Below are 72089 nucleotides of genomic sequence, written 5' to 3' on the forward strand. Positions count from 1 at the left end.
TCGCACATGCTGACAACGCGTGCCAGCTCGCCCGCACCCATCTCTAAGCCTCACAGGAGCATCAGAGACGCCTCTATGATAGCCACCATCGCGACGTGCACTTTTCTCCGGGGTCTCCAGTGCTTCTCTGGTCACCCATTCGACGTGTGGGCCTTTCCGAAAAGCTGCAGTCGCGCTACACTGGCTCTTACCGTGTGGTGCGACAAGTGACCGATGTCACCTATAAAATCATCCCCGCCGACCTCTCAGCGTCATCATCAGCTGCATGTGACATCGTTCACGTGGCGAGACTAAAATCGTACCACACACATTTCACCGCGGATGTGTAGATTAAGCACCGGGACGGTGCTTCTACAGACGGGGGTGATGCTACGGAACAGCCGCTACAGTGTGGCTGCACTGGTGAGAAAGAAGACGACGTGTGTGCCGGCTTCATATAGCATCGCCATTTTGGCCTCCGTTAGCTTCCTTGTAAATAAATTGTAAATAGCATTCAGCTTCAGCTACACGTGACAATACTATTGCAGCACAGTGATTCGGCTTGTTTGATTATGTTTATTGTCATAAAATTTTGGTTTTAAAATATCCCAAAAGTCTCATGTAGCCGACTTGAAAATGTTCTCGCTGAAACCCTTCAAAAGTTCCCAATTCGAAGCAATGCAACCAAATCTTCGAAGCCCGGCCACCATAGTTGCCATCGTGGAACGAGTTGCCTGACAAATTTAGAGCCCATTTACTTGCCTACCGCCGAATTGAATAAGCTAAAGGAAGCACGCAGGTGCCCTGTGTGTTTCATTCCTGCCGTCAGCCCCTGCTGCGCAAACATGGACAATTAGTTTCAAGCTTTCGCGCACGCGCCCTTGGTCGAAAACAATAAATAGCCCGTGAGAGTTAAAAAAACCGTTCGGCAGCAAGTTGCACTCCTGTAACACTCGAAGTCCAAGTCCTTCTGCACACGTGGTACTGCATTAAAGAATATGATCGCAGGGGTCTGACTTCTTGCGAGGCATAACGAGCCATAGTGTGAAGTAAACATGCGGCGCTGTAGGTCGACCCCCTTAACGACACATGCGAGCACCTAATGCACTACCTGAATGTCCTTTCGTTCTTTCTTTCTTCCTTCTTCCTTTCTTTCCTTCTTTCCTTCTTTCTTTCTTCCTTCCTTTCGTTCGTTCGTTCGTTGGTTCGTTCTTTTTTTCTTTCTTTCGTTCCTTCTTGTTATTTCCTTCTTTCGTTCTTTCATGTCTTACATTTATTCATATTCAGCCATTGCATCTTTTCTTGCTTACGGGGGTATGAGCCATTCCTCATAATAATATGTTTGTTTCACTGCACTAGACGCCACTTTTTTGTGCGTATGAGCCATTGCGACGAGCCAGCTTCAACGCTAGTGAGACGCAACCTCACCGTGGCGCAACGCGAGCTCAAGAACGTTAGAATACCGCACGTACTGATCGAGCTTATTTCGACGAAAGGGGGCGGCCTGTTTGTATTGAACGTGTACAGTAGACCCAAAGGCAAACACCGCTTTAGCACGTTACTGCGAAAGACTAGCGAGGCAGCCGGCGACGGGCCCTTAATCATCGCGGGTGATTTCAACGCGCCTAACGCGACGTGGGGGTAAAAGTACGAAACGCCGAAGGGTAAGCGCCTGTGGGAAGACGCGCAGAATGAGGGGCTGGAGCTCGTTACGGACCCTTCCGCGCCCACACGCAAGGGTAAGAGCGTATGCGCGGACACTTCGCCCGACCTCACGTTTACGAAGAACGTCGCTGGCGCGCGGTGGCATAACAGACAGGAGGACTTGGTTAGCGATCACTCGGTGATCGAGTTCCAGGTCGACGTGGGACCGCACTACTATCACCACGGTCATCGGGACGGCACCAAGGGCAACCACTATCGGTTGGTAGAATGGGATGGATTTCGCAAAGCCCGGAAAGAGCATAATTGCGGCTGCGAGGTAATTGACGATATCGAGAGCTGGCACGCGACGCTCAGGAGGGACGTTGAAGCGGCAACGCGGGAACTACCGCAGGAAGCAGACCTAGAGGTGATAGATAGTAAACTCCTAGACATGTGGGAAGCCAAGCGCAGCCTGCAAGACAGGTGTAAGCATCAACGGCACAATCGAACTCTACGCAGACGCATAGCACGACTAAACAGAGACATAGAAGACCACGCATTGCAGGTATGCGAAACGCAATCGGAGGAAACATGCAACGGTACGGAGAACCAGGTAGGAATGGCCAAGACATGGCACCTCCTTCGGCATCTGTTGGATCCTGAGGAGACCAAATCAGCGCACGCGCATAAGATCAACAAGCTAGTACACGATTACGAAGGCACGTCCGCGGACTTTCTAGAAGCCATGTGAACCCATTACGTCAAGGCAATTAGCCCCGTCGCGCATCCGCCGTACGCGAGGGAGAGTAACACGCAGCTAGATGAGGACTTTAGCGTAGCAGAGGTGAGGGCGGTACTGCACAAACTGAACAGAAAATTGGCGTCGGGCCAAGGACGGTGCAACGAATAAAATGCTCCGCAACTTGGACGACGAGTCGATAGAACGGCTGACGGATTACATTAACGTGTGCTGGAATGACGGCGCGATACCGAGCTCGTGGAAAACGGCGCGCATAATTATGATCCCCAAACCGGGCAAACGGGTACAGATCGACAATCTTCGACCAATATCCCTGGCGTCCTGCGTCGGCAAGGTCACGGAACACGCGGTTCTCACTCGCCTTACCAACTACCTCGAAGACCGAGACATGCTGCCGCACACGATGCTGGGGTTCCGTCATGGCCTTTCTACGCAGGACGTCATGATTCAACTCAAACACCACGTCGTAGACAATCCCACGCGATCCACAAAAGCAATACTCGGTCTTGACCTCAAAAAGGCGTTCCACAACGTAAAACGCGCAGCTATAGTTGAAAGCATACGAGCATTAGGACTGGGGGAGAGAACGTACGACTACGTACGGGACTTCCTTACGGGTCGCCATGCCCGCATAGTGATCGGCGGATTGGAATCGCAAGACATAGGCATAGGTTGCACGGGCGCTCCACAGGGCTCCGTCATCTCGCCCATGCTCTTGAACGTCGTGCTTCTCGGGTTACCCTAGAAACTGGCAAACATAGAAGGCCTTCACTACAGCTTGTACGCCGACGACATCATGCTCTGGGTTGCAGAGGGAAATGACGGCCACGTAGAGCAAACCTTACAGGCGGCTGTGCGCGGTGCAGGAGTATCTGCGCGACACGGGCCTTGAATGCTCCGCTGCCAAATCGGAGCTCCTGCTTTACAGACCCACGCGCAGGGGCCGCAAACCAAAGAACGCCGATTCCGCAGCCGGGCGCGCAGATAGAGGCATTAGAGTACTCACATCGGACGGCATCGTTTCCCCCATGTTCACAACATTAGAGTACTGGGCTTGCACCTGTCGGCCGATGGCCACAACGGCGGAACCGTACGCAGACTAGAGCGTGGGGTCGATGAAACGATCCGGTTGCTGAAACGTATCACGAACAGACATAGTGGAATGAAAGAAAGGAATACGATCCGCCTGGTACAGGCGTTCATAACCAGTCACATAAAGTACGTCGCCTCCTACCTCAAGTGGCAGGTGGCCGAACGGACTAAACTAGACCGCCTCATCCGCAAGGCGTACAAACGCGCCATAGGATTGGCGATAATTACCAGCACGGATAAATTTCTCGAACTAGGTTTACACAATACCCTAGACGAGATAATAGAAGCGCACAACGTCGCGCAGTACGAGCGTTTGGCAAAAAGCAGAACCGGACGACACATCCTCGAGACGCTGGGCATCAGCTACCACACGCAGCAGGGCGAAAAGGTCGCGATACCCACACTGATTCGCAAGCTCATCGCCGTTTCGCCGTTGCCCAAGAACATGCACCCGACGCATCACGTTGGCTGGCGCAACAGGCGCGCGCGAGACTTGCAAAAGAAATACGGCAGCAACAAAGAAACTGTCCACGTAGATGCGGCCCGTTACGAGCGGCGACGTAGTTTCGCGGTCGTAATCACGGACCACAGCGGAACTTGCGTCGCAAGCGCGACGATACGCACGGAAGAGCCGGAGGCGGCCGAGGAAGCAGCGATAGCCCTCGCGGTAGCCACCACGGACGCCGAGGTGATAATAAGCGATTCACAGGCAGCGATACGCAACTACGCTAGCTGCCGGATCTCCCGGGAAGCGACCCACATTCTCCAAATTCAACAGGGCAATATTTGCCGCACGAACGACAGTTTCCTCGTATGGAACCCGCCCACACGGACCCTCCGCTCCCGGGAAAGGAGACGGCCCACGCCACGGCTCGAGGACTTACATGCTGAGCCGCGGCGCCCGCCGGCAATCCCGACGTCTCGTCCACCGCGAGAGCGATGCGGGAGTGGACGTGGGGGGATCACATGACCACTTTCAGAGACATCACGCAACACTACAGGTTGAATAGATGTAAATACCCGCCACCGCACGCCAAACTTGACAAGAAACAGGTGGTTGCCTGGAGGCAATTGCACGCACACACATATCCGAACCCGGCGATCCTTCACCTCTGCTACCCCGACATTTATTCGTCCGACGATTGTAAAGTGCGCGGAGCCAGAGTGACGCCGCAGCACATGCTGTGGCCGTGCACCGGTAGCGAGCAGCAGGAGTCCCCGACGAACGGGGTAGAAATGGCAGTCTCGAACGGAGAGGCGCGTTGGGAGGCGGCCCCTGCTCAGCCACGACCTCGCTGATTAACTGTGGGCCGTCAGGCACGCCGAGGAAGCCGCCCGAGTCCAAGAACTCGAGGCCGTCACCTAGGCTGGGGGGTGCTTACGGCCCCACCCCGCCCGAATCGCCGCGCATTTGGAATGAAGTTTTCACTCATTAATAAAATTAGGTTCCGATGTCGTCTACTTATTTCGTTGCGCTTGTGAGGTCGGATGTTCGTGGCTTCTTTTATTCAATAACGCAGACTGTCATTGTATAATAACCAGTTGTTTGGCATTTTATGCACTTGTAGAGATGGGATCTAGAATTTTTTGTTATTTAGACACCCTGAATGATTTCACCAAAATTAATTCTGATGAAACGCGCAGCGGGTTGTCGATAAATGTATACCAGTGTATTTCTGGAGGCTACGGTGCGTTTCGAAGAACATCGACTTTCAGTATCCCCGTAGACCGAGACGTGCATCGCCGTTTGTAGTCGTTCCGACACGTTTCTTAGAGGCTCTGCATATATTTCTCCGGACATAACACCATCGCAAGAAAATTCCACAATTTCATCCGACGACATGCCTTCCTATGACGGACAATGGTATTAGCTGTCGCTCTTGTGCAATTTGTGTTACCTGCTCTCAAATACTAGATGCACCAAAAAGGGTATGGAATGTGTTTAGAATTCATGGTGGATTGTATGCGATTTTTTCTGCAATTCATTCTGGATAATTCTGACGCAAATACGCAAATTGGATGAGGAGCCATATCTCTGGTTGTACGCTCTGTACCAACCTCGGCATCTACTGTCTAGTCGAAACCTGAAGCACTACTGCAGCAGCCCTAAATACGCAGACGTATGAACGGTTCTGACCGTTTTGGGTTCACTTGCTATTGCTCCTCGAGAAGAATGTTGTTCGGTACTCAATGTAGTGTTTTCCAAACCATTTTGTATAACGTGGTGACATGTACTTCTCTACCTGAAGGTGTTAAGATGAATTTTCCTCAGATGGAGCCCTTGTTCATTGATTACGATGGTGTCGTGAACTTGATTCGTAAATTAAAGATTTCGTCATCATCAAGAATAGACGATATTAATTCCAAGTTTTTGAAAAATACCCAAGTGCACTCCATTATTTCATGCAACATCTTCTCGCAGTCTATTCTGTCGTGCTCACTGCCAAACGATTCTAAAGTTGGCTAGGTGGTTCGATTAGTTAAGTCTGGCGACGTGAATTCACCTTTAAATTACAGGCCGATTTCTCTAACAAGTGCGCCATGCAAAATTCTAGAGCATATAATATACTCTAATCTCATCAAATTCCTAGAAACAAATTCATTTTTATTTATCTTGTCAGCATGGGTTCCGTGAATCGTTTTCTTGTGATACTCAACTTACTTCATTTACACATGACACCTGCGCTTCGTTGGATAATGGATTTCACATTGGCACCATCTTCTCAGACTTTTCTAAAGTATTTGACCTCGTCTCTAACCAATTACGTTTTCTAAAATTAAATACACTCAAGATTGACCGTATTATTATCTCATGGATTGAAAACCTCTTATCCAATAGAACACAATTTGTCTCTGCTAACAATTTAGACTCTTCACTTTGTCCTGTCAGTTTCGGGGTGCCGCAAGATTCTGTTCTCGGACCCTTGCTTTTTCGCATTTATAATAATGATTTGCCTAACTATGCAGCGTCCTCCATAAGGTTATTTCCAGAAGATTGTCTCATTTGCAGAGTAATATCAAATTCTGCCACTCTAAAACTACAATCTGATCTAGACAAGGTAATTAACCGGTGCGACACTTGGAAAATATGACTTAATAGCCAAAAGGGCGAACTAATGAGGATTTCCCGCAATACTGGTTCCAAGTATATACTTCCAACTATCACTTGATGAACTCTGTACTCGAAGAAGTCTCTTCCTATAAATACTTAGGCGTCTACATAACATCTAATTTTTCCTGGCTAACACACATAAACCACATCACTAGCAACGCTGACTACACGCTTGATTGCCTCCGTCGCAATTTCTCTATGGCCCCCGCTAACTTAAAGCTGCTGCTATACAAAACACTAATACGTCCTAAGCTTGAATATGCCTCTTCTGTCTGGGATCCTGGCTTAGATTACTTAACAAATGGAATAGAATATATACAAAATCGTAGCGCACGTTTCATTCTTACTAACTATTCCTGGACATCAAGCGTAACATCTATGAAGGCTAACTTAAACTTCCCTCTCCTCTCATCCCGTAGGAAGTTAGCACACTTATCACTACTGCATAAAATTTATTACTATAATACGGAATTAAAAAGTGAACTTTTCTCGTAACCTGCATACATACCATCTCGTACTGACCATCACCATAAATTGTGTGTTCCACATTGACGCACGAACCTATATTTTCATTCATTTATTCCTAAAACTACCAACGAATGGAATCATCTGCCTGCCTCAATTATTGATATAACCGATACATGTGCTTTTATAACAATTATTGAAGAATACTTTTGTTAATCCGTACCTTCTAAATTTTAAATTTTTTTAATTGTTATTATACCCTGTCATCTGTACATGTTCTGTATTTTGTACCGTTCTTTCTGTAACGCCTTCGGGCCTTGAAGGTACAATAAATAAATAAATAAATATTAGGCTAGACAGAGAATAGTGACTGGCTGCTGGTGGCCTTTCTAAAGAGGGGTTAAAATAAAAAGCACAAGGACGGGATAAGGCAATGTGGAATGTAGTGCAGACTATTCGTATGTTAGTTGCAAATACGCCCATCTGTAACCACTTCATTCAGCATTGCCCTAAACAGGAATGTGCAATAGGTCGTTGGCGTATGGTTACATAAAAAGGACACCAATTACGACTCATTTACATTTCCCAAGCATCGACTTGAACTTGCAAGCATAGGCAGCAAAATGAGAATATTGACGCACTCCACAGTTGGAGCCGATGCGACCTAGCCTGGTGTCCGAAGTGAACCGGGAACAGGGGCCTCTCGGGGATCTCCTGCGCGGGGGTTCTTCCGCCAAGGGCCACCTGAAGCAAGGCGTGTCCAGTAACTCTGCTGATGGGGTAAGTGGATGCGATCTCTTTTTGGGCATAACAGCAGCGCCACGGTGATCACTAGGGCGCGCCCATGTAACACCTTTCGTGCGACGTGTCCGCACTTTGGTCTCACGAAGATGATTTCTTCTGCGGCGCATATACGAAGCACGATCGCTCATTGCGCGAGCCCGCCTACGCTTTTTCACAATCCCAGACCAGGGGTGCTATGCAGGATGCGCCGAGTTTCTCGTTCACCCGAGTTTTACCCGAGTTTGCTCGACGGCAGTCAGTGAACGGAGATAGCGCGGAACGCATAAAAGCTACAGGCAAGAAATTATGTAGACAAAAAGCCGCGTATGACAACATGAGCGCACCCTGCGCGGCACGCTGCTTCCACGTTTCAAGCGCAGAAGGCTGCACAACGAAGCGCGCCAGCGCCGCGTATTGTTATCAACGGATTATCGCAACTTAGCAATACTGTGACTGTGCCGCTGTCTGTCTGCCACGGAGGAAGGTGCTGTCTGCACACTTGCCGTGAGCCGCTTGCCACGCCTTTCCCGGGCGCGTCAAGGGCGTGGCTCCTCTTTCGGCGATATCTTTCTATCCTCGATCGAATGCGAACAGGGTACATGCGGCGCATTCTTGCACCTACGCTTTCGCTCAAACGAATACGTTAAAATACAACAAATAAAATAACGAACATTTTTATTTCTTTAAGTGTCTGTTTTTCGTTTTGAATGCTAGAAATTTGTGATGACAAACGGAGATCGAGCAAATTATTAAATTTTGTACTTCTTGCCGCGAGTGGCGACAGTGAGGCGAAAGCTTAGAAGCGGATACATTGAAGCGGGTCGCACGCACGAGGCAGTTCATACGGTGAGAAGTCGCCTAGGGGCGCTACAGTGCTATTCTCAATAATGTCAGTGATCACCGCTCTTTCTCTATTAGGGGAATAGAAACGCAGCGCCGTTGTACGGCTGTTCATCGCAGGCGCCTTAAGGCCTCCACTTTACCAACTAAAAACGACATACTAGTCATAAATGCGGGAGCAACGGCTGTCAATGCAAACTGGCGGTCTGTAGTGCCCGTAGTGACGCAGTTTAGTGAAAATGTACCAGTTTATCGTTGTGCGCGAAGCCTCGGCGATGCATTGCGAAGAAGTGCGTGCTTCCCATCGACACAATTCATCGCTTGTCATCGCTTGCCCAGTGAAAGTGCCTCTGAGCGCATGTACGTACGCAGTAGTTGAGTGTTTTGTGCGCACCAAGGAGCTTGCGGATTACTTATGCTGGAGCCAGCAGCGATCGCAGAAGGATATCGTAACGACACCGCAGCAATCGCATTTTGGCAGGTGAGGGCTCTTGTGTGCGGTTATGAAATGAGACTTCGAACTGAGGAAGGTGTTGGAACTGTTGAGTGCGCAGTGCTTGTGATGAAGAAATGCCATTGCACTGGGTCTAGAAGAGCGAGCGATTCTCGGACGCTGATCGTGTTTACGACGTTGTGGCTCCGATACATCACCGATGACAGAGCAGCCATCTCAAACGTCTGCTGCGATACGCACTCCTCAGCATCGTCGTCACCCTCGGCACATCGACGCCTTGCAAGCAGCTACAGTGACGTGCCGATAATTGGTTACTGTGCGCTACGTCGCCACAATGCAGGCAATGAAACCGTGCTGTGGGGCCCTCTCAGCCCGAGAAGATATATGCATGAGCCAGCGACAGTCAACGCTTTGTTTTTGATAGTAGTGCGCAGTACATCACCGATGACAGTGTGTTGTGCGTGTTTTATGTCGGTGGTGAATATTGTTGATGCCTCTCAGCTCGGCACCGCGTCGCTGTTGCCGAAAGATAAGTTGGGCGTGGCCCAACCGTGGTGGGTGCGCGCACAAGAGTTACGTGCCTCGCGCGGGGCGTGACCTCTGGCTTTGATTGACAGGCGAACTCGTGCTAAACTCGTACATCGCGAAACCCCCTCCGAGTTCAACTCGGGAACATGGCGGCGGCGGCAGCAGCCTGTGTTATTGCAGCCAGCGGCAGCAAGCGTCAGTATGACCGTCTGGACCCGTTCGCGTGCATGACCGCCGTGGAGTTTCAGCGTCATTTTGGCCTGTCGAAGACATCAGTGTGCTGGCTGTCTGACGAGCTAGGCGGAGACCCTCGTCTGTGGAGACAGCGTGGCGGGCTTCATTCGCTCACCGTTGAAGAGCAAGTCCTCTGCGCCCTCCGTTTTTACGGGACTGGGAGTTTTCAGGGAAGCGTCGGCGCCGAGCGTTACATTGGACGTCATCAAACTACTGTGAGCCTCTGTGTCAGCGATGTCTGATGCGCTTATTGATGCGGCAGTGCTGAAACGGTGGCTGGCTTTCCCGAAGACTGCGGCTGAGCGGGCATTTATAAAAGAAAGCTTCTTACTTCGCGGAAACATTACGAACGTAGTCGGGTATGTCGACGGAACGTACGTAGGAATTAAGGTGCCTTCAATGTCAGCGTTACTGTGATTAGCATTGAAGCAATGTCTAGACGCACCATATTGCCAAATTTGTCACATCTGTGTAGCCGATTTAAATTTTGTTACCGACGTCACACATGCGGCAGCCTATCATACTGACTTTTTCGCTGGTCGCTGACACTTTACCGATTGTTCTACTTGTCTATCAGGGTGCCTTCCATATGGCACACTTTTTGGGGAAGGAGGTTAATGAAGTATAAATAGATAAATGGATATCACAAATTGTGTGAAGTACCCTGTGAATGCTAATCTCGCAAAGAACTTGGGGTTTTTTATGAGATTACTTAGTACATAGCACAAATTACTTAGTATGCATAATTCTGAATTTTGGTCATGCGTCATGTATCGGCCGCACTATGAAACAGCAAGGCATTGCACAATTCGTTGCAGTGCGAGATGTGGATGTCGCGCCAAGCCTGTTGTGCCTATGCATTTACGGCAAAATGAAAATGCATTGAGAATCTTAGTGTGCTGGCTTGCATGAAAAAAATACTTCACAGTGTTTGCTGTGTTCACTGTTGGTGCATGTGCCAGTGGTTCAGTGTATTTTCTTTTTTTTTGGGGGGGGGGTGTCAGCGTTATTCTGTATGGACAAATCCTATATATTTTCGTCTCATAATGGGGCTCTAATTCTTCAGCAGTAGAACAATGCAGATCCAATGCTCTGCAGAACTCAGTGTGCGTGAAGATGTCGTGAACCACAAAGGCAAAATTACATATCGGGCGAAATGTGGTGCAGATGCCAATGAAAAGTGGGTCTTTAACCCACCATGATAAAAATAAAGATTGCAGAGCGAATAGACCTTTTGTACAGCTTTATAGCAATGATTACACAAACTGTGACATGCTCAAACGTGTAAAAGCTTGCCGCAATGCCAAAGTAGGATGAGTGATATGCAGCATATTTTGGCATTGAACATGTCTTGTAAATGCTATTTTTATTGTAAGCCTCAAGCCTCGCTATCACGCCTTTCCCTCCGGCACTCCCTTTACTGAAACGCAGCACTGTCTTTCTATTGGTGTCATGATGATGATGGTAACGGCAGCAGTAAGGCTGGTTAATGCTTGCCCCTTTGATTCTTGCGAGTTTAGTGGTACAGAATATGGCACGTGCATACACCTGTGCAGAAAAATTTTATGCTTGTGGTGATTTGTTGGAGACTTAATTCGTGTTGGCACATATCAAAGATGTGCGCCATTGTGGCTTAATAACTAGATCATTGGTGAGGTTGAAGACTCATTGTATCGGTATAGAAGCTTGAAGCTGAATTGTACCACAATTCGACGGGACACAAAGAAGAGAAATACACACAGCAGAACGCTCTGCTGTGTGTGTTGCTCTTCTTTGTGTGCCGTCGAATTGTTGCACGATCCAACTTCAAATAGAGCATTGGGCCTCTTTGGTGCAGGACCGAGGAAGGGAAATACACACAGCAGAACGCTCTGCTGTGTGTGTTACTCTTCTTTGTGTGCCGTCAAATTGTTGCGCGATCCAACTTCAAATAGAGCATTGGGCCTCTTTGGTGCAGGACCGAGGAAGTGTGAGCTATTCGACACCATGCCAGTGCCTTGCCACACAATTATGGAAGTCTGAAGGTTTGCAAACAAAGCTTTGCTTTCAAATCCACCTGCTCATGTAATACAAGCGCTAATTGATAGAACCAACATACAAAAATAATGGTGAAATGAATGGCCTTTGAAAATTTGTATGTTGACACTATGACATAATAGGTGCTACAGCGAACTCGACAATTGTACTGGACAGAGCACTTTGTTTCCTATGTGAAGCACATGCTTTCATTACATGCTGTGCAGATAACCAAGCTCAGTTTGTTTTAATGAGGTACACAACATTCACTGTAATCTGTTTTTTGATTCTAAAGTGCCAAACACCACCTCTTTTTCAAGGATGTCATGGGAATATTTGGCGAGAACTGTTTACAGCCCCTCATAATGGAAGTGTGGCCAGCCAGCTTTACTTGGGTGCCTTTATAGATTTCTGTTCCTGATCATTGTGTGCTATCAAGTTTCTAAAGTCTGTGCAACCAGTGCAAGGCATTACGTGATTCTATAGTCGGATACAACTTTAGGAGGCCGCAGAATCTGCACTTTAACGGCAGGTGAACACAAGCCTGCACCAATGGGCACACACACTACACTGACGTTGTGCCGCTGGACGCACTAATACCCGCTCATTGGAGAGGGACTATTTCTTTAGACGTGGAGGCAATCGGCTGCTGCGCTTTGGTCATCTGGGTGGGGCCTCTCCTCTCTTGTGAAGTTGTATCCGACTAGAGGATGCCGCTTTTCATACAACACAAAAGGACAAAGTGTACAATTATTTGGCCTATGAAATGGATACATCACAAGTGAGCTATGCATGGGCTTAAGCTGTGTGAAAATTAGTACATGCAAATATATGACATTGTTAAAGAATATGTGGTATCGAACATGCATGTAATGGCATGTTTAAATCGGGGAGTGTTGCATTCATGTGCACAGTCTATAGGTGATAGCATTATTAAGGTCATGCCGTTTCCTGTCGTTTCATTGCGAAATACACACACCGTTCATCTTGTGGCTAATCAACACCCACTGTATTCTTGCACATAGAAAGAACAAACAGCACAATGACATATATGCTGCATTAGTGTCTTTTTCATTTACACGGTCCAGGTTTTTACGTGTTTGCCCATTTTGAAGAGACATCAAGTGCATGTTACAAGTGTCCCAATATGCACAGCACAATGTTTACTGCAATAATTTTATTCATGTTCTTGAATAATAAACAAAATAATAAACTGAAAGCTCCTTTATAAGGTGTGTTCTGGGGGCTCGACTGGAAAGCAGTGAGTGCACTGATCCTACTGTTGCAGAGCAGCCCTCTGGACAGCAGAGCACGTGCCTGGCACTCGCCTACTGCCACCGGGCAGTTGAGTGCCTCCAGCAACAGAATGTTTTGCTGCAAAAAAAGTGGATTGTTGGAATGAATCAACCGCATATAAATTATTATTTACAAATAAAAATGCTCATTGCACTATGGGTACTAACTGCCCTTAACTGTGGAGGCCTTTAGTGTATGCATAATAAAACAATTTGTCAGGACAACATTGCTTTATTTTTCATAACGGGTTGTTTTTTTCAGAGCCAATTGTAATGTTTATTAGTGTGCCAACAGCTGAGGTGTCCTCGAACCTTCACGAGTCTCTACTGTCAGCACCACAAAACCTATTTTTGTTCGCTGCAAAATCAATGGCGCTCCCTACAATCCCGTCGTATGCGAGCTGATTGCATCCTATGCATACAAACATCATATTTTTGTCCCGTTACGTAATTTTCTACCATCCTCGGCTGCAGGTGTCTCTCCTTGACATCCCTTCTGTCACGCTTATGTAATCACCTGTTATAAGTTGGCAACAAGGGATTGAAGACGTGCATGGCCTGCCCACCGATTCCATTTTTTTTCTTAATCTCAACTAGCATATCAGTTGCCATGGTTTACTACGCCACTGTCTTCCTGCCTTAATGCTATCTCCAACAATTTTTGTTACTTCGCTTTCTGCACAGTCCTCGACTTCTCAAGTTTCTTTGTTAACCTCCAGGTTTATGTCCCATATTGCATAACCGATAGAATGCAACGATTCTAAACATTTTTCAAGGATATCGGTAACGTGGCGATCACGATGCGGGAATGCCTCCCATGTGCTGTTCAACCCATGAAATTTTTGTATAAGTTTCCTGCTTTATATCAGTACCTGCTATTGATATTTTACCTGTATAAAATACTCTTCCATAGATTCTGCGGGCTGAATGTCACTGATGAATTTCTGTTATATCACTAAGTTAGTGAAGGTTACCTTTATCTTTTCCATATTTTCGCGGGCCCACGTACATGTAAAAGCACAAACGCTCCTATGCTCTCAATGCCTTTTTTAAACTGCTGGACATTTAGTTCGTTACTACGAAAGTGACTTAATCCGTGCACTATTATTATGCTAAATATGAAACAGTAGAAATATACTTATCCGCAGTTTGTCGATGCCTCCGTCACTGTGTTGGTTGCGAGATCCATCGTCGGCACCACCTCCTTGTCGCATCGTAGCTATATCGGCTGCCTTCCTTTTGCACACACTATGCAATATTCGTGACGCTCGCAGTCACGCAGAGTGGAGGAACTCAGCGCACTCACAGAAGCAGCACCGGATAAGTTGTTTGTTCAGGATTGTGCCGTGAACAGTAGGTACGCGTTGCGATCTGTAAAATCGCCTAAGCTATTCGCAGTCTTTCGGGGTGCACGGAAAGATTGCTCACGGAAGAACAGAACTATCCAAGAAATAGTGGTCATTGTCGAGCCTGATCACTACGTCGCGCACTGCAAGCTCGTTGTACGAGTTTGTTTACACTGGGCCTCTTCGATGTTTAGCCGCCATGCTCGCCCGATGAATGTATGTGATGACGCCACCACAGCGTTCCCTCGTGGTATAATGCGAAGCGTACTAAATTACAAATTAGTCGAATACACATTCAGTGTACATCTTGTAAGCTTTAAAATGCTTTTAAACCACGTCAAACTAACTAATAATATTGTATTAAATGCATTTGTTTTATAACTCGCTTGTGCGTGTAATGCACTCGGTGGAACGACAAACAAGTGAAAGAAGGCGCGACCATGCACCGACGGTATGATCACGTGAGCCCCAGTTTGTCGACCGCCCAGAAGGCAACGCCCAAGGAATGATAGCCACCCAGAGTGAATCTAGATAAACCAATGAAACTGGAGGCTTGTCGAAAGATAAACTGTGTCTCGGTACCATTTGTGCTTTCATCTTGGGGTGTCTCCAGAGCTCGTGAAGATCCCGAGTTTCGCCAAACTCGGCGCATCCTGCATAGCACCCCAGGGTAAATTTTTTTTGGTAAACTGCGGAGTTTTCTTTGCGCGTAATTTTGACGCAGTGACGTAAATTGGATGAGGAGCCATATCTCTGGCTGCACGCTCTGTGCTAAGCTTGGTACATACTGACTGGTCGAAACCTGACGCACTACTGCAACAGCCCTAAATACGCGGGCGCGCATGAACGCTTTTGACAGCTTCGGCTTGACTTTGTTCTCAGAAGTTGGCGTCTGGATGGGATCCCAACGCCCGCACTTGTTTGCACCTTTCTCAACTCCTCAACGAACATTTCATAGCCACTCTATCTTTGGTGACCGACTCGGATCACCTGGGGGAATCTGAATGAAAATTGAGTCGCAAAGCAATTAAACCATACTTTCAATGAAATGGCGCCATATGGTACGTACCATCATGGGCTAAAAAGTGCTACTGAAATTTTACTTCGTAAAGTGGGAAAATACAATGAATTTGGAAATTACAGACAAATATCCTTCCTATGACTTTTCTCTAAAGATGCTCAGAGACTCTTGGACACAAGCTTTACTAAATTTTCATGAGCCAAAACTGCATCATTGAACATCAACGTCAACTTCGAGAGGGCAACTCGACACAAAGTGCACTAGTGGGATTTAAAGATCAAATCATCAAAAATATGCAGAAGGAGTTATATATAGCTGAAATTTAGGTTTTGAAAAGGCATTTGATTCCATCAAACAGAATATTTGGTTCCGTAAGATCGAAGCGTATGGCTTTAGAGGAAAAGCAGAGAGCCTTATCCGTATAGACAACTTTCTGTAGCAGCACGGCCGAGGCTACTGACTACGCACTTATTTTACTGCTCCTCAACATGCAGTTCCCTAATGATAACATCTGTAGACTATTGAGGGTAAATGAAAATTTACCCTTCAGTTGTTGTTTTTGCATGCAATTTATTAAATTTTTAATCAATAAATATGTTGCGGAGTGGAAGGATTTCCCTTTCACGCTCTTTCAGGTTTGGTTGTTTTGCAGAGTTCATAGCTCTTTTCTATCACCTTCAAACAAAGGTGGCGTCCCCCGGTTGCAGCACGTTGACGTCGCCTACGGAGCTAAGTCTACCGCGTCTCGTGAGTCCACCAGCTTTGCAGCCGTGCCAAGAGTTCCCAAACCAAGATCTCTCCGCACAGGCCGAGAAACAAGCGCACAACGCTTACGCGCCAGCAGTGAAAAGCGAGCCACAGCTGTCTGCATGTCGGAGAGTCAGCGAGCTCACTGGTGCTAACGAATGCAGTGTCTTTCGGATTAAGCTTGACGTAAACACTGACACCCTGAAGTCCCCGAAGCTCAAGCGCGTGCGTCTCCCAGCCATGAATTCCCGTGCGAAAACCGCGTGGACGAGAGTGCAATTTCATGAGAGGTTCTCCCTCGCAGCTCAACGAAGTGCATGAGTACATTTTGTTGGCTCGTAATGCACAGGTTATATAACCGTTGGACTATTAAGGTTAATGAATTGGTACCGAGAGAATGGAAGTGCAGTCGACGACGGTAAAGGACTAGGGGGGGGGGCGATGAAACTAGGAAATTCGCGGGCGCTAGCTGGAATCGGTTGGCGCCGGGCAGAGTTATTGGAGATCGCAGGTACCCTTATGAAAATGGATTTAGAGTTCCTTTAGAACTCCTAATGAGTTCCTATGGAGTCAAAAGGGACTCTATAGGAACTCGCGATCTATAGAGTCGTCTGCATAGAATCTCTATAAGAAGTCTATAGAAACCTTTCTATAGAAACAAGTCATTTCACACACAATAGATGTGCAATAGAGGGTGTATTGACGTCCTATGTACTGAATTCTATAAAGTAATTTTTATAGAATGTCTTTAAAACTTCTAACGCGACCTGTCTATAGAATGGCTCTCCATTCGTTCTCTATAAATGTTCTATAGAGAGTGTATTGATATCATATGTACTAAATTCTATAAAATAATGTCTATAGAAAGTTTTTAACACTTCTAATGCGGCTTTTCTATAGACTGACTCTCCATTCACGCTCTATAAGCAGTCTATAGAGGGTTTATTGTCATCATATGTACAATATTCTATAAAATAATGTCTATAGAAAGTTTTTAACACTTCTAATGCGGCTTGTCTATAGACCGACTCTCCATTCACCCTCCATAAATGTTCTATAGAGGTCGTATTGACATTTTATGTACCAAATTCTATAGAAAATTTTTTATTGAACGTTTTCAGAAACGTTCTATAGAGGTCGTATTAACATCTTATGTGCCAAATTCTACAGAAAAAATGTTTATAGAACCTTTTCAGTACTTCTAATGCGGCCTGTCTATAGAATGGCTCTACATCCACCATAATAATTCTATAGAGGTCGTGTTGACATCTTATGCACCAAATTCTATAGAAAAAATTATAGAACGTTTTCGGAACTTCTAATGCGGCCTGTCTCTAGACTGGCTCTCCATTCCCGTTCTAAAAATGTGCCATCATATGGCATATGTACTGAGTTCTATAAAGGAACGTTTATAGGACATTAAAGAAGCTAAAGTGCGGCCTGTCTAAGAACGGCTCTATATTTTCACTCTATAAACAGTACCCAGTATCCAGTGCATCGCTGGATTATGGGTCCAGTGCCGCGCGCTGGATGCATGGGGCGCTGGGCAAGCGCGGCGTACTGGGAGGCGCTGGTTACTGGTGCGAAAAACAGCTCTAGCGCGTTAAATACGCGGTGCCTAGACACCGTATGCATTTTTTGAATAGAGAAAGCAACAGAGAGCGTTTTAGTGCAATGAAAAACGAAAAAAAGAACATGTAAAAACAGAAGTGCTCTGACCAGGATTCGATCGTCGCACCTGCAGATCCCCAGCCTGGATCACTACCGCTACGCCACGCCAGCATACGAACACGGGCGGATAATTTAGCATACCAAAATCGAGAAGCACTTTTAGTTTCACAGAGAGAAGTCTTGCACAGACGTGGTAGATGCGCTATCGCCCAGCAACTAAAACTCACGCCTGTACCACAAAGAAAAATTTGCTTTCCGTATTCAATAGTGTGCTCGGAAGTGCCATAACATCGACTTTCACTTGCGATTGGTATTTTAACTTCGAAAAAAGTCCTAAATGAACCACCGACCCGGGACGCTGCATGAATGGGCTGTTACTGCCGATTTCGATAGCCGTTTCTTGTTCTTCACGCGAGGGGTATGCTATGTTTTCTTAGTTCAGTGATGTATTTCAGTCTACACGTCTGTCTAGTCATATATCTTCGTCAGAGAAGCGCAGGCTAGTGCTGGGAGCCTTCGGCGACAGCACATATACCTGCGTTTATGACGCGTCACATCGGCGCTCCTCACTTCTTGTGCTGGCACTGTAGACATGAAAAAATTGTTTATTTGAAAGCACCGATGCGAAATCTGAAATATAAAGTAATTTATCCTTGTTAGACTCCTTGATTCTTGAGGTTAGACGCGCCGATAGCGTGCAGACGGACTCGATCGGCGGATACGCTATGCCTAAGCTTCGGTGGGGACTGATCTCGGCGCGGGTAGCTGGCGAAAGCTAAAATGTGTGTATTTGAGCCTCAGAACTCTTTTTAGTACAATAGGGAAAGTGGAAGCGCACGAATGGCCTCAGCCTTGTTATCGGTGCGATAATATCAAGCAGCGGTAGGCTTCGAACTCGGGGTCTGTTCGAGCGCGTCTGAACGACTTCTGGATTTCATGTCCACTCCACAACACTGCGACAATGGCGATAACTCCCAATCATATGTTACGTGCGAACTACTAAAAAAGCGGCATCCTCTGCGTTTGCATGGTTTCGTTCAAGAATTTAGCTATCCGCTTTGTCAAAAGGCAAAATGCAAAAAAACGAAAGTGATTTTCATTGTCACATGTGCAGGAATAAACAAGGCAGCTCACGCACCTTTATTCCATGCTGCGACACGAAATAGTTCTATGACCCTAAGATATGGCGTTATTTAGGACAAGAGACTAGTATGAAGTGATGAAATTGTATAAAGCATTTAATACTGAGCAGCGCTCGTCCTTGCGTACTGGAGCCAGCGCGGCACAAACACAACCAGCGGTTTCCAATGCGACCGTCTCTTCCAGTGTGACCCAGCTCTCTTATCCAGCGTTCTCACTGGTCTCGAGTGAGTCCCAGCGAGCGCCAGCGTACCCAGTGCGATCCAGTGCTTAAAAAAAAATAATAACAACGCGCTGATTTCACACTGGAAGGCACTGGAAGACGCTGGTTCTTGCAATTGGCATTTCCGAGGTTTTTTACTAGGAAGTAAGAGCATCGTTAAAAAGACACTCATTGACGAAGGCAAACATCACACTAATCGAAATTAGGAAAACCAAAGAAATATAACGGAAGCGCGCATTGTGGTTTATATCGCATATGCAGGCAAATCACAAAGATGTATACCGAGAAACACTAAGCAAAACTGCGCCTTAGCAATCGCGTCATATCTATTTGCTGGCATGCAGTGACTGCAGCACTTGGGGCGGAAACACATCGAACGCCGCCGCACATTTCTGGCACACACCACTCAAATGCGACAAATGCACGCTGCAGAAACGATTTTTTTTTCAAGGAATCTTGAAAAGTCACAGACCACATGAGCGCGATCCGCGCATGATAAGCACATCGCCACGAAAGCAAGATAGGGAACACATAAGCGTAACCTGTGCCTCACGGGTAAAATTAAAAATCATCGTATATAAATTATGTTGCTGTGCGACGGACACAAGCGCACGGAAACATCACACACTGCACATGTGTACCTCCGAGGTTGTGTGGACAATTTCTGGGCTACATTTAAACGACAGCAGGAAGTTACTTCAATGAGAAACGAAGTGAGGGCGCATGTAGTGCAGGTAACGGCTGAGCATAAAGTCAGTTAAGGTTTTAAGGCCAGTGACCGAGGTTGAAATCGTTAAAATCACACCCCAGCAATAGCTTACGCAGGGTAAATTGTCCGGATCTTGAAGGCCATGCTTTTTGCTGACTACATGTGGCATAAGCGATTCAAAAGCAAGAATACTGCATGTAATTTATTTCTGCCCTAAACTATAGCACACAATATGAGCATGTCAATGTTTCTTCTTGTCTAGCAACATATGTATGTAGTTCGGCCCAAAACGGCACAAAACCTGCTGTAGTGGGTATTATTGTAGGAATCACGGAGGCCACAACAGCCGCACTATTATACAGACGGCGCTGGCAGCGTCGGTATTTTCGTATTCAACGCGACAGGTAGAATACGAAGATACGGCGTGTTGTAATTGCTCCGTCTTCAACGGTTGTTGTGCGAGCTGCATCGATGTGTTTGTTTCATAGAGTTACTATACTGACTCTAGAGGACAAGCTACCCATAGGGCCTATGCATTGAAATCGGGAACCGCATGAGCGCCGCCATGTTGCTACGTGCCGAGGTTGCCAGCTCCTGAGAGGCTTGCTAGACTTGGTGACAGTAGTCAGTTTTAATCCGGCAACAGTAGCAGCGTAGCAGCATGCAGCATGGCGTCTCGCTAGTAGTGTCGTGATGTGTGCGTGCAGCCGTGTGTTTGGGCTTTATAAGTTGGTTCTTTATTCTATGTTGCGGGACGGCGTGTGTGTGGTCCATGTTTGCCGTACAGGTGGCAGTTATGCAACTGAGGGATGATCCTGTTGAAGTTTCCGGCGGTATGCGGTTTTCAGCGGTCACGCCTGTTGCAGGAGTGTCACTCGACGAGGTTACGAGCTCGAAGCTGTGGTCAGATTCCTCGTTGGCGTTCCGTAATTCTCTTCGCACGGGCGCGGTACGTTGCAAAAGCCGCTTTCGCGATGATCGGTTTTTTTGTTATTATAAGTACTGATCCAGCTGTAGGGCACATGTAACCGACAAACGGAAGTCTCAGGAGAGCACCTGAGATTATAATAAAGCAGGCGGCGCAAGAACTCCAGGGCACCCAAGTGACAGTGGGGGGGATCAAAGCTCGAAGCAGAACGGTACGTAGGTTGGGGCCGCCGAGGCAGGTGTGTGTGCCAGGGAGTGTTCGCACGGACAGCTACCCTGATACGCGCAGCAGTGCCTCGCAAGGTCGAGATACTTTAAAGGCACCTGCGCCCATGATCTTTCTTTTGCCTCGGTGCAGTGAGCACGATTAACGAGAATAATATGGGGGGCATCCGGTGCAGTCGCGAATGCGTCATGACAAATGTAGCTCGCGTCGCCTGGCTTATGTAGTAATATCAGAGTTCGTTGTATGAACTTTATGCATAATACGCTTTCTTACAGTACCTTAACGGAATGGGTCTAGAGGACGGTGTTGGTACATTTTTTCGTACCGCCCTAATCCTATACCTCCCACTACAAACACACACACATACCCCCTTTTTTATGTATACATACAATTCCTTGCCATGACGGATCATAGCCTCCTTTATTTTTGAAGAATAGAGGAGGCTATGGACCGATTGACCAGTTCAAGTTGTCAACTTCTCAGTAACTGTTATAGGAATCACTGTAATAAACACAATTCCACGATCGGAATGTTTACTTTCATTTTTTGTTGTAACACTGAGGACTACATAGAACTTTATTTTGTATATGTGAGAGAAGTATGTGGATATCACGAGCTTAAGCCAATGTGCGATACACAGACAAAGCAGCTGCTATAACATGAACTGCATTGAGGGCCACACAAAACATACGTAATTAAAGGTGCAAAGTATAGGGGGAAGCCTCAAAATACGCTCTGTAGCACTGCAAAGTATAAAATATATTGTATGTGTACAATAAATGTTCAAAAATACAATGCATCAGTGTCCCATTTGCCTTCAAGTTTATTATCAAGTTCAAGTTTACTGAAGTTTATTATGAGCATATGTACAACAGGAATCTACTGACACACCCGCAGTCGAGGTGGCTGTTCGAGGTGTGCTGGCTGCCTCAGTGTAAGAAAAAGAAATTGGGTGAATGTCGACACCAGTGCCACTGATTCTTGCCTCTGACCTGCACGTGCCTGCGCGGCATCTTTGTGCACAAGTGTGCTGGCGTGGCGAGGCGTAGGAGTCATCCGAGAGAAAGAGTATCGTTTACATGGAGAAGTGGCTGTTCACAGTGCCTGTCGCTTTCCCTCAAATGTTTCCTTGGCGACTAGGGTGACACCCGCAGTCAAGGTGGCTGTTCGAGGTGTGCTGGCTGCCTAAACGAAAGAAAAAGAAAGAAATTAGATGAATGTCGATACCAGTGCTATTGCTTCTTGCCTCTTACCTGCATTTGCCTCCATGGCCTCTTGGCTTGCGGAGTCTGTATGAGGGAGCTGCTGTGGCTAGGCGTAGGCATTGTCTAAGCAAAAAGAAAAGGCCATTCAAATGGGGAATTATGGAAATAAATGCAGTTGTTATGTCTGCTTCTTGCACTCTTCTTGCCTAAAAGTTTTCAAACATAGTGTCCAGTACACACCAGCACTTTGACTGCTTCTGTTTTTTACCTGCAGGTGTTGCTGCGAGATCCTTAGTATGGCTGCGTGCAGCATTGTAACACTTGGTGGAGGCATTTGAAGTGGTAGCCAAAAATATAAAGAATCATCCTTGTCTGCACGAATGCTTTCAATTTCTAAATGCAGGGGTAACTATCACTATTAGTGCAAGGCCCCCCACATCTATGCGGCAAGTGCCATAGCTCGAAACTGAATTTTTCCTTTAGTGTTTCACAAGGCGTCTGATATGTCCACATTAGATGTGATGTGTTTGTTTTTATTTGTCCCAGTGTGGAGAGAGCATCATTAAATTGTTTTTTATTTTTGCGTGTCTTGTTTTTTGGTTTATTTCTGAATTTATCAAGCAGCAGTCTCATGATGCTAAAGTGATTTATGTAATGGCAATCAGCTTTTGTTTTGCAGAAAAACAATGTATTTCCTGACCCATTGTTTGACATCCCCTCACTCGCATAATTTTGCAGAGTATTCTACCTATATTGACTTGCTTGACCTCCACTAAAGAGTCTTGCATATTCAAATACGACTCTTTCCTTAAAATCATTCGACACTTCTCATAATTTCTGTACCTTGGGTTTCTGATACTCTGCATTCACCATTTTTGCTTGTTTCTGACTAGAAATGTCTTCTTTAATTTAGAGCTTAAATTTACCTTTGGAACACAGGGAAGGGCTTGCCATTGCATATCTGAATAAAAGGGAAACATGTTTCATGAAACATTTGCAAAATCCAATTGAAGGTTGATGAATGCAGCTTGCAGTGTGATATGAATGAATGAGTCATAAAAGTAACTCATCTCACTTGGTAAATTAAAGCACATATTAGTGTGATGTACAAGATACGTTACACTAACATGGTGGGTTCTTTTGCTTATACAGCAAAATATTCGGTGCGCGAGAAAAAAATTATCTTTGCATACCCCTTGTACACACTGATTTAAGGAAAATGAGCTGGAGCTGTCCACATGATTTACTTATTTTACATGCGAGTATGGTCAACAAAAATGTGTCCCAGCTGCTTAGTGGTATTCGGGATTATGTCAGTATTGCATATGTGCCTGTTGTCTAAAATAATTGAATTTTGAAAATGCTCGCAGGGATCTGATGTGCATATCTGCAGTTTATGGATACATGTAAAAGACTCAGCATCAAGTGCAAGTGAACGTTCCCACAGGCCCGGAGTCGATCATGCAAATAGATTCGCTGCACAAATTTGTGATCAGAAAAGATATTCCACATGAAATGGCATGCAAGGAAGTGTTGAAAATATTGCACAGTTAATGAAACGCCTACGCTATTAATATGTGGGTTGGTGCACTCGTTATGCCAAACGGAGGTGAGGCGTGCAGACAGGACACAAGAGTAGCATATTTACAAGCAAACAACACAAGCGCCGCCCACTTCTCTACTCTTGTGTCCTGTCTGCACGCCTCACCTCTGTTTTGCATAATGAATCCTTACCAACTAGCTCAGCTTTTGTCGTTCTAAGTCTCGATGCACTCGATTTCGTCCGCATTAGGCACTCGCCTCTTGATTACTTCGTGGCACAGAGATACTCGATCGCCATCAGGCTGTTTTTCTGCTGTGGCCTTTGTAGAAGCATGATTCTTCAAAGTGCAACAATTAAACAGATTCTTTGAGTTGCTTGTGGCTTCGCCAGTACAATTCCGGTGCGCTGGTCCGCCTGTCCAGCAATTTCCTACTGAAGGGAAACCTGCAAATAAAAACGCCGCTCCGCATGTAGAAAAATACTGTGACGTTTCTCAAACGATTGTGATGCACCACGAGAGCTGCCTATTCGCGTGATATTCTCAACAAGGAGATACATTCGTTTACTTACATGTGAAGGTATATGCCAGAGCACTCCGGGACTTCGGTGGCACATAAGGCACGAGTGTACCATAGCGTCCGATGTCGACGCGCGATCGCATGTCAAACCTAAACTGTACGAAACTACTACGCATCCAAAAAAACAGATTCGAAACCGAAATTCGCGTCATCCTTTATTGCATGAATGCGTACATTGTGATTTACATAAGTCACGGACTTAGCGATCGCTTTCTGTAAACTTAATATTAACGCACCACCTTCATAAAGCCATCAGGTATGCGTTTTTAGATGACAAAGCATAAGGTGACCTGTACTTGTTTTCAGCGCTTTCAATAGTAATTGCGCTGGCCACATTGACCAGTAGCAACAGGGCGGCGCCCTAGAGGTTCCCACTTTTCCGGCCCAGCTGTTCCTCTAGAGTTGTTCTACTAACTCTATGGTTTGTTTGATCGTGTGTTATTAGGTTTGCTGTAATGAAATGAGACGTAGTTCGCGAGCACGAAAGTGCCAGAAGATGGCTTGAGTCTCGCTGTAAGCACGCCGTATGCGTGGCGCGCCAGCTAAATGTGGACCAACGATTTTCATGCCGTGGAGTGCGTTCCCTTTGTCTCCGCTGGTTGTCGTGGAAAGCTTGCTGGACGGCGCAAAGAAGTAATGCGTATTATTAGCGTGCCTCAGCTCGTCCACTACCCAGCGGCTTGTTTGCTGCAAGTAACATCGCAGGCGCATCACTGGAAACTTGGAGAGCGCCTTTCGACCTCGCCGTACTGTTGAAACGGTAAGCAATCGTGCTCGCCAACTACACGTGCGTTCATCCGTGTTGTGTGTGCTTCCCGTGTCTGTATAGAGTGCCTTGCGAACGTAGCAAGTGGAACACCCACGTCAACAGTGAACCCTGTGCTGATACTTGCTACGCGCTGGTTGTAAAAATTGTGTACGCAACTCTATTGCCACAGTGCGGAATTGATAATCCTGATAAGCGTTTGCTTCCGCTGAGAAAAGTTTCGGAAATCGTGTTCACCTTGTGCAGCTGTGCGTGAGCTCCCGCCTGTCTGCTAAAGTTGCATAGTTACGACCCGTCTACCTCTTCATCGATTCTTTCTTCAATGACGTTTCCTCACTTATAAATGCTTCGACGTTGTGCACAATCTCTGCTTACGGGGTTTTTGGCTAACGAACAGTTCTAGGGAAAAAATGTAAGCCAATCACAGCTTGCTACTAGTACAGCTTTATTTCCAAGACAAGATGTGTTGACATAACTGACTTAACTAAACATGACAGGGGAACGTTGCCTATACTAAGTAATGGAAAAAACATTAAGATTAGATTGTAATCTGCTGCTACGGCGCGTCCAAAACATTATTTGATGTAGAGGTCCCTATTGTCATGACATTCGATAATTTCAAGCATTTGCTCTCTTTCCACATTAGTGCAGACATTGTTTTCATGACCCTTTTAGGTGCTGATTGCATGTTTTCACGATATCACAGCTTTATTGTGCCACTGCTATAAGCTAACATGGAACTCATTTTGTAGTGGCGAGGCCGTGACCCACAACATAAACTACAAGATCGAGGAGCCCCCAGAAATGCAGACCCTCTGGATATATGGCTGCAGCAGCATGGCGTGTGATCTGGATGGTCATGCCAGGTGTGTATGAAATGTATGTGTTCCAAAAAGGGGGCTTGGTGTCATTCATGGTAAATTTTGTCAACACATTCCATACTGCAGCTTACTAAAGAGACTAAATATTTATGCAACCTTATTGAACTTGCTACCTATTTGTGTGCAAAGCCATTATGCCCACATTATTGTGTTCTGTATAAAACTATACCTAACCTTTCCTGATGTTTAGTATTTCTTTTGCGTAAGTTGCTTACCTGCAAGTTAAATATAATTTTTGCTTTGTACGTAGTGTATTTATGACTTTTTATTGTGGTTTTATTCTTTGAAAACTATTTCCTATGCTGTACCCCTTATTTGCATAATTTTTTTCTGTTTGTGCTACAATCTCGTGCAGTTTTCTGTGCATGTAGGAATTCGAAGTGTAGTGGACTAAATATGTCACAGGTCTAAGCACGTAGTGTGCACACCTTTGTTTATCATTGATATCTTTACAGTTACTTCTTTGTTCCCTTAGTAACAGCCACTGCGAAATACACATTTGGTGAGCTTTAATTTCTTGAAAATTAATATGATGGTCAGTATTTACTATGCTGCATTTACTTCAGTAGTACATAGGCACAGACTGATATGGATACCTTGTGACCTACACAGGATGCCTTTTTTGTTTGTTGCATTAGAAATGGCGGCTCACCCACATGTCTTACTATATATGTGGTATGCCTCATCGATTTCACTTGTCAATTTTTACAGTGGATGAAAACAGATGAACGATTGTAATCCAACATGAAGCCCCGTTGTGGAAATGTACGGCCAAGTTGGATGACCATACTGGTCTTTTAAATGAAATATGGTGGTCTCTTATACACATACGATACCGGCCAGTTTGCCCTATGTACACTTGACCACATGTGAAAGGGATACAGTACGCTGCCTGTGACACACACGCCAATTTTGGTGGTATCTTTCACCGAGCAAGCCTCCCTTGCCTGCTTGCCTTTCTCAATTCTCTTGCACACTGCTGTGCATATAGGCACCCCGACAAGAAAGGCTTGCTTAGATACCACTAAATTTGTCTTGTGTCTGTCAGAGGTAGTGTAGTCTATTCTTGTGATCATGTGTATATTTGGTCAAATGTACATGCAGCAGATTGGCCGGTGCCTCAACACGTGCCTAAGACAGCACCATAATTCACTCCCCGGATCAGTATGTTCGTCCCACTTGACCATGCACCCTTGGGACTGGGGCTGCACACCAGATTTAGACTGTTCATCTGTTTTGTTCAGCTGCGGCAACCAATTGACCAACAAATTCGCTGAGGAATGCCACATAAAAAGACTGGGTCACAATCTGTTTACTGAATTGTCTGCAACCTTCGTAGGAACAAATTTGTTTGTTGCAACTAGTTTTAGGCACGTTATTTCTTGTTAAATTTTCTGCTTGACCTACAGAGCAGTTATGCAATCAATTTTCAAAGAGACATGATTAGTATAATTTTTGTTTTCTGTTTTTCACATGCCATGTTGCAAGAAGGACCCTTTTTAATTAAAACTGAATTAACTTTTCAATTGCAATTGGGAAGTCTTATCATTGCGTTTAGTATACATATCAGTGTACATACCTGTACTAGATTAGAAACTAATTGTTTCAATAACTCAAAAAGCACGAATATACTGTGTCCATTGTATCTGACAGTGACACTGCGACTGTGTTCCAAATACCACTAATTGGCAGTTATCCATCATAATTTGCGAAAACAACTTAAAACATTATTGTTCCCCATACAATGGATACTTACATGCATCATCATGATTGCTCAAGCTCCATGTGAGAAATTTATTATTGGCATATTAAGCATAGTACATACCAACTATGGCTAACCGCGGATGGAATATTAATTTTGTCTACTGCTCAGCAATAGAAGCCAGTAGGTCATTCCCTTCTTTTCAAAAAATTTGTTTCCTATGCACAGTGTGACGTCTGTATAGGACTCTTAGCTCATGGGTGTTCCTGCTTGCTTATCTTATAAATGAGGAATGTGTTGTCATTGCAAGATGAGATTAATGTGTGACTAGGCTGTTGTCGTTTGGAGATGCTTTTTGTCATCAGCAATGATATTCTACTGCCAGGCACATTGGCCCAGTGCTGATGTCACAGTATCTTGGGAAAGTAAAGATATTGTCAAAAATGATTCTCAAAAGAACTGCCGCTGTTTGGCAGAGTGGTGGGGAGGTGGGGTGTTCTGCCACTTTTCTGTTATAATTTTTTTCTGAAATACTGAAATGAAACTTAGCATAATGCTACAACTATATAGATATTTGTGGCATGTTTGTGCCTGCTAATACATTATGGCTGAATGTTCATTACACCTTTTGAAAATTAATTTCAATTGTATTTTCCAGGCTCCAGCGTCGCCGTTACTAGACGGACCAAATGAGGCCAAAAACTAGCCTTTCCTCGCTCCTTTCCTGGGAAGTGAAATAGCAGGTGATCATGTAAGAATGAACTTGCAACATGTGAGCAGTAGCCAAAGCTCCATACACGTCATGCTGGTGGTAGAATGATAAGACAAACCGCAATATTTATTTGTTTACTTATTCACTTAATATTTATTTATTCATATCTCGTGAATACTGTGCAGTTTTTCAGCAAGGAATCAGATAAAATAAAGACATATCATTGCATCAAAGTAAACATGTTATTTGAAAAAGCATAATTCACGTAGCACAGTACCATGATAAAACATTTCCAGACAACTAGTCTGCTTTTGATACGAATTCATGAAAACTGCAAATTTTGAAGAAACAGAGCAGTAAGGTTAACAAATCTTACTCATAACTAAAGAATGAGATCACATTTCTGTTGGACCTAATACCATAATTTAATCTGGCAAATTAGAGATACCATATGCTGCTCTAATATACAATCACTAATTTATGATTAGATGTGCGAAACTCTCAAATATTGCAACAATTTCATGTAAGCTGTAAATTCATATATCAAGTTTGTTGACTTTAGACATAGCAGATGGAGTCTGCAGAACTGTGATATCTCTTTCTGGCACAGAGACGGGGATTAGTAAGCTTCGTGGTGTTATTTTTCTTAAACCTGCCAAATAGTTCTTCCTGCAACAAGTTGAATTCTCAAATGCCACAAACTTCAAATTAGTGCTGTGGTTGTCTCAAAAGTATTTCTGTATTTTGGATGTATTTGAGTAGGAAAATTTACAGAATTAACGAACTTGTGCTAGTTCTTCTTTATTTTTTTACAGTTGCTAACTAAGTCCTTTTCCTTCAGGTTTTGCTATTTTCAGCAAATTTTAATAAATATTGATAGTTTTAATGTAAAACTATGATTTAAACATTTTTAAATGTATCAAACCTCATCAAATTTGATTCCATAGTTGCCGAGAAAAACTATTTACTGTTTATGTGCATTACATAGGAGCTCCTGAGCTAAATCTCTTTTTTAGTCGTTGCGTGTGTCGGTCTGGTTTGTATTTCTCACCCTAATTAGAATATTGGCTCTGATCTCAAAATTGTTTCCCTTACAACGAAATACAAGCTTTTAAACTTTGTACGATATATGCTGTACTGCTCTATGATAACCACTGTTTGCCACATTTTTGCAGGGCCTGCGAGTGCTAATTTTACACATAAACATAGACTAATATGCTGTGTGGTTTCGGTATATGGTGTACTTATCTGTGAAAGCCATTATTTGCCACATTTTCACAGCGACTGCCAGTGTTATTTTTGCACTTAAACAAACTAAAATGCTGTGTCGTTTCATCAGGCTGACACAACATTGCAGTGCACATTCATATCAGTCTATTTTCAGGCTTTAGTATCCAACCGTTCAATGTGCACTGCTGGAACAGGCACTCCTTTTGCAGTTTTAATGGTATGGTTTCTTGTCCTAGTCAAGCCTGTTATTGCCAGGTGTCAACTGTAATCAAGTCTGCCACTGATTCTTTTACCTCATGTTTCGCGTGTTTGCACCACCAGCTTGACCTGAGAAGCATGTTGGCAGCTACAGTTTGTGTGTTGCAAGTTCTAGTCTGAAGCGTGTATGTCACATATATGAAGTATGTATCTAGTCTGAAGTGCAATAAACATTTCAAACTGAATACTTTGTGGTTGTAGCACCAATTATTTTGCCACTGCATTTACTGTAGTCCCTATTGCCTACAGTAGAACTTTGGTAAATTGCAAGTTCTTTACACGTATCGGCCTAGCTTTTATAGGCATTTGCTTGTAGGTACTCGAAAGCAACTGCATAGAAATATTCTATAGAATTTTGTCTTTAGCGTCTCTAAAGCAACTCGATAGAAATATTCTATAGAAATTTGCCTTTAGCATCTCTAAAGCAACTCGATAGAAATATTCTATAGAAATTTGTCTTTAGCATCTCTAAAGAAACTCGATAGAAATATTCTATAGAAATTTGTCTTTAGCATCTCTAAAGAAACTCGATAGAAATATTCTATAGAAATTTGTCTTTAGCATCTTTAAAGCAACTCGATAGAAATGTTCTATAGAAATGAGTCTTTAGAGTTCCTATAAGAATGCGGTGGCCAAATAACTTTTGAAACTCTATAGGAAAATTCTATAGGCAATCAAAATAAACACAATAGAGTTCTATAGAGAACATTCAAAAGACTTTCTAAAAAAACACATAAAAAATTTTTGTAAGGGTAGAGTACTCTTCCTCCTTCAGTGAACATAATATAGGCTGCTGCTGATGATGATGACGTTCTGCGAAATGAAATTTCGGCAGCTCCAAAACTCGCTCAAGATGTGGCCAGTGACAGGGACTTTCGGTAGAATAAGCGCCAAAATTGACGGCACACAAGAAGAAATACAGACAGGACAAGGCGGGACAGACAGGAAGCGCCTTGTCCTGTCTGTATTTCTTCTTGTGTGCCGTCAATTTTGGCGCTTATTCTATCGAAACCTATGAACCAACTAGCCCCACAACGTGTTTTACTGCAGTGACAGGGACATGAGCATGCCTAAAATCAATGTGCGAACGATGCAAGGGCTTCTTAATGATATCGGCTTTTGTTTTTGCAAATGGAAGAGAAATTGTGCGCTCTTCGAAAGAAACGATGTCATCAGGTGGGGACGGCAGTACCTGCGTACCGTCCGAGAATTTCGCACTCAGAAATGGTTCGTACGAGAGCCGCTCAATTTTATAAACGTTATAGCGTGTAGATAGTAAGTAAATTTTTTGTTAACCCAGCAAACTATACGATGAGAACATTGCTCTCCAAACGCAACAGACGCAACGCGCATTTCTCTGTAATTAAGTGGAATCATAAAGGACGCGCCATCCCGACTAGCCCAATACTCCTCAGTGAGGACGCAGTAGCGTCCAGCTTTTCGGTGCTCGCGATAGGAACAAACACACGCGTTTTTGAATGCAGTTTTGTCCATGCATTATATCAACGGAACGCACATTAAAGTGGAAATTACAAACGCAGCTGTTTTTGGCAGCCTCACGTCGAGCATCATCGCATTACAATGCTAGCAATGTCGCTGACGGCACTCTCCTGGCCATCGTTTTACGGCGAAGCGGTTTAGGGCTATTTCTCGTAGGATCGTGTCCGTTTGTTAACACACAACTATAAAAGAGCAAGATAAGCTCCAGCGTCTCTTCTTCCGCAGCTGGCTCGTAGGCGCTTCTCGCCGCCACAGCACGAACGCACTCTTGCAACTGCTCCCGCGTTGATCGTTGTGAGTAATTAAATACATAATTAGTTCATCAATTAATTATTATGTGTTTTGTCGTTGTCATTATTTAAATAAATAAATATTAACTTAATTAATCCCTTAATTCTCAATATATAAACGCAAAGGCTTAATCAATTTTACAGCAAATTACACGGAAGATGTTATGGGATAGTTCCCCAAGGATTCTGCCCGTGTGTACACACAAAACATCCCATACGTGGGTTGATCCAGATGACAATAGAATACCGGGCCGACCCTCGGCCGACGTGAAGCAGGCGTGAGCACTACTCATACGTGAGCTGATCCCTAAGATAGTGCAATGCCGGGCCGATCCTGAAGGTAGTGCAATGCCCGGCCGACCCACGGCGCGGACAAGCAGGCAATAAGCACTCCCCATACGTGGTCCGACCCCGAAGATAGTGCAATGGCGGCTGACTCGCGGCGGAGGTGGTGTAGACATGAAGCATTCCCCAAACGTGTGCTCCTCCCGAACATAGTGCAATACTGAGCCGAACCGCGGCGGAGGTGACAGGCGTGAAGCACACCGCATAAATAAGCCGATACCGAAGATGTGCAATGCGGGGTAAATCCCGAAGACAGCGCAATGGTGGGCAGACCCGCGATGAAGGCGAAGCAGGCGTGAAGCATTCACCACAGGTGGGCCGATGCCAAAGCTTGTGCAATGCCGGCCGACCCGCCGCGGAAGGGAAGCAGGCATGAAGCCCTCCCAATACTGGGCCGATACCGAAAATAGTGCAGTGCCGGCCGACCCGCGGCGAAGGTGAAGCAGGCGTGAAACACTCCCTGTACGTGGGCCCATCCCGAAAATAGTGCAATACCGAGCCTACCCGCGGCGGAGGTGACGCACGGATGAAGCCCTCCGCATACGTGGGGTGATACGGAAGATAATGCAATGCCTCGCCGACCCGCGGCGGAGGTGACGGAGGCGTGAAGCACTCCCCATACGTGGGCCGATACCGAAGATAATGAAGTACGGAGCCGACCCATGGCGGAGGTGATGCTGGTGTTAACCACTCGACGTACGTGGGCCGATCCCAACGATAGTGGAGGGGGAGTAAGACAGAGAGACCCACATACACAGCTTCGCTGGTCATCCTTCTTCACATAGTGTAAGGGCACTGAGCTTAGTATGATGCTTTACCGGTAGGCCTTGGTTGTTGAGTAGCATGAACAAGCGGCCCGTGCTGATTGTTTGATCATAATAGCTGAACAGGGCCCACTGTGTAGTTTCTTCTCCTATCTTGCGAAAGTGCCGTGTTTGTAGCTGATGACATTCTTCAATTAAATTTTATTGTTTGTTCTTGCAGACCTATAGGCTGCGTTTAAGAAAATTGGGCCATTGCCGGCCACACAAAAGAGGAAGTATGGGAGGGTGTGCACGTCACCACACGGGAAAATGCTTTTCGGCAAGGTTGGACAACACCGCTTCGCGCATCAAAAGACAAACAAAGGTGGGTGGCTGATCCTGTCGCACGCCGTTAGCAATGATGGCTTCTTATATGCTGTGTGCCTCGTTTCCCGCTCAGCGATAGTAACTGCTGACTACCGCAAGGAAATCAATGGGCGGCGCTTCGGGAAGTGGTTCACTTAACAGCGTTTCCCTAACATCAAACCACCCAGTGTCATAGTAATGGACAATGCCCCTTACTATAGGCTTCAGCTTGAGAAAATTTCAAGGCCGTTAACACGAAAGACAGAGAAGGTCATCGCATTTTCCCAGGACGAATTAAAGACTGAATTATTGGAGCTAGTGAACCAACACAGAAAGATGTCTTCCGCCTATCGCGTGCATTTTGCTGCTAAGGCTGCCGGTCACGACGTCGTGAGCATTCCTCCATATCATTGAGAGTTTATTCCTGTCTAATATGGAACCAGGTGAAAGGTTACGTCGCTGCTAACAATCAACATTCACCTGTCGGGTGTCGAAAAATGGCTGCATAAAGGCATAAATCTTGTGACAGTGTGCAAGTGACTTCGGGCATGTGCTCATGTTAATAAAATCGACGAGGAGTCCTGGTAACGTGACGGCCTCATGGACGCAAGCCTCGACCAGCTTCTAATTTCAGACGGATGGGTTTCAAGCAGCGAGAGTGATGCGAGTGACAGTGACATGGGTGGAAGGGAAGAGCACACCTGAATGTGAACACAGTCGCAAAAGCCACCGTAACTAGAAACTGTTCAACATAAGGCTGTTAATTTTATTCACAGCAAATATAAGCGCACCGATTCCCCTCCTAACGTGTTAGTTGGTTCTTGTCTTCAGACATTAAAAGCTAGAGCGAGGCAGACCGAATTTAGATTGAAGCAGGGTTTGGGTACGGGCTAGTTGGTATTCCATTGTTTCAACCATCTCTTACAGCGCGTACATAGACAGGGACCAAAAGAACGACGAAGACAAGCGGTTTTGTTCATCGCTTTCTTTACTTCTTCCGGTGTTACTTGTGGGATGCCAAATAACTCTAGACTATTCCCTCTTCTATTACCGTCGTGCGTGCCACTAGTACTGAGTAAATATGGAACTCCTCAGCCACTTGAACTATCTTATCCATATTAGCAAGGATATTGCCGGCTTTGTCTCTTGACGCATACATCTGATTCTTGCCTAAGCGAGAAAGGGCGTCCGCTTCGGAGTGCTTGCGGCCAGGCTTGAGCACTACGTGGATATCATACTCATGCAGCCGCAGGGCTCAGCGACCATGGCAGCCCGAGGGGTCTTTAAAAGTTGACAACCAGCAAAGAGCGTGGTGGTGGGTGGCAACGTAAAAGGGCGTCTATAAAGGTAGGGCAGGAACTTCCCAAGAGCCCAAACTATAAACAGGCACTATTTCTCAGCGTTATTTAGTCTAAGCCTTTGTGAGGGTTCAGCTCGCGTAGGCGACAACATACTCGTTATGACAGGCTTGCTTTGGGCGAGCACCGAACCAAGGCCCGCGCCGCTTGCATCTGTGTGTACCTCCGTAGGTGCCCGGGATTGTAGTGCCGGAGTATGGGAGGAGAGCAATTGGCGTAGTGCCTGGAATGCGTCATCACATTCAGGAGACCAGCTGAACATGTCGGTGCCAACGAAGAGAAGGCGCGACAAAGGAGCGATAACGGTCGCGAAATTGCGCACAAAGCGACAAAAACAAGAACAAAGGCCGATGAAGCTCTGGAGGTTTTTCAGCGACGTTGGCTTAGGGAACTCGGCGACAGCGCGAAGTTTCGCAGGATCAGAGAGGACGCCGTCTTTGGATGCAACATGGCCCGAGATTGTCAAGGTGCGAGCATCAAAGCGACATTTTTTGATACCGAACTGAAGACCAGCCCTTATAAGACATGTCAAAACTTGGCGGAGACGAGAGAGGTGCGCCGAGAAATCTGAAGAAAGCACGACGATGACTTCAAGGTAGCACAGGCATATATATTAAATTTGAGACCGCGAAGTATGGGCAGAGAGCAGGGCTGCATGTACGCGTGAATATGCGCTCGAAAGTTGCGGGTGCACTGCGGAGTCCGAATGGCATGACATTCAAGTCATATAGCCCATCAGGGGTGACAAATGCTGCCTTAAGACGATAGCATGCGGCCATAGTAATTTGGCAGTACCGAGATCTCAGGTCCAATGATGAGAAGTACTCGACGCCTTGCAAACAATCTAGTGCATCGTTAGTTCGCGGTAAGCGGTAGACGTCCTTCCGTATAACTTTGTTGAAACGGCGGTAATCGACACAGTATCGAAGAGAACCGTCCCTTTTGCGCACTAGCACAATTGGAAAAGACCATGGATTGTGGGATGGCTGAATGACGCCAAGCTCGAGCATGTCATTCACTTTGTCGTTGACTGCACGGCGCTATGCCTCAGAGACGCGATAAGGGCGTTGTCCTAGGGGAGGCTGGAATCCGATGTCGACGTGGTAGGAAACACTGCCCGTACGACCCGAGGCGTGTTCCGTACAGTCGAAGAGCGGAAAGTATCTTGGATGGACAGAAGTTGTTCGCAATATTCGAGGAAAAGGTTGGCGTGAACGCACGAATCAACGACCTCGGTAGCCGATTGGGAGCTCTTCGGAAATGGTGTCATCGCACCGAGCAAAAGTACAGAAAAGGAGAGCGGCACGTCCAAAGAATCCGATATGTCAATAGGCTCGACACAGCCGAGGCTCTCGTCGCGAAGGAGAGTGAGCGGGTATGCGAACGAGTTGTTCATGAGCGTAATTGTTGTACCAGCGTCTGCGTCAAGAAAGCCGAATGGAAGCGGTAGAGGTTTGTCGTCACGAAAAGCAGATAAAGGTGTGAACAGCAGCTGGGCGTCGGGCGCCGATTGAGAAAATAAATGGACCGCTGTTCAGGTGCTTGATGGCTGATGAGTATCGGCGGCGTATAAGTATAAAGTCTATTTAATTCTTTTATTTCAATGTATAAACTCCATTTCGTTTCTAGTCTCGCCATTCGGGCTGCTCCATATCCACTTACGGCTATCGCACTTGCGGAAGAAGGTATTCATTATCTGCATATTATTCTGCTCTGCAAACTCTACTAATAACTCTCCCCTGCTATTCCTAGAGCCTATTCCGTATTCCCCCACTCAACTGTCTCCAGCCTGCTTCTTGCCTACCCTGGCGTTGAAGTCGTCCATCAATAAGCGTATTTAGTTTTGACTTTACCCATCACCGATTTCACGTCTTTATGGAAGTTTTCGACTTCCTGGTCATCATGACTGGATGTAGGAACGCAGACCTGTACGAACTTCAATTTGTACCTCATTAAGTTTCACAACAAGACTTGCCACCCTCTCGTTAATGCTATAGAATTCCTGTATGTTACCAGCTATATCTTTATTAATCAGGAGTCCGACTCCTAGTTCTCGTCTCTCAGCCAAGCCCGGGTAGCACAGGACGTGCCCGCTTTTTAGCACTGTATATGCTTCTTTCGTCCTCCTAACTTCATTGTGCCCTATTATATCTCATTTACTGCACTGTAATTCCTCCAATAGCACTGCTACACTCGACTCACTAGATAACGTTCTAGCGTTAAACGTTGTCAGGTTCAGATATCAATACTGGCCTGTCCGGAGCCAAGGATTCTTAGCACCCTCGGCTCCGTCGCAGGTCTGAACGCCGCCGTGATCAGTTGCTTCGCAGCTGCTGGCGATTGAGGGCCGGGATTTGATTGTTGTATTCATATAGGAGGTTGTGGCCAAGTACTGCACCAGGGTGGCCAATCCTGCTCTGGTGAGGGAGTGCGTTACCGGTTCTGGTCACTGGCATCAGGCCGCACTACAGGTCTGTTTATGCAATTTTATCAACACGCGGATTTTTTTTAATACGGTGGAAAATTGCGCGGCGCTGGGATTCGATCCACGGTCCTCTTGCACGCCAAGTGGATGTTCTATCTCTACGCCACCGGTGCAAAGGTTGGACAGCAAAACAAAGGTTGGAGAGAGTCCTGGATGAGAGGGAGCAGCGAGAGCTGGTGGGCCACCTCTTCACGCATGAAGGCTTTGATTTGAGGCAGCAGAAATCCGTAATCAGTCTGCGCGGGAGTAGTCCCCAAACTGGAAAACGAGACCACGGGAGGAACAGTTTGACGGGCGAGCGCTCGTCGCAAGCGTAGTTCGTCGAAACTTTGGCGGTAGGACACTACGGTTGCAACGGCAGTAGGATATTTAGCCAGAAGCATTTGAAAAGCGTTGTCTTCAATGCCCTTGAGGATTTGTTTGATCTTTTCCTCAGTCATAGTTCGGCTCACTCGGTTCCAGAGATCGATAACCTCCTCGATATAGCTAGTGAAATTCTCCCCCGGCTGTCGCGCTCGTTGGCGGAGGCGTTGTTCGGTGCGAAGTTTTCACACGCCCGGACAAAGGCAGTGTTAAAGTCATTGCAGGACGCAATATTGGCCGCATGGTTTCGGAGCCAGAGGTTGGCGACATCCGCAAGATAAAAAAATAACGTTGGTGAGTTTCGTGGGATCGTCCCATTTGTTTTGGTTGCTCACCCATTCGTACGACGAAAGCCAGTCGTCCGCGTCAGTTTCAGCGGTGCCAGTGAACACAGCGGAGTCTCGTTGACGAATGGCACCACAGGTGATAGTGCGAATTGATGAAGGGGGTCGCTCACCGGCGTCGTTTGACATGGTCGTGGTGGTAGCGGCGGCCAGAGTGCGGCTCCGGAGTACCAGGGCGAGGCGTTAGGTTACCCCTTACCTGCACAAAATGCTACGAGGTTTATTTACTATTAGCGAGAACTGAAGTCACGTCGGGTGCAGAGCGGAGAGCAGCCAAGCAATTCCAGCCGAGCGCCAGCACGAGTATGCACAGCGACACCGACCCTTCTGTCTCTGTCTCTCGCACTTAAAAATGTGGCCGCAGTAACGCTTGCGCTATCATCTTCCTTACAATTGTCATAAATTTCAAAGCAATCTATACTTTTCTAAGTGCAGAAGACTCTGCTAACACGCACAATCGCTGCTAATTAAAGCGGTTTAGCTATCGAAACCGTGCCAAGCGTCTGAACGCGCTGGCTTGCACGTCAGGAATGCTTAAGGGCGTTGTATGCGGCTTGTTGGTGCATACGATCGTGGTGCGTGATCCGATGTGAAGGACCACAACGGACAAAGACAGAAACACAAACACAGTACGCCACTTCCCACAATGTTTGATCACGAAGAAACGTCACTAATTTATACAAGGGGCCCTATCACACATTATCTTACGTATTCGTGTTCACGTAAAGCAACCCTTCTTGCAATAATGAGATTAGTGCCACACTCACATACCTATCCCTTGACTCAATGATGTTTTTGTCTTCAATGACTAATCTAACCCATTTGCCGTGCCTTTTGGCCACCACAGCGCAAGCGTGAGAAAATTTGGCTTACATTTGGAACCCCGACAAATAATTCCCAGGTGGCCCTCTGTCCCAATTCTAACAATGTATTTATCTTGCGTCAGGCTATCATTCAAACATTCTTCGTTTATTCCACTATATTTACTACCATATGGCAAAGAAATTTCATAAACGAACTCCCGCCTGACAATCGACGTATTTATTTCCGTTGTTTGTGACACAGACCGGTGCCTTGCGGCGAAAAGGTTGGTCCTGCAGAGCCTACAAAGCTTGCATGGGGCGGAAAACACCACCTTTACTTCAGCTCGCTCAGCAATCTTCTTCTAATTGTGCAACATGTGCTGTATGTATTGTTTGATGGTTATCTTCGCCAGGTGGCTCCTGGGCCAGTTGACGGGTTCGCGACTTCTTCAGGATTTTTGTAGCGTGAGCGACACTGGCCGAGGTTGAGAAGTTTCGCGTGGCTCCTGGAGACCCGTCCTGCGCATGCGCTAGGAACAGTGACGTCACACGGCGCACAGCTGGCGCACGGTGCGCATACCGGCACAGCTGGCGCCGCTTTGCGCATTCCAGAGGAGGGACGTCATAGCTACGGCAGACGCACTGGCGCCCGCCCGTGCCCAGCTGTGCGCCTGCGTTGCGCAGTAGCCAAGTCTGACGCTGCGCTGGAGCCGCTTCATAGCGCCTCTCATTTTGTGGGCATGCGCAGAGGTATCATTGGGGGTATACATATAGCAGGGCGTTTGCCAGCGTGGTATAGCCATGGAGAAGGAGAACGAAATTGCTGCTCAGCGGCGCAGAAGAGCGGAGAACCTTAACTCATTGGATCGGGAAGTGGTTGCCTGGCATTTAGTGGTTGAGCGAGGAAGAACGAACAGAAGAAGGCTAAACGTGCTGCGGAGACATCGGAGCAAAGGGAGGAACGACTAGCCAAGCGGCGTCGCCAGGAGGCTGGGCGACGTGCCTCAGCTCACGCTACGTATATCCTGGCATATCCGAGGTAAGCCACTGCTAATTTTTTGTACAGCGGAAACTAGAACAAGTTGTAGGTAACCTGGAGTTTTGCCCAATGGGTGCCCTATTCCATTCCAATTGGAGGCCGGGCAATCAGAACTTGCCGCAAATCAACTTCTGCCAACCAACTTGCCGCCTCGCTACTAGATCGGGCGACGTACGCAGGATTTCATTTTCTTCGGCGGAGGGGGGGCGAGTTTAATAAAGAAAGAGAGGGAGATCACGAAAGGAGAATAACAGCAAGGAGCGCAAAATACAATAGGACAAAAATAGCTTGAACAAGGAATCGACCAAATACAAATCTTTTAAGATGTAAATTCGGGACACCATGGGCATTCTTTACATGATGTGCAAGTTTTGTTTTTGTTTTTCTTTAGAATATTTCACAACGCTTGATTGACGTGGTGCGGACAGACCTCGAAGTCACGTAGGCTTGGTGCCTGGCTTGGGTCAGTAAAGTGCGTTGCATCTGCATTCCAACGCACTTGTTCAAATGTATGTGATGCGAAGCTTTCATGAAGTAGTCAATAAAACTTTTTAATCTTGCTCCTTTCACTCCTTCATACCCGCCGTGGTTGCTCAGTGGCTATGGTGTTGGGCTGCTGAGCACGATGTCGCGGGATCGAATCCCGGCCACGGCGGCCGCATTTCGATGGGGACGAAATGCGAAAACACCCGTGTGCTTAGATTTAGGTGCACGTTAAAGAACCCCAGGTGGTCAAAATTTCCGGAGTCCTCCACTACGGCGTGCCTCATAATCAGAAAATGGTTTTGGCACGTAAAACTCAAATATTATTATTATTTTCTCCTTCATGTTTGGCGAAATAGGAACTGGCGCGCGCATGTGTTCTTGTGCGCCCTTGCTACGCAATGCGACAAACATGTCGCATAATTTCAAGAATATTGCGATCATTTACATTGCCCACACAGTGTTTTATTCATTGGTTAAGTTATCTAGAATATGTAATCGTGCTAGAATCAAGGCAAGATGTCGACACCGCTTGTAAGATGGGTCAATACAGCATTGGGAGTGTTTTGTCCTTCCTCTCGTCCTTAGCTCTTAGGCTCACTTACACGCTCGCTAGGGGCGTTAGGCATGCGTATTCCTTTGTTCCATGCAAATTAGGTGCTGTTTAACGGCTGCCGTTATCTTGTCCGAAGTTGTACGTTTGCCATAGTGGCAGCCGCATTAATGTCGGATTACAAGAACACAAGTATGCCCTTACGAGTTACGAATCATGGCGAAAATTGCGGCTACGGGCTTATTTTCGGTAAGCCCACCATTCTTGCTCGGAAGACGTATTCAGCATAACCATGAGATTATTCAAGCGCTTCACATTTGTATACTTCAGTATGACTGCATACGACGAATGTCGATGGCACTAACACGTGAAGAAATAGAATATCGCTCGCATTCATGCGGCTGCTGGTCCTGGTGTTCTTGCGGCTGTGTGAGAACATGTCTTTTATGTCTTGCTATTGCTCTTTCAATTTATTATCATTCTGCTTTGGAATCTACGTTCTTTGTCCATGAGGTGGCGCATATGACAGGTTTGTATTGTGCTGATATTAAGGGTTTCGGGATTTGTGCGAAATCATCCTGTTAGGCGACATGAATGCCCACATGCAGGATCCAGACGCTTATACTGACAACAACGGGAAGCTAATGCTAATATCTGTGAGCAACCTTACTTTATTCCATGGGAAGTTGGATATCGGCAATCGATCATTGATTACTGTCTGATGACAGACGGTATTTATGATAAGCACAGAGAAGGTATCACTGACGAGGAATGATATAGCAACTTAGAGAGTCACCATAAACGTATCATTTTTAAAATAGAATATGTAAGCGCATGGTGCGAGGAATTGCCAGTCCAAATTTGAACACAGAACAAATAACAAATATAGCCACAGGAATCGAGAAAGAACTCGGCAAATTGCCATGTAATGAGTGAGAAAGAATAAAGTCAGGAAAGGCGGCGGCGCAAAACACACAAGGATGAAGACGAGATGACAAGGATGAGCTCTTAACTTCCAACAACATTATTGTGAATGTTTCACGAATGTATATGTGCTGTACGAGTAAGGGGTTATCATCTGCGGGTGCCTAACTATCCAAGCTTTTTGTCTGAAAGCGTGATGGAGGCCATGATGAAATATCCCCTCGCCAAGTCTAGAAACTCCTTCAGATTCTGCTATTTCTGCAACTTTTCAATATTACCGTGTCTTTCTTGCGCTGCCGCTTTTTTAAATATGTACCGGCACGCCCAATTCGCCACAGTAACCGAGAATATGTTGAGCTTCCAAGTGCTATGTCGAGAGAAATAAGGAAAGAGGAGCGACATGTTAGAACGGAAAAACTGGTGGAACAGGGAGATACGGAAAGCGATAGACGAACGACATAATGCACCACGAGAACATAGAAGGGCGAGAAAAGCGCAATTGCCTCAGGTTGAAATGGATGGAAAATAGGAAGTATAGCGGTAGAAATAATATTTTGTTCAAATATTGGTTGACACAAAGATAAAAGGTGCAAGTGAATGTTGGTTCTCAGTAATAGGTGACAAAAAGAATGCCGGACCTTGAATATTTTGGAACCACATAAACTTATTAGGCACATACTCTGGCACACCGCAACGACATATCAAAGACGAAGATGTAAACAGTTCTGAAGAGGATGCGGCATTAAATTACATACGAAAAATAGTAGCCGGATCATTCCAAGGCAATGACAAGTTTGTTTTGAACAAAAAGAAGAGCCTGAACGAGAAACACATGACAAAGGAGCTGGTGCTGTTAAATTTTAGCTGGAGGAAAGCCGAAGAGAAAATTGCTAAGCGCACAGCCACAGGGCTCGACGAAGTTCCCGTTAGGCTGATTAATGAACTAGGACCAAAAAGTAAGGAAGCTCTGGTGAAAGCAGTGGAAAGAACTTTAAAAGTTAGACCAATACCTAATACTTGGCGACAAAGTAGAATGAATTTAACTTTAAAGGTAGGAAGTAATCACAGGGGCTCTTTATTTTTCTCTTAGGAGGTGAACGACGAATGCCTACTCTTCCTCCTCTTATCAGTCGCCTCTTTCACTTGGCATCTTCTCTTTCTCTTCTTCATGTTAGTCATTACTGCTCTCAACTAATCATTTTCAGTCATTTGTAATCACTTGTGGATATTACAAGCCGTCGTTAGACATCTTGGTCATAACATAGTCATTAGAAGTCATTACAAGTCATTACAAGTCATTTCACTCATTAGTTATTACTGGTCATTACTAAGCATCTTGTCATTTTAATGAATTTCTACTTAAATTGAGGACGACACAACGAGCTACGGAAAGAAGAATGATGGATGTAACGTTAAGAGATAAGAAAAGAGCAGATTGAGTGAGGGAACAAACGCGACTTGATGACATCTTAGTTGAAATTAAGGAAAAGAAATGGGGTGCATGGGCAGGACGTGTAATGAGGACGGAAAATAACCGATTGTCATTGAGGGTTACGGACTGGATTTCAAGGGAAGGGAAGCGTAACAGGGGGCGGCAGAAAGTTAGGTGGGTGGATGAGATTAAGAAGTTTGCAGGGACAACATGGCCACAATTAGCACATGACCGGGGTAGTTGGAGAAGTATGGGAGAGGCCTTTGCCCTGCAGTGGGCGTAACCAGGCTGATGATGATGAATGAATTGTGGTCGTCGCAAGTCGTCGTTAGACATATATTTTTTTTATTAACATACCCTAAGGGCCCTTTACGGGCATTACATAGGTGGTTAAAAAAACAATAAAGTAATCATATTGCATGAGACTGAAAAATCAGAAAGCATAAACAAACATGCGCTCAGGAAAACATGGAACATATCTGGATAAAAGAAATGTTTGAGAACCCACACACACGTGGACCACAATGCTCTAGACAATGTGAAAAAGAATACGCTTCTGATAATAATCTATTAACGACCAGCAGACTCATTAAATTGGTGTATAGCGCCGTGCAGGTCGGCCACGAGTTCAAATAACTGTGACTCGGAGGAACGGCCACGCAAAAATCCGTGTTGGTTTCCAAAAAAAAGTTCTGCTGACGGAGGTACTTCATTGTTGCTGATGATATGATGGGTTCCAGAATTTCGCAAGGTGTACTAGTTAATGAGATTCGCCTGTAATGTGAAAGGACAGAAGAATCTCTAGAATTAAATATAGTAATAATGCATGCGATTTTCCAAGCGTCAGGCACAATTCTTGTGTCAATGGATTGCTGAAAAATTAGGACGGATATGCGAGCTATCGCTGGTTTCACTAATTTGAGTAGTTTTGGACATACGTCATCGGGTCGAGGGGCTGAATTACTCGGCAAACGATCAATAGCTTGCTCAATGCCTTCCTGCGTAATTAGGATGTCATTCATATCCGCGTCTGTACTAATAGCATTATAACCGGTGGAAAGTGGTGTTTCGTTAGTAAACACCGAACTAAAAATTAGGTTCAATTCGGTGGCAACCACACACGGCTGTATAAAATCACCGTCTTTTACTATTGCTATCAGATTAGATGAAAGAGGCTTAGGATTGACTACTTTCCATAACATTTGAGCATTGCTTTTAAACAAAGTTGAGATGTCATGATTAAAAAAATAATCTTTGGCTCTCTCAATTTCTGCTTGGCATATTCTAGACTGCGCACCGTAGTTATTCCAATCACCCTCAGATGCCGAACGTTTTGCCTTAGTGTAAAGGCGCTTTTTCTTCCCGATGCAACGTTTAACGTTGAAAGTGAACCATACGCTCTGTGATGACGTTGTGAGCGTTATTTTTGGGATGTGTCTTTCTTTAAGTTTTTTTAAGTTCAGCGCTTAGTAGATTCCAGTTGTCATTTGAACAGCGGCTTGATATTGATTCCAGGAACTGCTCACTGAACAATGATAGTTCACTAACCAATCCTTCAATATTCGCCCGTGCGTAATTGTAGATAGCTTTCCTAAGAATTTCCGGCTTCTTTTTTTCTAATGTGTATTCGCAGTGAAGAGCATTGTGGTCACTGACACATTAGAAAACACGCACTGTCACTTTTTCAGGTTGCGTTGTCAAGACAAGATCTAGGACCGACTCGCCCCGTGTCGGAGCAGAAATAATCTGCGACCCCCCAAACTGAACTGAGAAATCAAACAAAGGAATTCTTTACATTCATTTTTCCTTGCAGTGACTTCGGTTGTGTGCGTCCGCCAATTTATACCTGGGTAGTTGAAATCGCCGGCAAGAATTGTTTCTGAGGTCGGATATTTGTCATGTATAAAACTCAGTGATTCATTCAGGTCCCTAAGAAACTCAGCAAGTGAAGCCGGCGGACGGTAGCAAGCACCGATGACGCAGGCAATAAAATTACATGGAGGGCTATCTAGCAAGGTGGCGTGGAGAATAGTTTTCAAAGCAATTAAATTCCACCACCACGTGAGGTGCACCTGTCTTTCCTAAACACAGAAAAGTTGCGGAACAAATAAAGTTCGCTATTGTCGATATCAGGCTGGAGCCACGTTTCGGTTCCCAGCACTATATCCGCTTCACAAAATTCCATGAGTGCGTTGAGAGTGTCTTGCTTGCCAAGCAAACTCCGAAAATTACACACGATGAATGAAAGTTCTCTTCATCTGCACCGTGTTTCTTGCGTCTGTTTGAACTGGCATCCGCCTCGTGTCCTGGAAGACGAACAACTTGCTGGGTTGCAGCATCGAAGGCATATATTTTTTTCATTGAAAACAAGTTTATCGAACAGCAATTTGTACTTTTTATAGTCGGACTGCCGCTAACTGCGTGCAATATCTCTGAGTTATTTCCTAATCAGTTGAATTCGAGGTGAGAAGTCTTCCTCGATCCAGACACGAGGTGAATCCAAGTCGTTTAATTTAAAGGCATTTTTCAGAACAGTGCTCTTATTCTTAAAGTTCAGTAACTTCACAACAATAGGGCGCACGTACTCAGTTTTTTTTCCGGCCCACTCGGTGAGCGCGTTCGATTTCACCTGTTTGGACACCATGCTTTTTTGCCCCAAACTCGCTTACCAATTTCTCTGACTCTTTCCATTTCTCTGCTTCCTGTTAAGGGATGCCTTTAAAGATGAGATGGTTTCGCCGCATTTGGTTGTTCAAATCATCAACGACTATGCTTGCACGTTCAGCCTGTTCCTTTTCAATAGTATTTAGCTGAGCATGCGGTTCTTGAAGTGTGGAATTTACACTGGTGAAGTGTTCGTGCAGGTTATCCACGACCTCAAATCTGTCTTCTATTTTGGAAAGCCGCCTTTCGATCTCCGCGACGTTCGTTTGAATATCTTTAATCTTACTAGACATGTCCTTGTAGAATTTTTCATTCGAGAGTGCTAGTTCTTTAACGAGAGTAATCATTTGGTCAGACTTGTCCGGGCCTGGGTTCGTCCCCACGTCACCAGCGCAAATAAATAAGACGCCAGCGTCCAGTAAATGCACTCAAAAGGGTGAATGATTCTCGTTAGATTTACTATGCACTACAAAACGACTGATTCTGACACAGTATGTGAACAAGTCAGTTCCCATACAGCAACAAAAACACTACTTAAAAACACTATTTGGGATTTGCAGCCAATGGACACTACCAACAATGAAACCAAATGTCAGATTTTATACACTCACCTACAAAGCACAGAGCGTTCGGTCAGTACACAGTACAGGGCTGCAAATTCTACACGATCATGGCTGCGGTGACTATTTATAGGTGCCTCAGAGGGCGCTCCCGTCGATGACGTGCAGCTTCTTCAGTAGTCGCGCCAGTCACCGGAAAGGTGGCTGATCAAGGCACGAGGTCTCTGAATCCTCTGTCCGGTGATTCGCTGTCAGCCTTGTCTGTGGCAAGCTGATCAGTGCGGCAAGCAGTCGCTGGCCGGAGTTGTTCTTTTGACGTGGGTAACTTGAGTTTGCCTACAAAACACAAAGCGTTCCGTCAGCACACAGTACACGGCTGCAAATCCTGGTCATATCGTACTCAGTTACATTACAAGTGCTTTCAGTCATTATTAGTCATTACTGATCATTACTAATCATCTTTAGTCATTTCTAATGAATTTCTACTCAAATTGAGGACGACGCAACGAGCTCTCGAAAGAAGAAAGATGGGTGTATCGTTAAGGGATAAGAAAAGAGCCGATTGGGTGAGGGAACAAACGGGAGTTATTGACATCTTAGTTGAAATTAGGAAAAAGAAATTGGGGGCATGGGCAGGACTTGTAATAAGGAGGGAAGATAACCGATGGTCATTGAAGGTTATGGACTGGATTCCAAGGGAAGGGAAGCGTAACAGGGGGCGGCAGAAAGTTAGGTGGGCGGATGAGATTAAGAAGTTTGCAGGGACAACATGGCCACAATTAGCACATGACCTGTGTAGTTGGAGAAGAATGGTAGAGGCCTTTGCCCTGCAGTGGGCGTAACCAGGCTGATGATGCTGATCATGAATGAATTGGGGTCGTCGCAAGTTGTCGTTAGACATATTGGACATTTCTTACTCATTACTAGTCATTACACATGATTTCAGTCATTATTAGTAACTAGTGCTCACCGCTAAGCAGTTTTAGTCATTTGTAATCAATTGTGGTCATTACAAGCCGTCGTTAGACATGTTGGTCATATCATAGTCATTACTAGTCATTACAAGTTATTACAGTCATTGTAAGTCATTGCTGCTCACTAGTAAGCATATGTAGTCATTTGTAATCAATTGGGGTCATTTTCAAGCTGTCGTTAGACATATAGGTCATTTCGTAGCCATTAGTAGTCTTTACAAGTCATTAGTTGTCAATTTAGTCATTACTACCCATTACTAGACATTTCTAGTCATTTCTAGACATTTCTAACCAATCGTGGTCATTACAAGCCGTCGTTAGACATATTCGTCATCTCGGAGTGATAAGTAGTAATTAATTACAAGTCTTTAGTGGTAATTGTTAGTCATTACTAGTCATTAATAACCTCTACCAATCTCTATTGTAACGTTATCATTCACTAGCTGTCACTATCAATAATTTTTCTCCCTTTAATCTGGCTTCATATGGCATGATGACGCTTCGGCGGACACTCCGGTGGTCAGGTATGCTGACACAAACTTCACCATGAAGCTAGAAAGGCTTTCGCATTAAAAACTTCACCGACGATTATACATTCGCTAATGCGAAATTTGAGCGCAACTGCATGCGTGTTTTACTTTGGCGATATATTTGCTAGTGCGGACAATCAGTGTCGTGCTACGCATTTTAAAGGGAGCGAAGTATACAGGAAGCGAAGTATATCAATATACGGCGGTATATTTGTCGTTAAACTTCTTATGCTAAGCGGTGACGTAGAACAAAACCCCGGTCCTCCCCAGCCTGACCCTAGCAAATTGCACAAAGAACTACTTGATGCCATTACTGCCTTGTCAACAAAATTTGACAAGCGTCATACGGAAGTAATGGAATCTTTGGCCGAGTTAAAGGAAAAGCAAGGGGCACTTACGCAAAAAGTCTCAGATCTTACAGAAAGATTGGTAACTTTAGAATCTGTTGTTGAATCTATTGAAAATGTGTCGGCGCCAACTGAAATTAACCGTCTTGTTCATGAAACTGTTAGAACTAAAGGTGTCATATTCCACTGAAGGCTCGACAAATTGGAAGATCGGTCTCGAAGGGACAATTTATCATTTTATGGCATATCTGACAACGCTAACGAGACGTCGACACAGTCCGAAGAATGTATTAAAGATCTGCTGTCGCATCATCTAAGCTTGAAGGTTACCGATAATATGATCGACCGAGGGCACAGGCTGGGTTCCTTTGTGCAACTAAAGACACGCCCAGTTATCGTCAAGTTTGCGTCTTTTAAAACCGAAGAGTTAGTTCTTTCTCAGAAAGCTAAGCTGAAAACAGCTGGCATCTCTGTAGGCGAAGACTTCTGCAGATCAACACGCTTGTCACGAAAAAAACTAATTTAATACGGAAAATCTAGCGGCCAACCTTTTTCACTGCGCTTTAACAAACTTAACAACAAGGGCTACATCTACTGCGCATCCACTGATAATGTTTGTGTTTGTGTTCAAGTTGACTCCCCTCGAGAATCACATGGTAACCGTAACCCTCCTTTAAGCAATACTGGCAATTCGTCTGCGTACTTATCTTCCCGCCACGCAAATGATGTCTCTCCTTTTTAGCAATGCACGTAGTGTGCTCAACAAGCAAGCGGCACTCTCGGCTCATATTGATTCATGTTCCGCTGATATTGTTATTCTATCCGAAACATGGCTTTCTGCGAAAGTTCAAAGCAGTGAAATCTGTTACAGTGAAAAGAAATACGCTATTTATCGATATGACCGCGATGATCGCTGTTAATGAAGAGTGTCCTTCCTCAAGTGTCCCAGTCGTGTGAGCTTTAGAAGTGGTGTGCGTGCGTATTACCATTGACAATAGGGATTGCAATTTTTGCGTATGTTACAGGCCTCCCAACCGCACCCCGTTCTTTCTGTGATGAACTTCATGAAGTCTTAAATAGTATAGTTACGCGATACCCCACATTGCCTTTTTTTCTGTTGTACCGAGTGGCACAGTGACAGCACACACACACACACACACACACACACACACACACACACACACACACACACACACACACACACACACACACACACACACACACACACACACACACACACACACACACACACACACACACACACACACACACACACACACACACACACACACACACACACACACACACACACACACACACACACACACACACACACACACACACACACACACACACACACACACACACACACACACACACACACACACACACACACACACACACACACACACACACACACACACACACACACACACACACACACACACACACACACACACACACACACACACACACACACACACACACACACACACACACACACACACACACACACACACACACACACACACACACACACACACACACACACACACACACACACACACACACACACACACACACACACACACACACACACACACACACACACACACACACACACACACACACACACACACACACACACACACACACACACACACACACACACACACACACACACACACACACACACACACACACACACACACACACACACACACACACACACACACACACACACACACACACACACACACACACACACACACACACACACACACACACACACACACACACACACACACACACACACACACACACACACACACACACACACACACACACACACACACACACACACACACACACACACACACACACACACACACACACACACACACACACACACACACACACACACACACACACACACACACACACACACACACACACACACACACACACACACACACACACACACACTACTTGCCTATGTCGTAACATAAAAAGAACGAATCATGTTTGTCGGGTAGACCTCTGCAAGACCGGCGGACTTGGAGGACTGAGAGCCTGTTCGGCTGGAAGGGACGTTGGAGGTGTTGTCGAAGGAACAGGCGCAGCGCCAGTTGGCTCTGGAGTGGCCAGGCTGCACCGGCCTTCTGGCCTTGACGTGGGCCGATTCTTGTCCGGGCTGGGTTGAAACGAGTCGGGAGCCTCCGCTTTTGGCGTCACGGGCGACACAGGCACGCGACGGAAAATTTGGTTGAAGTGACGTCTGGCTTGGCCATCCGGAGTGTCGACCGTTACAAGGCATGAACCCTCTATGCTCTTGACGATGCCTGGACGCCAACGCTTCCCTTGGCCAAAGTTGCGCACCCACTCCTGGTCGCCGGACTGGAATCTGGGAGGCTGCGAGTAACTTCGAGGTAGAGAAGGGACGCAAGTATCCAAGCGCGAACGAACTTGGTAGTTCAGCAGCATCTCTGAAGGAGACTTTCCTCACGGTAGTGGGGTACGTAGACAGCCTAGGAGCACTCGCGCTAGTTTTGTTTAGAGATCGTTCACCATCGAGTGCTTAAGAAGGCCATCCTTTATTGTGCCGACCACACGTTCTGCCAGACCATTAGATTGTGGGTTTTACGTCGCACTATGTAGATGAGTTATGTTGTTGACAGTCATGAACTGAGAAAACTGCTAACTTGCAACCTGAGGCCCATCTGATACAACTGTTTGCGGCAAGCAAAAACGCGCAAACAATTATCGAAGCCGCGCGATTGTGACTTCTGTGGTCGCCGACTTGACGGGAAGTGCCTCAATACATTTAGTATGCGAGTCGACGACTATCAACAGCATGCGTCCCTCTATCGGTCCGGCATAATCAATGTGAAGCCTCGACCATTTGGTTCCCGTTTCTGGCCAACAGATAGCAACCTGTCGATGGGGCATTGGCTGAGCTTGTACACATGAGATGCACGAACGTGCAAGGCTTTCCATCTCACCATCCAACCCAGGCCACCAGAACAGCGTCCGAGCCAGTCTTTTCATCGCAGATGCGCCCTGGTGTGACCGATGTAGCTCAGCGAGCATGGAGACTCGCGCTTTGAGGGGTACAACGATGCGATGACCCCAGTAGAGCAGGCCTTCTACGCTTGACAGCTCCGGTCTTCTGCAAAAATAAGGTTGAAGGTGATTGTGACACGGTGACAAGCGTTTAGGCCATCCATTCAGTACAAAGTGCTGCACAACGCTAAGGTTTTCATCTCCGTTCGTCAGCGCCCGTATGGCATCCGCTAGCACGAACGAGCTGTCAAGGGTATCTGAAGACAACACGTATTCTGGTAAGGTGCCCGATCGACAAACGTCTTATCGGCACGGGCAAGCGGCTGAGTGCGTCCGCGTTTTCCTTGCCGGCCTTGTACTCTATGCGGTAGCTATATTGGCTTAGAAACAGAGCCCATCTCTGAATACGTGCCGACGCCATTGGGGGCACAGGTTGATCTTCTCGTAGAAGTCCCACCAATGGGTGGTGGTCGGTCACCAATACAAACTTGCGGACCAGCAGGTGGTCTCGAAACTTTGTTAGTCCGAATACCAGTGCGAGTGCTTCCTTCTCGAGCTGACAATAATTCTTTTCGGCGTGTGTTAACGTGCGTGAACGGAAGGCAATGGGCCTATCAAATTTTCCAAATCGGTGCGAGATTACGGCACCTAAACCCGAAGGTGACGCATCGCATTTCAAGCGCACTGTGTGGTTGGGATCGAAATACGTCAGAACAGGCGAACTCAGAAGTGTTTGTTTTGCCTTGAGATATGAATTTTCCTGCGCCGTTCCCCAGTGCCATTTATGCTCTTTTTTTCAAGCAGAAGATACAACGGGGCCAGCATCGTTGACATGTGTGGCAAGAACCGGTGATAATAAGTCAACGGACCCTAAAACGAGCGCAGTTCGCTCTTATTCGTAGGCCGTGGCGAGTCGCGTATTGCTGCTAGGTACTTCTCAAGCGGATGCAAGCAGTCTTTGTCAATGCGATGGCCCAGGTAGACGATTCAGTCTTTGCGCAAATGGCATTTTTCGGCCTTCAGCTTGATACCATTTTCTTGAAGCCTGCGCAAAACGTCCCGAAGCACTGAGCCATTATAGTCTTGACGTTCCGCCATCAATACATCGTCCAAATACACCTGCGCGGCTGGAAGACCGGCCAGGACCGTTTCCATGCGCCGCTGAAAAATCGCGGCAGCCGAGGCAACCCCTTGTGCGTGATTATCACGGCCAACTTCCTCGCCTCCACATCCAAAGAGAGTTGGTTATAAGCATTCTTAAGGTCCAGTGTTGTGAAAAATGATCCCCCACGTAGCGACGCGAAAATGTCTTCAATGTTTGGTAAAGGGTACTGCTCAGTTATGCACGCAGCATTGATTGTGGTTTTGAAATCACCGCAGATGCGAAGGGATCCGTCTTTCTTCAGTACTGGTAAGATTGGCGCTGCCCACTCTGAATGTGCTATGGGCGATAATATACCTTGCTCTACTGAACGGTCCAGCTCAGTTTCCCCCTTTTCCCGAAGAGCATAAGGAATTAACCGCGCCTTGTGGAACTTCGGTTGGGCGCCTTCACGAATGTTGAATTTCACAGGTGGCCCCTGAATGTTTCCAAGTCCTGGCTCAAAAAGGGCAGGGAACTCGGTCCTGAGGCTGTCGGGATCTGCTGACGTCGATTGAACCGTAGCGAGAAACCCGGACGGCAAAAGCGAGAACGCTTGGATTAAGTCCCTTCCGCAAAGGCTGGGACCCGAGCAGCCTATAACTATCAGTGTGGCAGGTACAGTCTTCCCCGCAAAGTGGGCTTCAAGGTGCAGTTCATCGACAATGGGTAGCTTGCCCAAGTAACAGCTGAACGTGTGTTTGCATTTCGATAAGTGCGGCCAACTCAGACGGTGCTTTTGATACACCTCCTGCGGAATGATAGAAAACGGTGATCCTGTGTCAATAATCATGTTCAAGGGCACGCCACCCCAGCGGTTACCTCTGCGGAACGCCTGGAGCAAAGATTTGTTTTCCCGTGAGTGATTCCTGCAATTTGAAGACTGATGAAATATCGCCTTCCTCCGTTTCGGATACAGCGCTCTCATAATGAACTGCGTTAGCGACGCCATCGCGCCTACGACCAGCCCGGAGCCCCGACTGGGAGCGGCATTTTCTTGCGAAATGACCTGTCTTCCGACAGCGAAAACACTGCTCCTTTTTTGTGCGGACAGTCGCTTGCTTCGTGATCGTAGTTTCCGCAGCGTGGGCACTCAGTATTGCTTTGCTTGTCTTTGGTGAAGGTCTGATATCGGCGCGATTTACACGCTACAGTGCACACCGCTGCCTCATTATCAGGTCTAGTCATGGCGCTTACTTCCAGTGCGGCTGTCTTTGCCGCTATGGCAGTCGTTTCAGCTTGGGCAAGTGTGAGCTCGGTTTTTTCAAGCAGCATCTGCTGCACCGCCCGATTTTGTATGCCGCAAACAATGCGGTCCCGTCATACGGTCCGAACTGGTGCCGAAGCGGCAATTATCCGCAAGTTTGCGTAGCTCAACAATATAGCCACGGACAGATTCGCTTGCAGCCTGATCCCTTGTAAAGAACTTTAACTTGCGGCCACCACATTAGTCTTCGGCGAGTAGTGGTTATTTAGGATGGTAAGTGCGTCCTTGTAACTCAGGCCATTTACTTTCTGGGGGACGCAGTGCCCAGCAAGAACGCCTACCGTCTTCGTTGACAGTGTCGAAACCAAGAGCGCCCTTTTCTTATCATCCGTCTTAATATCATTTGCTTCATAAAATGCCTCCAGTAGAGTCAAGTAAATATCCCACTTATCTTGATTTTCGTCGAAACTTGGGGTACCGAGGTTCGTAGCCAGGGCCATGACCGCCGATGCTCCGTAGACTCGATTACTTTCAGTACCCAGCAGGGCTCGCAGCGCTACTGAGACGCCACTGTTCGCGGCGGGAGCTCCGCGGGGTGGTCACCCTCGTCGCCACTGTTGTGCTGGGTGGCAGAGTGACGGAGACAATGCAAGAGCACGTACCGCACTGTTTTATTTCAGTGACAGCGAACTATATATATAGGCTGCTCGCCTATGACGTAACATAAAAAGAACGAATGGCACGTGTGGCACAGCACTTCATATCAGGGAGATTTCAACCTTCCAAACATCTCATGGCACAGTGGCACCACCATCACAAAAAATTCTTCGCAATGCGCACCGTTTCTTGGTGTTTGTTGCGATTTCGACCTCGCACAACTTGTTGATGAACCTTCTCGTACTACGCCAAGTTCCGCTAATATCCTTGATCTCATTTTTAATTCTACACCGGATCTGGTTTCCAAACTAATTTATATCCCTGGTTTAAGGGACGACTTGATTATTCATTTCACTTTGCGTGCCCGTGTTTCGACTAAAAAGAGCTTTAAGGTTGTGCGCGATTCAAGCACGCCGATACGGCTTCTATCACGGCAGAAATGGAATCATTCACAGCTGCTTACATCTCCGGTTTTGACGAACGCTCTGTTGAGGATAACTGGGAACTTTTCAAAAATAAACTACTGTCTTTAATTGACGGTTATATACCTCCACGAAAGACACCCTCAAATATTAGATCGCCATGGTTCAACAACTCTCTTAAACGCCTGCGCAACAAGAAGAAACGGCTATTCCGCCGGGCCAAGCAATCAAATCTCCCCGCTCATTCGTCAACGTGCCGTCAAGTGGAAACTGAGTACATCCAAATGACTTGTAACGCTAAAACTACCTTCTTGAATGTTACACTGCCCTCGTTTCTTCAAACGAGTCCGCGCAAGTTTTGGAGTGTTGTTAATGGCACTAAAAGAAACATTATACAGTTAACTTACCCTGATGGCGTTCTGAATGAGGCGTTTGTCTCTTTCCTCAATGCCAACATCATCGTGAATTTACCGAGTGCACCAAGTTCAAACTTCCCTGTGATGGATCCCATAATAATTAACTGGGTTGGTATTAGGTGGCTAATAAATAATCTGCAGATTTCGTCTGCCAGTGGGCCTGATACTATTAATTCAAGAATATTGAAAGGCACTAAGGGGTTTTCATCTCTTATTCTTTCTAAAATTTTTGCTCAGTCGTTGTAGTATTCTTCGCTCCCGCGTGGCTGGAAGAAAGGAAAGGTGGTTCCAGTCCCAAAGTCAGGCAATGAGCATGCTTCCGAGAACTACCGTCCCATTTCATTGACAAGCACCCCTTGCAAACCTTTGGAACACATCATTTACCCTCACCTTGTTGAATTTTGGGAAACCAATTCATTCTTTAATTCCTGTCAACATGGCTTCAGAAAAATGTACTCGTGCGAAACCCAACTAGCTTGCTTTACTGATGATCTTTTTGTTGTATCTGACAATAACTTTGACGTTTACTGTATTTTCTTGGACTATGCTAAGGCCTTTGATACCGTACCGCACGATCTACTAAACCTTAAACTCGATCAGCTTAACATTGATCTTTTACTATTAGCCTGGATTAAGCACTTCCTTTCCAATCGAACTCAGTACGTAACTGCCAATAACGCTTCCTCTGCTTTTTCATCGGTTACATCAAGGGTCCCACAGGGATCCGTCCTCGGGCCTCTGCTCTTTCTAATTTATATTAACGATCTCCCTCACTGCGTGAAATCGTATTCAGTTAACCTATTTGCTGATGACTGCGTAATATATCATAAGATTAGTGACCCTGCCGATTCCACTAAACTACAAGAAGATCTTAACAATTTATCAATATGATGCAATGCGTGAAACATGAAACTAAACACAAATAAATGTAAATTTATGCGCATATCACGTCACTCTAACAATACTGACACACGCATGTATCTTATGAATAGCGCTCCTCTCTGTCAAGTTAATTTTTACAGGTATCTCGGCCTTCACATCACTCCCGATCTATCATGGCACAAGCATGTTGAATTTATAACTTCTAACGCTAATAGAACGCTAGGCTATCTACGCAGAAGCTTTTACGCCGTTCCTGCGTCCTTAAAGCTGACGCTCTACAAAACACTTGTTCCATCAAAATTAGAATATGCCTCGGCCATCTGGGATCCCCCTCAAGTATCACTTACCCTCTCCCTCTAAGCCATTCAGAACCGTGCGTCCCGCTTTATTCTATCTAATTACTCTCGTCATGCTAGCGTAACACTCATGAAGCAAACCCTCACCATACCGGAACTTTCAGTACCTCGTGCATACAGTCGCCTCTGCCTTTTCCACAAGATTTACCACAACCCGGTATTAAAAGAAAAACTTCTTACTCCTCCTTCCTACTTTTCATACCGTAGCGATCACCTTCATAAAGTTTTCGTGTTATCTGGTCGCACGAACGCGTACTATTGCTCTTCTTTACCTCGCACCTGCAATGACTGGAACCACCTCCCCGCATCGGTCGCTACTATTATAGACTCATCGAGGTTCAAAACTGCTGTTTACCATGCCATCTAACAAGTACTTTATTCATTGATCTGCATTTTCTTTCTGTGTATATGTACCACTCTTTTCTGTAGCGCCTACGGGCCTTGGAGGCATTTAAAATAAAATAAATAAAGTGTGGTGCGGCTGCCTCGCTAGTCGGGAGATCGCGAGAGGCAGCGGGTGGGGGACGCGTGTACGCGATTCACAGCGGCGGCCATGCAGCTCATGCAGCGCTCTATTACCATGCACATGACGCGCGCTATCCTGGCGCCCTATCTGAGCCATTGTCACCGCACAGTCCTCTTGCGCGGTACTACGCTTTTTTTCGCACGCTCCGGTTCGGCCAACCACGAGAGTGACTCTTTGTCGCGGCGAAATAGTGCCACCAGTGTCAGCGGCGACAACACTTAAGGGAGCGTCATATCAAGCCTTACACACTCACGCTCTAAAAAAACTATAAACCATTTGGGGCTTATCTTGTCCCTCAACAATAATCGTCATCTATTTATAGGCGTCGACGTTTGCAGATCTTTTATCACATGAAGAGGAAAAACGATCTATTCCTTGTTAAATTTTCATGTTTAGAAGAACGTGTTCCCTCACGTTTCACAAGAAACACAGAACCCTGGACAGTGCACCGCTTTAGAACTAATTGCAGCTCACAAGGGCTAAAAAACAACTTGCCAAGGCTTTCAAATGCTTACAACAAATCTTGAATTGATATGTGTGCCCTTACCCCATCAGAATTTCCTCGACTCAGTCAGCAGGAGTAATATTCATGCTTATACGGTGAGCTATTTCACAAGTGCTGGTTGGTTGCAGCTTCTTGTTTACATTTATATTACATATATATGTGTGTATATATACTTTCTTCCTCTTTTATGATGTGTGAAATGTTGTATAAAACTGAAAAAACTGTAAAGCTTGCATAACTGTGTGTTTTTGTAGTGTCAAAAACACGCGGCCGCTCCGCGCTGCCCATTTCTTGTGATCATAGGGGGCAGAGTGTATTTTCAAGCTGCACTTGCAGCTTTTCTTCCCTGTCTCCCACAATCTGTTAGAAATAAAGGTATATTCAGTTCAATTCATCTGCCTTGCTTGCGTTTCCTCTCTCGAAAACTCGGCGCTCGCTCCTGTCGAGAATGGAGCGTCAAGCTGATAACGCTCGAGCCGTTCGTGTCCAGGAAGTGCCCGGCTCGCAGCGTTAAAGCAAATGCGCGCAAGAGAGATGACGATTATTGTTTTGATACAAAATACAACCAAAAGGGTGTGAACTTTTTCTCTGTGTACACAAATGTACACGCTTTGGGGTGCATATTTGCTACACTATAATCGTCATCTCTCTTGCTTCCGTTTCCTTTCTTGAATACGCTGCGCTTGCTACTTTGCCGTCGAGAATGATCTGTCATGCTGATAACGCGGATGTCGTTCATGACTTGGAATTACAGTCGTTAGCAAAATTACACCATTTGGGTCGTACCTTGTCACACAACAATAATCGTTATCTGTCCTGTCCGCATTTCCTTCCTATAACGCTGCGAGCCGGGTAGCATTTCTACAATTGCTAGAAGGTACAACGGGGCGTGGCACTTGCTCAGAGGCAGGAAGTTTTCTCACACGCATGGGTAAGAGCGGGTGCCAGAGAGGAAATGTGGGGACTTTTGCTACTTCAATATATGACTCTGCTGAGGCACTACGGAGGAGTTTCATAGCGCGTTTTGTATGCGTTTGTCCATAGGCGTGCCGGCAGAAGTCGAAGGGCGCGGTAGTGCTGAACTTAGCGTCGCAAGTTGGCGGCTGGACGTAATTATATTTATTTAGTGGTTTGTTTTTTTACTAATTGAAACAACGTGGCATTATTTAGCATTATTGGCGGCGTCTCCAGGACACCAAAGTGGCAACGGGGACACAAAGGTAGAACCCGGACTGGTGCGTGGGTTGGGGCTCGCAGAGGCTTGCACGTGCCAGGGGTGTATAAGATCGTCTGTCCGCTATTGCAAAAGCCAATTTTTTATGCGAACACCCCCTGGCGCGCTTCAGCCTCCGCTGCTCCAACCCACGGGCCGCTCTGCTTCCAGCTTTGATACCCTCGCTACCCCTTACGTGCCCCGGAGATCCTGCGCCGCCTGCTTCATTATAACCTTAGGTGCTCTCCTGAGGCCTGTGTTTGCCGGTAACGTAGGCCGTCCTGGGGCAGTGCTTGTAAAAAATCCAATCTATCGTCGCGACGAAAGAAAGTGACCCGCGACTTATATAACACCAGTCAGAACATTGCCCTTTCAGACACAGCGATCACCAAATGGGGTGTTCGTGCCCACTTCCTCACCGTGTGGGCAGCCAGCAGCAGAGCGTAAACAAACTCGACCACACACCGCAATGCCGACATGTCTACGGGACAAACGCATGCAACACGCGCTAAGAAACCTCCTCCGTAGTGCCTAGGCAGAGTCACACATTCAAGGAGCAAAGGCCCCCGGGTGATTCCACGAGAGATTAACACTGGTCAAAAATTTCATATTTTAGATTTTGTTGAATATTTTATATTTTATGCGCATATCACTAGGTAGCACTAAAGTGAACGTGGCTTCTTTGCCAAATGAATATTTTAGGAGGAAAAAATAGCGACATTCTTGAGTGTGGAGGTGCCTATTTAATGCACAAGGCATTTTTACAAATTCACAACGATGTGAAATACAGTATGTTACAGCTACAAAGAATACATTCTTGTGTGTAAAAGCTAGACGTAAAGAAGGGTCAGCTAGCACTGTTTCAGGCTTCCGTGCAAAACGGAAGTGTTTTTAAAAAATTGCTTAATTTGCTACAATCTTAAAAAGTTGCTATATTTACGATTTTTTATCAACTAAACCAATGCATGTAGCCTTTTGAAATTTGCTGGACTTCGAGACCTTAACCTATTCAACAATTGTGCTGAATATTCTTGCTGTATCACAAATTTCCATTTCTACAATTCGCCTCAAATTTGAAGTTTTGACAAAAGTGAACGCTATTTAAAAATGAAAATATAAAGAAAAACATCGTAAATTTTTCTCAACATCTCGTAAAGAACTATTCACAGGCACGTGAAAAAGAATATTAAAAAACATGTTGCATTATTTTGTTTGTAATCACAATACAGGTGGTAGAAATGAGAGCTTTGCCAGAATGCAGCAAGGTGCTAAGAAAGAGGGACATCGGGGTAAAAACAGCGTGCATAAGGCTCTGATTTGCCTAAACTTGACCGTAATGGAGACGTAAAGGCAGTTTTGGTAAACTATAATTATTTCAACCACGCCGTTCTAAAATGTCTGAATTTCCGACATAAATTCGTGGAGTCATGCCTCTCCTCGGCCATCATTGGCGCCCATATTTAGTTCACGCTTTCAGATGCGGCTGCTGTAAAATCGTCTCTTTTGATCGAGTTGATAGAGTGTAGAAGAATAGGAAGTGAATCCACGGGAGGCGATGAATTCTTGCCGGAAGAAGAACTGGGAGGTAGAAAGAAGTGCCACTTGAAACTTTGCCTCACGTTCATCAGCAGAAGTCGGATTCGCGACGAAGGAACTTTTGCCCGGTGCTAAAGCGAATTCAACTCGGTGGCACTGCAAGGTCCAAATCTTACATCGTATAGTGCAAGCGCCATTTGGACCCCTCAGGTACCAAATGCCGCATGTGCACCGAATGGTTCGCCAAATTTATAGAAACCTATGACATGTGCTTTTCGTACCAAAAGCGAATGCGCTTGTTGACTCTACTGCGAAGCTAGCTGGAGCGCCGAAAAGTTCAAGCTCTCATTTCAAATTTGTGAGCCTACATTACATACAAATCCCGACGTTGGCGCGAGAAACGTGGAATATGGTCAGCACCAGACGCCCCTGATAGAACACGGTTGAACCCTACAGACGTTTAGACCGCTGTAGAATATTATACCAAAGACGAGCAAGGGGATGTGCTCGGCAGAGTCCCAACAAAAAGGACGTAGTATCTGTTTCCATTGATGGAAACAAACAGTATGCTACCAAGAGATTCATGACCCGCTCGGTACGGGAGACATGGTCTCTTTAAGGAAGCCAATCCGGATACATCTATTGGGCTCTCAAAGCTTTATTCTTTCCGGCCGAAATGGGTTCTTCTTGCTCCACAACAAGAAGTGTACCTTTGCATGTATTGCGCCAACGCCACACAGTGTGTTTCCGCGCTAGAAGAGCTCATTGAAGGTGCCTACACAATTATCCACCTCAAGGACCTATGTCTTTGCACGTCGCTCACGACCGATTCTTTCCTGGGCGATTGTGATTATTGTGCAAATGAGGATGCTTTAACTACTACAACTTTGGGAATCCCTGAAGAGACAGAGGTAAACAATGCGGTATGGGAAAATGGCGACCTCTTTAAAAAGACAGTACAGGCTACTATCTTTCACCAGGAGCTTGGTGTATGGCTTGTCAAGTGGATCACCCGTGATTATATAAGGGGCATTCAAGCATCAGCAATGCACGAAGCCAAACGGAATCAACAGCACGGATCCCGTGTCTTTGACTTTGCAGAGAATTGGACAGCTGTTGTACCGAACGACATACAATCATATCATTGGCACAAAAAAACAGGTCTCGCTATTTACGTGTGTCGTCACGAGTAGTGGATCCACTCAATGTTTTGCGGTTCTCAGTGATGACGTATGTCATGATGCTGCACACGCTTGCTTTGCGCTGGAAAAAAAATCTATGAGCGCATGAAGCAAGAACTTCAGCTTGGCAAACATGCTACATACGTGTCTGACGGTGCCAGTAGCCATTTCAAAAGCAAGTATCAGCTTTAGCAGCTGTCACAGAAGGAGCACGCGTCAAAGTGGCTTTTTTCGGCCACAGGACATGGCAAAAACGCTTGCGATGGTTTTGGTGGCTTAGTAAAGCACCAAGCCTCGCTGTGCAATCTCGGAGCAGACAGCACTACAGTCATTAGGTCAGCCTCTGAAATGGTGGCGCAGATGGCCGCAACGCTGACAAACGTAAAACTGCTCTATGCAGATGTGGATAAAGTAGAGAACTTTCGCCGCCTCAAAAGGAACCAGTCCAAACCTTTGCCACGTGTTCCGGGCATACGGTATGTCTCATTTGGTTAAGCGAGCCTGATGCCACCAATTTCGATCGCGTTGTATTAGTGTCTCGCACTGCTGCAGGTAATTGGAAAAGCATCAAGCATTTCTGAGCGTATACAGTGGGTATGCTCGAAGTTCCTTGTGCCCTCTCCCTGCCTCCATGCGGCATGTGTGGATCATCAACAAGTGTGCACTGACAGGTCAGTAAGTCAACAGGCGATTCGCTCCATTAGAACTGCGTGATCTGGCCCTCTGGATCAGCTGGTCCTATAAAAAAATGCGGAAAGAGCTGCCAGTACTGCAGCGCTTCGTATACTTAGGACGTGTTCTCAGCACGCTATCATCCTTTAGCATTCGTCAGTGGTGCTTCAACAACTATCCCACACATTGTATACCAGCAAGTTTGGCCGAGAGTTCATCTGGTCCTGCCAACACTTCAATGAAGAAATAAATGCTCTACCAGAGGCTTTTGTTGGAACCTCAGCGCTGACGCCCGTTGTTGCACCTGGGTCGCAAGCCCCAAGGGTAGCGTTGGCCTGGCGGCCTGGGGCACAACTGGAAGCATCCGAAGGTCCGAGCAAAGCATGAGTCGACTGGTAACAGAACAACTTGTTTATTCTAACATCGCAAAGAGTGGGCGGTCAGGTCGACCGAAGTGGAGAGACTGCAGAGCACGTAACTCAGTGAAGAAATCGGAGCCTCTCTCTTGGCGTCCGGGGGCAGCTGCTTTTATACTCTCGCAGTTGAGGGCAAGAAGGAACGCCTCTATAGACGCGCACGTGACTGTGCCGCTCGGGCACGTTGGGATGAGAAGGTGGCGCATCCGCCGGGCCGGCGCCGCTCGGCCACGTTGGGACGAGTAGGTGACGCATCCGCCGGGCCGGCGCCGCTCGGGCACGATGGGATGAGAAGGTGGCGCATCCGCCGGGCCGGCGCCGCTCGGGCACGTTGGGACGAGTAGGTGACGCATCCGCCGGGCCGGCGCCGCTCAGACCTCCTCGCCTCACAGTTGGGGGAGCTCCTCTCCCCGGCTGCCGCGCTTTGACAAGCGTGGGCACCAACATGCACACACACACACACGCACACCGAAGACACGTGGCATTGGAACATGCCTGGACGCGCTTGGCGGGGAGGCGTAGCAGCGGCGCCGAACGGGCCAAAATGTCTGCCGCTTTGAACGAAGCCCCAGCGTCCGTTGCATCCGCGCCGGCTATACCGCGCGTCGTAGGCGAAACGTAACAGACCGTCCCGCCGGGGGAAGGAGATCCCGATGGTCAGGGGACTGCATCCTCTGTCCGGAGGGATGTCGCTCGATGATGCTCATAACCGAAGTCGGGCGTCCCTCGACGTTTCTTGAGCGCAGCGCACAGAGAAGGCCTCGTTCTCTCGTTCAGGTTCACACAGGACACTGCAAAGTGACTTCGGGAGAGTTCACATTTTTGTTCTCGTTCCCGGCAAGCGTTAGAACTACGCCGAAACTCAACCGCTCAGTCAGCAAGCACGGCACAACCCTCACTAAGCCCTGCCAGGCTCTTTCCCCTTCTATACCACTGCCTAGTTCCTTACAGTAGTCTAGCAGCACTCAGACCGCGTCCACAAATTGGAAAATTGCACTAGAAAGCACGTCATCACTTTGAAACACTAAACAAAAGCAATATGTTAAAAATCCTGCCTCAGGAAGAAAAACATCAGTAACAAACAATTTTGAGGCTGATTCCTACGTTAGGGGCTTCGACTTAAGCCATCGGCGTTACCGTTGAGACTCCCCTTTTTGTAACGCACCTCAAAGGAATATTGTTGCAAAGCGAGGCTCCAGCGCAGGAGGCGGCCATTTTTGGGAGAGATGGTCTGTAGCCATTGGAGAGGGCAGTGATCCGTCTCAATGATAAACCTCGAGCCGGCTAGATAGCATGACAATTTCTGAACGGCCCACACGAGACACGCACACTCTTTCTCGGTGGCGCTGTACGCCTGCTCACGACTGGTCAGCTTACGACTAGCATACAGGACGGGGTGTTCCACTTCTACATTTTCCCGTTGGCACAGTACAACGCCCATGCCTCGCTCACTAGCATCGCACTGAACAACGAACCCTTTTGTATAGTCTGGCGATCGTAGCACAGGCTGGCTTGTTAGGGCACTCTTTAGGGCGCTAAAAGCTCTTTCCTTTGTCTCGTCCCAGACGACTGTTTGCGGCTCTGTCTTTCTTAGAGCATCCGTCAGGGGAGCCGCGATATCAGAGTACCTGGGGATGTACCTCTGAGAGTAGCCGGCGACACCTAAGAACGACCGAATATCGGTCTTCGTGCGCGGTTGCGGGAAGTCTCGCACAGCGGCCACCTTTATTTCAGAGGGGCGGCGACGACCCTGACCAATCACGTGACCGAGGTAGACAACCTCGGCCTGTGCTAACTGGCACTTAGGAGCCTTGACTGTCAAGCCCGCTTCGCGCAGGCGGGTTAGCACTGCCCGCAAGTGTGCCATATGCTCAGACCATGATGCGGAGAATATCGCTACGTCGTCTAGATACGGTAGAGCGAATTCTTGCTGTCCCCGCAACACTTTATCCATGAGGCTTGAAAAGCAGTATGGCGCGTTCTTCAAACCAAAACTCAACACTTTAGGACGGAATGTTCCCATTGGTGAAATGAACGCCGCATACCTACTAGCCTCTTCTGTAAGTGGAACCTGCCAATAACCCCTGACAAGATCTACGGTGGAAATAAACTGAGCGCTACTAACTTTCTCAAGGCGCTCCTCGATGTTAGGGATCGGATAAATTTGATCCTTAGTGATGGAATTAAGCCTGCGGTAGTCGACGCAAGGACGAGGTTCCTTGCCCGGTACCTCAACTAAAATCAAAGGGGAGGTATAATCACTCTCACTAGCCTCAATAACACCGAGCTGTAGCATTTTCTTTACCTCAGCCTCCATAATATCGTGCTGGCGGGGTGACACCCGGTACGCCTTGGATCGTACTGGCTCTGGGGAGGTAAGTTCTATATCATGAGTAAGTACAGAAGTCCTACCAGGCCTCTCAGAGAACAGACCTTGAAACTCTTGTAAGAGCTGGTGTAGTTCGGTTTTCTGCTCAGGCGACAGCGGTGCTTTACTGATAAGGTCACTAATGACTTGACCGGTGTCTTCCCTGTTCGTCACTGAGCCTAGTCCCGGAAGCTCGACCGGAAGCTCTTCAGGAACGTTTACCATCATGCACACCACTGCTTCCCTTTGTCTATAAGGTTTGAGCAGATTACAGTGGTAAACTTGCTGTGCTTTCCGCTTTCCTGGCAGACTCAACACGTAGTTAACGTCCGACAGTTTTTGAACAATCCGTGCTGGGCCCTCCCACTGCACGTCGAGTTTGTTTTTTAGCGAAGTGCGCAATATCATGACCTCATCGCCCACCTCGAAACGACGGGCCCTGGCTGTCCGATCATAATAAACCTTGGCCCTCTGCTGGGCCTTTGCCATTGCTTCACCTGACAACTCCTGTGCCCTTCTTAAGCGTTCGAGGAGCCTAAGCACGTACTCCACCACGACTGGGTCGTCGCCCCTGCCTTCCCACGATTCTCGAAGCATGCGAAGCGGAGACCGCAGCGAGCGACCGTACACCAGCTCAGCTGGCGAAAACCCCGTAGCCGCATGCGGCGCGGTCCGTAATGCAAACATCACCCCAGGCAGACACAGCTCCCAGTCAGTTTGATGTTCAAAACACAATGCTCTCAACACGCGCTTCATGACGGAGTGGAGCTTCTCAACGGAATTCGACTGTGGGTGGTACACTGAGCTGTGTAACAGCTTTACCCCACACCTTTCGAGAAAAGTTGTCGTCAAAGCGCTAGTAAACACTGTGCCCTGATCTGATTGGATTTCCGCAGGAAAACCAACTCGCGCAAATATGGACAGTAGTGCATTAACTATCTCAACTGAGCTGAGTTCTTTAAGCGGCACTGCTTCAGGGAACTTTGTCGCTGGGCAGATCACAGTCAAAATGTGTCTGTGCCCCGTGGCTGTTACCGGCAGAGGTCCCACTGTATCAATAACGAGCCGTCTAAAAGGCTCCATAATGATAGGTACCAATCTCAACGGCGCCCTCGATTTGTCCCCTGGTTTGCCCACCCGCTGACAGGTGTCACATGTCCTCACGAAATGGTCTGCGTCCCGAAAACACCCTGGCCAATAGTACTCTTGCAAGAGACGGTCCTTAGTTTTCTTAACTCCTAGGTGTCCGGACCACGAACCCCCGTGCGACAAGCGCAACAGGTCCTGACGGTAGCACCGAGGCACGATCAGCTGATCGAACTCCACTCCCCTGCGGTCTAGATACTTCCGGTACAGGACCCCACCTCTTTCCACAAAGCGAGCATTTTTCTTGGCGATACCTTCCTTGATAATGCAGCGTATGTTTTCTAGGCTGCCATCCTTCTTTTGCTCGGCTATCAAAGCCGACCGGCTGACTTTTAGCAACCTATTAAGTCCGTCTGACGTAGGCGCGATGAGCAAATCTGCAGATAGCTCTTCTAACTTTCCCGCATCGGGAATTTCCTCTCCAGTATCTGGTGCCTTTAACGTTACAGACTCAATTTTATTCAGTTCGGGCGTGCTCTGAATATCAGCTTGCTGCGCCTCTGACCCTTTTTCATTGTTTGATAACGTCGGCCCCGCAACTACCGCCTTTGCAGCGAGCTCCCGAACCTTCGATCTGGTTAAGGCCTGAACGCCAGCCTCACCAAACAAAAGCCCCTTCTCGCGCAGGAGGTGATCGGACCTGTTCGAAAATAGGTACGGGTACTGGAGGGGCAGCATAGATGACACTGCGGCCTCCGTCTCAAGTGCTCCGAAAGGTCCTTCAATAAGCACTTTTGCTACGGGTAGACACACGCTATGAGCTTCCACGGCTTGCTTGATCCATGCGCACTCGCCCGTGAACATATCGGGTTCTACGTAGGAGGGGTGAACTACATCCATCGTAGCTGCGGAATCGCGAAGCACTCGGCACTCTTTCCCGTTCACGAGGAGGTCTCGCATGTAAGGCTCGAGAAGCTTCATGTTCTCGTCAGTGCTGCATAATGACAAAAACGCAACTTTTGTTTTTGTTTCTGGACACTGCGCCGAAAAGTGACCCGGCTTCTGGCACGTATAACACACGCGCGCTTGCCTCGTCTCGAACCGCTTTCTGCGTTCGGCTTCGGCTGCCGCCGTCTCCTTAGGTTCGGTCGGACTGCTTTCACTCGCATCCGCACTACGTGTGTTCCCCTTTGCTCTCATGGGTGTGAACTTTGGCCTCTCAAACTTGGAGCCAAATTCACCCTTTTGACCGTCCTTAGCTCCGCGAGCCCGACGCGTCACAAACTCCTCGGCTAGCTCGGCGGCTTTAGCCACTGTACTAACGTCTGGCCTATCCAAGACCCAGTACCGCACGTTCTCAGGTAACCGACTATAAAACTGTTCTAGCCCGAAACACTGCAGAACTTTCTCGTGGTCACCAAACGCTTTCTCTTCTTTGAGCCACTCCTGCATGTTTGACATAAGCCTGTACGCAAACTCTGTGTATGACTCACTTCTGCCTTTCTCATTTTCCCGAAACTTCCGACGGAACGCCTCCGCTGACAGCCTGTACTTTTTTAGCAGACTCGATTTCACTTTGTCGAAATCCTCTGCCTCTTCTCTATTCAAGCGAGCGACTACGTCGGCCGCCTCGCCGGGTAACAAAGTGAGCAAGCGCTGTGGCCACGTTTCCCGAGAGAACCCCTGCTTCTCGCACGTTCGCTCAAAGTTAACCAGGAACAAACCAATGTCTTCTCCAAGCTTAAACGGCCGCATCAGGTCAGCCATTTTGAACGATACTCGTTCTCCTGCACCGTGTGCCTGACTTCCATTACGAGCGCGTTCCATCTCTACCTCAAGACGCTTCATTTCCAAAGCGTGTTGACGGTCGCGCTCTTCTTTTTTCTCTTGTTGCTCTCGCTCTTTTTGTTCTTTAAGTTCGCGCTCCTGTTTCTCTTTTTGCTCTTTAAGTTTGCGCTCCTGTCTTTTTGCCCTCTCCTCAATGGTCTCAAGGCATTCCGACAGCTCGTCATCCTCAGCCTCTAACTCAAGAATAGCCCTTAGCAGTTCTGGTTTTCTGAGTTTGTCTGAGACATCCAGACCCAACTCTCTTGCAAGCTCCAGCAATTTCGGTTTGCGCAACGACTTCAAATCCATGGCTGCTCTGAATGCTGCTTTCTCTACTGCCTACTATTGTCTTGCCGCAAACTAACCCGGCAGCAACGACAACCACAATTACCAGCTCTGTTTCTGACACTAACAAAAGCCTGGCAAAACTCAGAAGAAGAAAGTCCCGCACTCACCAAACCTCGCAGCCAAGAATTCAGCGCAGTCGTTCCGCTGCAGGCAACCAGTCATCACACAGGGCTCGTTGCACTGCTCCCGGATGGTCGTTGTGCTGCTCAGCATACAGCCAACCGCATATCTTCGCTGCGGGCCTCCGTTGTCGCGATCTCACCACTGGCAGACAGTTGTTGGAACCTCAGCGCTGACGCCCGTTGTTGCACCTGGGTCGCAAGCCCCAAGGGTAGCGTTGGCCTGGCGGCCTGGGGCACAACTGGAAGCATCCGAAGGTCCGAGCAAAGCATGAGTCGACTGGTAACAGAACAACTTGTTTATTCTAACATCGCAAAGAGTGGGCGGTCAGGTCGACCGACGTGGAGAGACTGCAGAGCACGTAACTCAACTGAAGAAATCGGAGCCTCTCTCTTGGCGTCCGGGGGCAGCTGCTTTTATACTCTCGCAGTTGAGGGCAAGAAGGAACGCCTCTATAGACGCGCACGTGACTGTGCCGCTCGGGAACGTTGGGATGAGAAGGTGGCGCATCCGCCGGGCCGGCGCCGCTCGGGTACGTTGGGACGAGTAGGTGACGCATCCGCCGGGCCGGCGCCGCTCGGGCACGATGGGATGAGAAGGTGGCGCATCCGCCGGGCCGGCGCCGCTCGGGAACGTTGGGACGAGTAGGTGACGCATCCTCCGGGCCGGCGCCGCTCAGACCTCCTCGCCTCACAGTTGGGGGAGCTCCTCTCCCCGGCTGCCGCGCTTTGACAAGCGTGGGCACGAACATGCACACACACACACATGCACACCGAAGACACGTGGCATTGGAACATGCCTGGACGCGCTTGGCGGGGAGGCGTAGCAGCGGCGCCGAACGGACCAAAATGTCTGCCGCTTTGAACGAAGCCCCAGCGTCCGTTGCATCCGCGCCGGCTATACCGCGCGTCGTAGGCGAAACGTAACACTTTGCACTGAAGGCAATTTCCTCAAGAGTGCGCGGACCAGGTAATGTTTCGCAAAAGACCCAAGTATCTGAAAGAGGAAGTCTCGTGCTCCTTTCCAGCTTTTCTAAGAAACTGTGAACTTTGCGGCAAGTGGTGGTCCTTAGGGACTACGAACTTTTGATTATATAGTATTCTAACAGTTCCTTCTTTTTTCTTTTTCTTCAGAGGCGGTAAAATAAGCAATCGCTGGAACTGTCTGCCAGCTAAGCCTGCCTTAACCAACACCATCGCCACTCCGACCACAGCCTATTAGGTTCTATAATTATATTCATGTAATGACCAGTACGAGATTTTTAGAGGCATTTATCTGCTGTACATTCTGTTACCTGTGTACATTCATACAGAGTTAGCTGTTAATTCTGTAGCACACAATTAAACAAAAACCCTGCATTAACAGATGGCACTAATTATCTACGCTGCAAGGCGCACGCACTTGCAGTTAAATAAATTGAGCCACGTAATGGTTATGCTGATGCTTCGTTATTCCCATTCAAGCGAATAAGTAGTGTACTAAACGCACTTTTATGCAGAAGTAATAATTATAAGGTCAAAACTGCCTTTACGTCGCCATTAAGGTCAAGTTTAGGCAAATCAGAGCCTTATGCACGCTGTTTTTACCCCGATGTCCCTTTTTCTTAGCACCTTGCTGCATTCTGGCAAAGCTCTCATTTCTACCACCTGTATTGTGATTACAAACAAAATAATGCAACATGTTTTTTAATATTTTTTTCACGTGCCTGTGAATAGTTCTTTACGAGATTCTGAGAAAAATTTACGATGGGGTTTTTTTTATTTTCATTTTTAAATAGCGTTCACTTTTGTCAAAACTTTAAATTTGAGGCGAATTGTAGAAATGGAAATTTGTGATACAGCAAGAATATTCAGCACAATTGTTGAATAGGTTAAGATCTCGCAGTCCAGCAAATTTCAGAAGGCTACATGCATTGGTTTAGTTGATAAAAATCGTAAATATAGAAACTTTTTAAGATTGTAGCAAATTAAGCAATTTTTAAAAACACTTCCGTTTAGCACGGAAGCCTGAAACAGTGCTAGCTGACCCTTCTTTACGCCTAGCTTTTACACACAAGAATGTATTCTTTGTAGCTGTAACATACTGTATTTCACATCGTCGTGAATTTGTAAAAATGCCTTGTGCATTAAATAGGCACCTCCACACTCAAGAATGTCGCTATTTTTTCCTCGTAAAATATTCATTTGGCAAAGAACCCACGTTCACTTGAGTGCTACCTAGTGATATGCGCATAAAATATAAAATATTCAACAAAATCTAAAATATGAAATTTTTGACCCGTGTTGATCTCTCGTGGAATCACCCCCCCCCCCCCCCCCCGATTTTCTCTCTCGCACCCGCTCATGCTCGCGCCTGCGCAGAAACGTCGTGGGCCGCGAGAAACGCCCCGCCCCGCTGTACCTATTAGCAATTGTGAAGATACAGCCTGGTACTTCCATGTCACGAAAGGGATGCGCGTTATCTGCATGACAGGCAATTATCGACAGGAAAGTTGCGAGCGCCGCGTTTTCAAGAAACGAAACGCAAGCAAGGTAAATGACGATTATAGTTGTCTGGCAAATACACACCTGAAGAGGTGTACATTTGTCTAAGAGTGTACCGGGCTCGCAGCGTTAAAGAAAGTAAATGCGGACAAGACAGCTGACGATTATTGATGTGTGGCAAGGTACGGCGCGAAGCGCAGAATTTTGTTTAAGAGTGTGCTCGTAGCTTCTCGCCATCGCCCCATGCAGGAGCGCTGATTCCCATCAAACACGCTAATACCATGGAGTTACCTGAGCAACTGACGCCGCGTATAAGTGTAGCCCTCACCACTTCACGCCACCGTGCCCTTTCAGAAGCATAGGTGAGATCGCCCACGCGGCTGCAGGTGTCGCCACCGGCAACTCAGCGAATGCGCAGGCCGTCTCCCCTCTGTTCATCGTCCACTTTCTGCCTCATGCTTCTACTGTTGCCTCCTCCTCTTCCACTTTTCTCCTCGCGCGCTCTTCTTTCACCAACCACTGTGCTCCACGTGCGCTGTGCTCATTTCTCGATTACGAGGTATAACAAGGCTGAGCCAAGCCGACACTCAACACGGAAGCGGGCGCCTAAAGTGCCTACCACTGACATGCGTCGGCACGTTCCGGTACGCACCAATGCATCGAATGCGTTAAAAGCGTCAGTAACGCAGAGGGTGATAATTCAAAACGCGCGGGGATTTTGGCGACTAGCGATGCTAGACTACGAGCGACGCGTCGCCGGCATCGACCAATCAGAGGCCGTGATGCGTATGACTGCCAATTTGAGACGCTCACACCAATGGTGATCCCAGTTCGTTGGATGCACAAAGTATGTGACAGTGTTCCTGAAAGAGAACGTTGTGATACTAGGCCGGCAACGGCACGACCGACGACTGTGGGAGGTGACAGTGCGACAGGAATTTGTGCGGAGTTCGAACGATGCTGGCAAACCCAACCTTCTGTCTGTCATTACACCGATCTAAATGCGATCGTCTCTTAAAACATCACACCGATTCATGATGGTAACAGTGCCTTTGCTTGTTGTATGCATATTTTGTAGTGCTCGAAACGAATGGAAACATGCTTTCGAAGTCGGAGGTCTGGATAACCACACTCGCCTACCGCCGATGTTGTTTACATTACGCTGTGATGCCTCTAATATGGGGCAAAGGTTCGTGTGCTCAATGGTTGGGTTAGTTCTCTTAGGCGGAGCCTCCGAGAACCCAATTGAGGACAAAGCCGTTGGTTTGAACACACACAAAGACTTTTAATCAAACTAAAAAGAGGCATAAAGCAAATAGAAGGAAATGGAAAGCATGTCTAAAACAAACACTCAAGAAGACATTGCGGCAAAGAACACACATAGGGCTTGCATGAGGTTAACGGGTGCGCGAGTCCGGGCTTGCCACGAGGGCGGGGACGCGTAACAGTCTCGACGCGGCGACACGGCGACAAG

At 46.7% G+C, this 72089-nt stretch overlaps 1 long non-coding RNA gene across 2 annotated transcripts; it reads left to right on the forward strand.

Moving 5' to 3' along the window:
• The first annotated feature begins 24965 nt into the window (after positions 1–24965).
• Positions 24966–30274, forward strand: LOC142592601 (uncharacterized). 2 transcript variants are annotated; one of them, XR_012830733.1, is made up of 3 exons: positions 24966–25298; positions 26057–26183; positions 28546–30274. It is a non-coding gene; the product is annotated as an uncharacterized LOC142592601 (long non-coding RNA). The 2 variants fall into 2 exon arrangements; XR_012830732.1 differs by having other exon boundaries at positions 26057–26170.
• Positions 30275–72089: the final 41815 nt, after the last annotated feature.

This window comes from Dermacentor variabilis, chromosome 9, assembly GCF_050947875.1.
Source record: "Dermacentor variabilis isolate Ectoservices chromosome 9, ASM5094787v1, whole genome shotgun sequence".
Taxonomy (NCBI): domain Eukaryota; kingdom Metazoa; phylum Arthropoda; class Arachnida; order Ixodida; family Ixodidae; genus Dermacentor; species Dermacentor variabilis.